Below are 62708 nucleotides of genomic sequence, written 5' to 3'. Positions count from 1 at the left end.
GTCTGTATAACTGACAATGTTTGTACAGTATAACGTGATGATTTGTGTGCTGTGAATGTGTTCCCTAGTGTCTGCTGCCAGCGCTTGGCATCAGACTGTTGTTACAGAAGTCGACATGGAAATAAGGGTCTTCCTCTTCTCTATTACCTGTGATATATTTATCGAAACTGTGGTCTGTGACATGTGGAAGTACTGATATGAGAACAATGCCTTGAACCTGCTAAATACACAGAACAGGATGGCACACTGACATGGCAGCTCTGCTTCTAGCTCCCAAGCAACTTCGCAGCACAAGCATTTCGCTACACCCGCAATAACATCTGCTAAATATGTATATGTTACCAATACAACTTGATTAAAAACACATAGTGGAACTACTTCTGTGTTTCTGTAATAGTAGTAGATTCTTGTTTTTTTGCAGTCACTAACCATGTTTCCATCTACAGTTTTAGGCTAGTAAAGTCATTGCATATGAACAAGTTGATAAAACCAATATTTTTTGTTATTGAAAAGATATTTCACAACAACTTAGATGGTATAATGATTCCCTACACTATTCAGTGCTTGTTTTCTCACAAACTGAAATCGAGTGAACAGTGTAGAATTTTAGCAACCAGGAAATTACAGAGCGATTTCCACAACCTTTTTTTGAGAGTTATTTAAGATACTCTTCAGGGTTTCAGACGTTTTCGGAAAATGCGCAGGGACTGCGCTGTCTTAATTTTAGGGGGAAGCTTGTTCCACCATTGGGGTGCCAGGACAGAGAAGAGCTTTGACTGGGCTGAGTGGATGCTGCCCTGCCGTAGGGGTGCAAGGGCCAAGAGACCAGAGGTGGCGGAACAGAGTGCTCGGGTTGGGATGTAGGATTTGAGCATAGCCTGAAGGTAGGGAGGGGCAGTTCTCGTTGCTGCTCCGAGTGAGTAAACCACCCCTACCCTCTGTATTATTGGCCAATGTGCAATCATTGGAAAACAAACCGGACAATCTACGATTAAGACTATCCTACCAATGGGACATTAAAAAAAGCGATATCTTCTGTTTCACCGAGACTTGACAGAACGACGACACGTATAATATAGAGCTGGCTGGTTTCTCCGTGTTTCGGCAGGACAGAGCAGCTACGTCTGGTAAGACGAGGGGCGGGGGTGTGTGTCTATTTGTCAATAACGTCTGGTGCGCAATGTCTAATATTAAAGAAGTATCGCGGTATTGCTCGCCTTAGGTAGAATACCTCATGATAAGCCATAAACGACACGATCTACCAAGAGAGTTCTCATCTATATTTTTCGTAGCCGTCTATTTACCACCACAAACCGATGCTGGCACTAAGACCGCACTCAAAGAGCTGTATAAGACCATAAGCAAACAAGAAAATACTCATTCAGAAGCGGCGGTCGTAGTGGCCGGGGACTTTAATGCAGGCAAACCTAAATCAGTTTTACCTAATTTCTACAAGCATGTCACATGTGCATCCAGAGGGAAAAAAACTCTAGACCACCTTTACTCCACACACAGAGACGCATACAATGCTCTCCCTCGCCCTCTATTTGGCAAATCAGACCATAATTCTATCCTCCAGATTCCTGCTTACAAGCAAAAACTAAAGCAGGAAATACCAGTGACTCGCTCAGTATGGAAGTGGTCAGATGACGCGGATGCTACGCTAGAGGACTGTTTTGCTAGCACAGATTGGAATATGTTCTGGGATTCATCCAATGGCATTGAGGAGTATACCACCTCAGTCACCGACTTCATCAATCAGTGCATCGACTACGCCGTCCCCACAGTGACCGTACGTACATTTCCCTTCCAGAAGCCATGGATTACAGGCAACATCCACAAGGAGTGGGAAACCCGGACGCTTATAAGAAATCCCACTATGCCCTTAGACAAACTATCAAACAGGCAATACAGGGCTAAGATTGAATCCTACTACACTGGCTCTGACGCTCGTCGGATGTAGCAGGGCTTGAAAACTATTACGGACTACAAAGGAAAACCCAGACGAGAGCTGCCAAGTGACGCAAGCCAACCAGACATGCTAAATGCCTTTTCTGCTCGCTTCCAGGCAAGCAACACTGAAGAATGCATGAGAGCACCAGCTGTTTTCCGGACGACTGTGTGATCACGCTCTCCATAGCCGATGCGAACATTCACAAAGCAGAAGGGGCCAGACGGATTACCAGGACGTGTACTCAAAGCATGTGCGGACCAACTTGCAAATGTCTTCACTGACGTTTTAAACCTCTCCCTGGCCGAGTCTGTAATACTTGCATGTTTCAAACATACCACCATAGTCCCTGTGCCCAAAAAAGCAAAGGTAACCTGCCTAAAAGATTACCGCCCAATAGCACTATCGCCCCCGTTGCACAAAACCATCATGCCAGAAACCCTAGACCCACTCCAATTGGCAATCCGCCCCAACAGATCAACAGATGACGCAAACTCAATCGCACTCCACACTGCCCTTTCCCACCTAGACAAAAGGAACATCTATGTGAGAATGCGGTTCATTGACTACAGCTCAGCGTTCAACACCATAGTGCCCACACAGCTTATCACTAAGCTAAGAACACTGGGACTAAACACCTCCCTCTGCAACTGGGTCCTGGACTTCCTGACGGGCCGCCCCCAGGTGGTAAGGGTATGCAACAACACATCTGCTACGCTGATCCTCAACACTGGGGCCCCTCAGGGGTGCGTGCTTAGTCCCCTCCTGTACTCCCTGTTCATCCACGACTGCGTGGCCAAGCACGACTCCAACACCATCATTAAGTTTGCTGACGACGAAACAGTGGTAGGCCTGATCACCGACAACGATGAGACAGCCTATAGGGAGGTCAGAGACCTGGCAGTGTGGTGCCAGAACAACAATCTCTCTCTCAATGTGAGCAAGACAAATGAGCTGATTGTGGACTATAGGAAAAGGAGGGCCGAACAGGCCCCCATGAACATCAACAGGACTGAAGTGGAGCGGGTTGAGAGTTTCAAGTTCCTTGGTGTCCACATCACCAACAAACTATCATGGTCCAAACACACCAAGATAGTCGTGAAGAGGGCTCGACAACACCTTTTCTCCCTCAAGAGACTGAAAAGATTTGGCATGGGTCCCCAGATCCACAAAAAGTTCTACAGCTGCACCACCGAGAGCATCCTGACCGGTTGCATCACCGTCTGGTATGGCATCTGACCATACAACACCAGTGTTTTTACACTGCTGCTACTCGCTGTTTATTATCTATGCATAGTCACTTTACAAATGACCTCAACTAACCTGTACCCCCACACATTGACTCTGTACCGGTACCCCCTGTATATAGCCTTGTTATTGTTATGTATATTTTTTGTTACTTTTTGATTGATTCGATTTTTTTACTTTAATTTATTTAGTAAATATTTATTTAACTCTATTTCTTGAACGGCATTGTTAGTTATTAAGGGCTTGTAAGTAAGCATTTCACGGTAAGGTTTATGCGGATTTTAAAATATTTGCATGAAAATCTGTCGCCAATTCAATGGAAACCTAGCTTTAGACAGAATTAATTGCACACCATTTACAATCATAGAATATCATCAAAAGTCAAATCCTGATCTAGCACAATATTTGTAATAAAATAGAATGTTAAAATATGCAATATATACGAGACAATATATTGCATATTTGAACATTCTATTTTATAAAACATTGTATTTTACTGTCTGCTCACTGTTAGTGTTGATGGTACTTTGGAAAGAACTACAAAGCCACCTTTTGTCCCACCAACCTACTGAACATTTCCATCAAAAACACACACAAAAAAAGATCATTAGTGTAGATTCCACCTCCTCACATGCATTAACATTTTGGCAATTAAGTGTAAATAAACTATTACTGCTTATGATAAAAACATTATTTTCAAAAACAGTCTGTACACAGTACAAAATGCTTGGGTGACATTTATTTATTCAAAGACGGTAGAAGGGAGAAAACAAGAGAAAGCAAGTACAAATATTTTTTTATAATACATGACAAGATATTGCAGTTAAATTTGACATACCATACAATGACATACCAAAAGTAAAAAGAAAACTTGAACTAAAATACATACATTTACAAGGTATTGGATAGACCTACATGCAAAGATTAATTTAAAAAAAAATGTGTGAATGTTTTGTGTGTAAAAAGTAATACTATTGAGTGCCAAAATTATCTTTTTTAGTTCAAGTGATAATTCTGGTTCTCCAACAGATTAGACAGAAATGACCCTTTTTAAAAAGTGTAGTGTGTCACAAAAGCAAGTGTACACATGCACAACCGTCTGTACACAGCAAAGTGCCAAGGCTGGAAATGAACAGAACCCTTAGTACAGAAATTCATGACCATAGTAAGTAGCTTGGTTATTTTGGTTGGTTGTATTAGTCTTTTCCTAATTTCTTTCCCAAAGGCACTGAAGCACCCCTAACTATAAATTATGTTTGTTTGTTTTGGACTCTTATTGGTGTGTGATCCAGTCAGCACCAGGTTGCTCTGTACCAGTCCACCACTGCACTCTGGTCATTGAAATGAACGGAACCCAGGCCCGTAAACGTTTGGGAGAGCTCTAACACCAGAGAGGAGGTGTTGTGAGAGACAGAGCAGAGTGGTGGATGGAGGGAGCAGGCTGGCAGAGAGAATAGTAGCTAAAGTTAGCCTGGACCTCAACACTGAGGGGAGAGAAATATGTGAATGAAAAAGTGCACTGCAGCATGTGTGACTCAATCATATCCACAACTATCAATCATGGAGTGTCTTTAAGCTCTGATTGTATGCATCTTGGTAGAAGGGGCTTTTCCTAACAGAACCATCATCACAAATAAAATAACCATATATTATTATTCAGTTTCCCAGTCATTTCCTCATTCAGTATTTACTATATTTGACGCCGTACGCAGTCCTGTCCAGCAGCACATACCAACCCCTCCTACTACGAGACCCGGGGAGAAGTGTGATAACCAACGAAGAAGTAACTAATACTTAATACAGACGTGAATGAATGAGATTTCCTGATCCTAAAGAACTTCACAGTCTCACACACGCATCTGAAAAGAGTCCCACGTTTATGTGCACTATATGGAAGACAGACGGAGACACTGCCAGCAGCGTTGTTGTCTATGGATGTACTGGGACAAGCTGAGGTTCTAAGGACAAGCTGAACAGACAGGCACTATGATGACACACCTAAAACCCCCACCTCACCAGATCCCATCATGGTTGACACACCATGTACTGTATTCTATTTGGCATTTTTAGCTGTGTTTCCTCTATTGAACAGATGGACAGACAGGAAAACTAAAAACACACAGGCACCGAATGTTGCTAACGTCACGAAATGTCCAGTAGCCCCTGGGGAAAATGTTTTCTTATAAATGTTAACTAGACCCAAAATCAAACAGTTTTCTCCTCAGGGGCTTCAGTCTCCGACTGTCTGGGTTTGAACATCCTTTCAGTAGAGGCCTCCAACTACACATTACTTACACAGTCCCTCACACATACATCAACAATCTCATTGGAGGACCAAGGTGCAATTTTAACCGTTTAGCTGTACATAAAAAAAACAATAAATGAGGCTTAGACCAAAACAAATCAAATGCAGACCATAGCAAAACTAAACAATGTCTGAGGCCCTTCATGCTCTCCTGTGGCTCAGGCATACAGAAGGTACATCGTTTTGTAAATCTACTGACTGTAAATGGATCATTAGTACAAGGCATTGCTGTAGTTGTTTACTGAGGAGGATGGTTGTGTTAGCCTGGCCAGCAGGGGGCTTCAAGAGATGTAGTCCAGTCAAAATCGACTATTTGCAAGGCTGTGCCGTTGCAGTGTCCGACATACTTGCCTTGTAAATAAGGCGAATATTCAGCAGAGTCCATACTAAAATGTGGGACTTAGAGAAATGTGGGATATGTGAAATACATTTTTTGTTTTGAAACTACGAAAAATAAAAAGACAAGGCTTTACAAGTGGTATAGTTTACAGTCAGAACCAGCTAAACTGCAGATGTTAATGTCTTCTGCTGCTTACAGGTACGTAACTTTACATTCAATAATAAATTGTTACCATTTAAATTTTGATACATTTCATGTGAAACTTCTATTTTCTGTAGAGATATCTGTGGTTGACAGAAAACGTTACTTTAAAATGTTAGTCTGGTTGAGTCAGGTTCTTCATGTCTGTGTCCGAATGTCAGTCTTCCGTTTTCGCTTGTAGGGCAGGGGGATCATATTCAAATCTCTTTTTCTTTGAACTGGAATGTGAGAAGCCACCATTTTCCAATTTTCCTCCTTCAAATGTGAAGATGAAAACGTGCCAAAGAGTACAGGTGCGTCTGTGATGATGGTGAAGATGAGGACGAAGACTCTAGGATCTGTCCCACAGATTCAACTGGCTCCTCATTCCCTCTCTCACGTACTCTAAGGCACTCTTTAGTTTGTCAGGGGGACGACAATCTCCACGTAGTTGAGAGGGAAAAATCCTGATTGGCCGCGAAGCATGCCTTCGTACCAGTTCTCATCGATCTGATTGGTCAGGGTGATGATATCGCCCTCCTTGAAGCCCAGCTCTCCCTCATTCTCCGGGTCAAAGTCATACAGGGCCTTACAGCATGGCTGTTCTGAAACTGAACGACAGAAAGAGGAGAAAGGAGGCGAGAGGGATGGAAAACGGAGAGAGAAGGTTGAAAAAGTGTACATCATACCAGACAGTGATAGACTAATCCCATCTCTCTCTGTCCATACATCCCACCCTCCTTCTGCTGTCTAACAGAGCTGGACCGTCAGATTATGGTTTTAGGTTTTCACACGGCACTCTGTTAGCTTATGGTTCACACTGTAGTTGAAGTATTAGTAGGTGTGGCTGGGTTGTGAAATGAACACACGGCAGGCTCAGACAGTGTGAGGAGTGACAGTGCTAGAAATATGACCTGGCCTCCCATACAGCCCTGTGTTGTTCTGGTCAACAAATTAATTTAACAGAGTAACATCTCAAAACAGTTATTTGAATATCCTAAAAATGTAAGGTAGTCAAAGGATTAATGAGAGAAATAATATCATTAGCCTATAGAAAAAATCTAATGACAGTTGAAGCTTATTAAGAAAGAAATGATCCATGCAGGCTGGGAAAATCCCTCCATGCGAGGTTGAAAACAAAATGGCCAATAACCCATCCTCCTACTAGGCCTATCAGAAAAACTTAAAGACAAAAAATATACTTAGTTATGACCAGTAGCTTATTTCCAAAATATTCTAGCCTACAGCGTTGTCCTAAAATTGTTGTGGATTTCAAAATGATAAGAATGAAAGTTCATAGCTTAAGCCTAGGATATTCTCCACCAGCTTTATGAGAAATCTAACAATCAATATAATTTATTGTTCTATTATTTCACGAGGCAAATAAAGCAATTAAGCACTTCTGAAGACGGCAGACTGCTTCTACCCAGCTCATGATGTAGGACTATAACCAATCTCACTACGGTAAGACAGTCTGTTCCTCATCCTTCAGTCACTGCTCCATCATGTGTGCGTCACACAGATACACACGCAAACCTGCTCCTCCACCAGAAAAGATAAGTCATTTCCTCCACCTCTGCCCATGCTGTCAACATCTTTTGTCATGACTTGTCGCTTTCACTTCAATTTTTTGGGGGGGGGGGGGGGGGGGGGGGGGGGGGACGGACGGACGGACAATAGAGGCATTCATCGTATAGCACAATGTTTTATGGGTACATACATTGTCTTCAGAAAGTATTCACACCCCTTGACATTTTCCACATTTTGTTGTGTTACAGCCTGAATTTAAAATTGATTAAATATAGATGTTTTTGTCACTGGCCTACACACAATACCTCATAAATGTCAATGTGGACTTAAGCTTTTTATTTGTATCACATTTTTTTATAAAACATTTAAAGCTGAAATGTTCAGGAGTAAAAATGTGCTTGTTGCTGAACAAGTCAGATAAGTTGCATGGACTCACTTTGTTTGCAAAATTGTGTTTAACATGATTTTTTTATGACAACGTAATCTCTGTACCCCACACAAAATTATCTGTACGGCCCCACAGTCAAACAGTGAATTTCAAACAGATTCAACCACAAAGACCAGGGAGGATTTCCAATGCCTCGCAAAGAAGGGCACCTATTGGTACATTGGTAAAAATATAAATATCAGACATTGAATATCACTACATTCCAATGCAGTTGCAGGAGAGGAAGGAAACCGCTCAGGGATTTCATCATGAGGCAGGCCAAGCATGACTTTAAAACAGTTAAGAGTTTAATGGCTATGATAGGACTAAACTGAGGATGGATCAACAACATTGTAGTTAAGCAACAATACTAATTGAGAGAGTGAAAAGGAATTCTAGACAGAATATAAATATTACAAAACATGCATCATGTTTGCAACTAGGCACTTCAGTAATAATACAAAAAATGTGTCACAGCGATTAACTTTTTGTCCTGAATACAAAGTGTTATGTTGGGGCCAAGTCCAATACAACACATTACTGAGTACCACTCTTCATAATTTCAAGCATAGTGGTGGCTGCATCATGTTATGGGTATGCTTGTTATTGTTAAGTACTGGGGAGTTTTTCCAGGATAAAAAATAAACAGAATGGAGCTAAGCACAGGCACAATCCTAGAGGATTTTGGGAGATTAGTTCATCTGTCAGCAGGACAATAACTTAAAACACAAGGCCAAATCTACACTGGAGTTGCTTACCAAGAAGAAAGTCAATGTTCCTGAGTGGCTGAGTTACAGTTTTGACTTAAATCTGCTTGAAAATCTATGGCTAGACCTGAAAATGGTTGTCTAGCAATGATCAACAACCAATTTTACAGAGCTTAAAGAATTTTGAAATTAATAAAAATGGGCAAATGTTGCACAATCCAGGCGTGGAAAGATCTTAGAGACCCAGAAAGACTCACAGCTGTAATCTCTGCCAAAAGGTGATTCTAACACATATTGACTCAGGGGTGTGAATAGTTATGTAAATGAGATATTTCTGTATTTCATTTTTTATACATTTGCAAAAATCTTTTTAAAAAATCATGTTTTCACGTTGTCATTATGGGGTACTATTGTGTGTAGATGGGTGAGAGGAAAAAAACAAGTCAAGGGTTATGAATACTTTCTTAAGGTACTGTACATGGGCTCCAATACGATACAGGAAGGATACGTTTCATACTGAACAAAAATGTCTGGTGGACATTCCTGCAGTCAGCATGCCAATTGTACACTCCCTCAAAACTTGAGACATCTGTGGCATTGTGTTGTGTGACGAAACTGCACATTTTAGAGTGGCCTTTAATTGTCCTCAGCACAAGGTACACCTGTCTAATAATCATGCAGCTTAATCAGCTTCTTGATATGCCACACCTGTCAGGTGGATGGATTATCTTGACAAAGGAGAAATGCTCACTAACAGGGATGTAAAGAAATGTGTGCACAAAAGTTGAGATGTTTTTTTTGTACCTATGGAAAAATTATGGGATCTTTTATTTCAGCTCATGAAACATGGGACCAACTATTTACATGTTGCGTTCATACTTTTGTTCAGTATAGTTTGAATTGTTTTGGTGCGATTCGGTTTGATTAGAAAATAAATTGATGCGTTTCGGTTCAATGCACTAAAATGTTGAATAAACACATTTGTTTTCTCTTTTTAATTCAAATCTGCTGCTGATGGAGCTCATGAGCTAGCCCTGAGATGCATCTTTCTGAGCTGTGGAAGCACCTGAGCTGAGCCATAAAGGAGACTACGCATCTATCACACCACTATCAGATAAGGGGGGGGGGGGGGGGCAATGTAGCCAGTTTGTCTCCCCACTTTGTTTCTGAAATCACCACCATCCACCAATTGACTAGCAATTTTTTCAGATTAAGTGATAGTAATGTATCAATATTCATAATTTACAAATTGACTATGATATAGCCAATGACTATACAGCACAACTTGGACTTCACACCATCTCAAAATCAAATGGTTTTGACCGTTTGGAAGTTTACAGAGAGATCTTCTCTTCTCCTCTCATGTCGGCCGTGCGATTCGCAAAAGTGATTGCTCATTATGAAATTACCAACTTAACTCTGTATATCTAAAAATGACAATATACACTGATTATTTAAAGCAAAACTACCAAAACTATTGCTGATTGTGATCCTGAACAATCAAAATAAAATATAGTGTAAGCCAGATGAGAGTTGTGTTGCCGGGAGCTTACTTTTATTCCGGTAAAAACACAATTTTCAACAGCGCATAGCTGTCAATAACCTAGCAAATTACTTAGGTTGTCACTCAACTAATTAAGCCTAATATCACAGACGCCATTTTAGCATTTGAATGCTGAAGGTGCTGCGCAGATGTGCAAGATCAGGAACAGGCCACCTACCTTGCGTTGGTCAGAGCGCAGTTTCAGAAGGCTACTGATATTTGCCTGGAGTTGTTCGGCACACATGCAAAATGAGATCAATGACAGTTAGATGCAGTTCAACACTGAAAGAGAGGACGCATAATGTTCGTATAGGATTTCTGACCGATACATGCTACATTTGAATTGGTTTGTGGTCTGTGGGATGATGCACTCGGGGACCGATGCGTATTGGTGAATCATTACATCCCTAGTGCTAAATGCTCAGCAGCTGTGCATTTGGTTTGCAAATGTAGTAGTTATCTAGCTGGTTAGCTTCTTTCAAAATCAAGCTTCTCTTGGTAACAGCAGATAATCCCCTACTGAGTATCATAGCATTTTTTAGTTACTTGTATAACTTTGAGCTGGGATCTCTGTCCTGCAAATAGTTTGTGTCAGAGACATATATGCATTAGCATTTAGCTAGCATTCGCTATGGGATTCTACATGTATAGGTTAGCATTGCTAACCTTCTGATTACAGAAGCTCAGTGGGGTTTGAAAATAGCGCCAATTGTGTTCAGTGCCAATATCCCAGGATGGTACACGGTCAGTTTAAAGGTATGACAATCTGGATACGCCCCATGCCTAGTACATAATCACGATAGGACAAAGGTGGACATCGACCAACCGTAGAACACGGTGGCTAGGACTGAAGGGGCACAGGAAGTCCATATCTTACTCATAGCATGGAACAGAGACCCTGTCAGTCTCAAAACACACACATAAACACGCAAAAGTAGTGAAACCACACACTGATGGCTGTCACAATCCCAGTGACAGTGTTTTGCATCATCTCTGTGAGACCAACAATTCTGAAGTTCTTCTGACCCTGCCCCATCACTCACTCACTCCCCCTCTGACCCTCCCTCGCGCCATCCCCCTCTGACCCTGCACTGCTCCCTCTCGCCATCCATCTCCCTCTGAGCTCAGGCAGCTCATGGCCTTAACACCAGGCTTTTTGTCTCAAAAAATGTCCTCTTTGTACCAGCTTACCCCACAGGCAGTTGGCACAGGGCACGACACACTGGATATGGGGAGGGATCCATCACTGTCTATGGGAGACTCACTTTTATTGTGGAATACAACACATCCCCTACCCATAAATCTAGGAGACATTCGGAGACACACTAACCCAAAGATGTATCATATACAGGTTTTCTTTTTGGATCAAAATGGTGCTTAGGTGGTGGGCAGGGTGGTGGTGTGGCCATGGGCGTGGCCAATGGTGCGGTCACCAACCTACATTTTTTTTAGAGGCCCTCCTGTTGGCGGCAGTGACGAATTAGGTTGTTTTAAAGCATCTTTCCCTCGATCCTGACTAGTCTCCCAGTCCCTGCCGCTGAAAAACATTTCCACTGCATGATTCTGCCACCACTATGCTTCACCGTAGGGATGGTGCCAGGTTTCCTCCAGACGTGACACTTGTCATTCAGGCCAAAAAGTTTAATCTTGGTTTCATCAGACCAGAGAATCCTGTTTTTCATGGTCTGAGAGTCCTTTAGGTGCCTTTTGGCAAACTCCAAGCAGGCTGTCATGTGCCTTTTACTGGGGAGTAGCTTCCATCTGGCCAGTCTGCAATAAAGGCCTAATTGGTAGAGTGTTGCAGAGATGGTTGTCCTTCTGGAAGGTTCTCCCATCTCTACAGAGAAACTCTGGAGCTCTGTCAGAGTAACTATCGGGTTCTTGGTCACCTCCCTGACCAAGGCCCTTCTCCCCCGATTGCTCAGTTTGGCAGGGCGGCCAGCTCTAGGAATATTCTTGGTGGTACCAAACATCTTCCATTTAAGAATAATGGAGGCCACTGTGTTCTTGGGGACCTTTAATGCTGCAGAAATGTCTTGGTACCCTTCCCCAGATGTGTGCCTCAACCTCATGGCTTGGTTTTTCCACTGACATGCACTAACTGTAAGACCTTATATAGACAGGTGTGTGGGTTTCCAAATCATGTTCAATAGAATGTTTTACCACAGTTATAGTTGTAGAAATAGCTCAAGGATGATCAATGGAAAAGGATGTACGTGAGCTCGATTTCAAGTCTCATTGCATAAGGTCTGAATACTTATTTAAAAGGTATCGTTTTTTAAATTTGAATACATTTGCTAAAATGTTTAAAAACCTGTTTTTGTTTTGTCATTATAGGGTATTGCATGTAGATTGATGAGGGGGGAAAAAACTATTTAATACATTTTAGTATAAGGCCGTAACATAACAAAATGTGGAAAAAGTCAAAAAGGTCTGAATACTTTCCAAAGGCACTGTATGTATGTATGTATGCACGTACGTACGCTCGGGCACACACACACGCTCGGGCACACACACACACACACACACACACACACACACACACACACACACACACACACACACACACACACACACACACACACACATACTAGTGGACACCTACTCATGCATGGGTTTTTTGTTTTACTATTTTCTACATTGTCGAATAATAGTGAATACATCAAAACTATGAAATAACACATGGAATCATGTAGTAAAAAAAAAGTGTTAAACAAATCAAAATATATTTGATATTACATTATTATTCTACAATGTAGACAATAGTAAAACTAAAGAAAAACCCTGGAATGACTGGTACTGTGTGTGTATTCATATTCCTTGACTTATTCCACATTTTGCTGTTACAGCCTGAATTCAAAATTTATTAAATGTGTTTTTTCTCCTCACCCATCTACATACAATACCCATAATGGCAAAGTGAAAATATGTTTTTATTGAAAATTAAATACAGAAACCCTAGTTATTGTCCTGTTAAAAGGTGAATTTCTCCCCCAGTGTCTGGTGGAAATCAGACTGAACAAAGTTTTCCTCTAGGATGGTGTCTGTGCTTAGCTCAATTACTTTACATTTTTATCCTGAAAAATTCCCCAGTCCTTAACAATTACAAGCATACCCATAACATGACGCAGCCACCATCATGCTTGAAAATATGGAGAGTGTTGGATTTGCCCCAAACATAACACTTTGTATTCAAGGCAAAAAGTTAATTGCTTTCCAACCTTTTTAGCAGTATTACTTTAGTGCCTAATTGCAAACAGGATGCATATTTTTTTATATTTTCTATTCTGTACAGGCTTTCATTCTTTTCACTCTGTCAATTAGGTTAGTATTGTTGAGTAACTACAATGTTGTTCCATCTACCATCTACCTTCTTTGCGAGGCATTGGAAAACCTCCCTAGTCTTTGTGGTTGAATCTGTGTTTGAAATTCACTGCTCGACTGAGGGACCTTACAGATAATTGTGTGGGGTACAGAGATATTGGGGGGGTTAACACTATCATTGCAAACAGAGTGCAACTTATTATGTGACTTGTTAAGCAAATTAACTGCTGAACTTATTTAGGCTTGCCATAACAAAGGGGTTGAATACATATTGACTCAAGACATTTCAGCTTTTCATTTTTAATTGATTTGTAAAAATTTCGAAAAACATAATTCCACTTTGACATTATGGGGTATTTAATGATTGAACTGAAAGTGGGTTCAGTCCAAACTCTGTAGTGACAGGACTATGGCCTGAGGTGGTCCACCAGCATGTGTGTGGCTGTGTGCCATTTCAGAGGCAGTCAGTGCAGGTCATTAAACTGTCAATCAAAAAGCTCTAGGCTTTGTATCTAAAAATAGCTGGTAAACATTTCAACCAGAGAAACAACCAAACCCAACGAAGAACCCAATCAAATGAATGAGTTCTTAAAATGACCTGTTACTTAAATATTTTGAGTACAAAATAATGGATCATTTCAATCACAGAACTTATATTCTAGAGCTTTTGATTTGATACATGTAGTTCACTGATAGGATTGCATCTACCATTTCACAAAAGTAGGTCGGCTGTCTCTGACAAACAAACACACTCTCACTCACGTCTGGTTATATATATTTATTTATTTCCCTTCCCCAGCCTCTGTCCCTACAGGAGGTATTTTGCCTTTTGGTAGGCCCGTCATTGTAAACAATAATTAGTTTTTAACTGATTTGCCTAGTTAAATAAAGGTTACATTTTTATTTATTTTTTTATTAAAAATTTGGTGTGGAGGAAGGGGGACATCACAAGAAGAGAGGAACAAGGTCAACAGGAGAAGAGGGCAACCAGCTGAAAGCTGCCTGCACCCCTCTCCTGTTCATTCACCCTCTCTCACACATACACGTGCATGCTCACACATACACACATGTGCACACACACAGACAACCAACTCATCCTATGACAGACACACACATTCATACCACACTCCAAAGTATGGAAGTGAATCTCTAAATCTGCAGTAGTGAAATATTTGAAAGAAATTCCTTTTCGATGAGCTGATATACACAGTAGGTAGCATGTGCTTACCTGAGTTGCGGGAGGGTGGTGGGCCAACTGAGGTCGTGTAGACACCATTGGTTGATTGGTTGTCACTGTCAAAGTCAAAGATGGGTTTGGCCTTAGGTGTGTATTCGCGACGTGGTCGGTTCTGGGCCTCGTTCATCCTGAAGAGAAGAAAGATAGAGCAGCCTGGCAGATCTCAGTTATCAGTAGACTCAATATTAGAAACGGTACACAAATATACATAATTCATAATAAAAATATTTTAAAAGAAACTAAGGGAATGGCTATCTTGACGCTTCTGATATATTTTACAGCTAACAGTTAAACCCCTGGGTCAACCAGTGTGTCCGTTTTTCTGTGATTAAGGGCCTTGGATGTTACCATGCAGATCCACACATTGAGACAGATTATGGCGAGGGGTGCTGTGACTAGACAGTATGAGGGGGCTGTGCTGGTAACGGGACTGGGAATGAGGCTGGGATTGGTGAGTGGGCCTACTGTATCTCTATCATGACACTACACACATAAGCTTGAAGTGACTGTACAGGAAAGATGGGCAGTGGAAGTAGAGACACATGTGTACCTACCTGTCCCTGAGTTTGTCTGAGAGCTCGTCCAGAATCTGTGTGGCCTGTCTGTGGTACTGCAGCTGGGACTCCACCAGAGACGACAGCTGGCTCACCTGCTCTATCTGCACAGAGACACACACAAAGAGCAGGATATGGTTACTAACTGTACACACTAGGGGTGTGAACGTTTAAATGAAATTGGGATCCTTAACGGTAAGAAAATTATCTCACCAAAGAACAATGTTTTATTTTTATTTTCTTCACTAAATTAAAACAAATCATAGTGCAATTATCACAAAACATTATTTTCAGTGTTATAGCCTAACTAGATGATGGGCTATGAAGGGCTTGGGAAAAGTTGTGTAATTTAATGTTAGACAGCGATATCATTGATGCAGAAAGTAAACCACATAGCGGGTCAATTTCAGCAACAACTAAAGCCGTCTGCATGTTTCAGTTTGGCTGGCGCATAGCTGAGTCGGCTAAGCAAACCGAACGAGTGTGTTCATATACTCCCTTAAAAGACCTTCGCAAGAAAAAATAAAATAATAAAATAAATAAATGGCAATAGTACTGTTTGTCCATCTTGAGACGCTGTAGCCAGTATACACTTCTTCAAAATAGTTAGAATTAATGATAACTCAAGAAATCTGTCATTAAATTTGACATTTTTGCAGAGATCTTAGTCAGGCAATTTTACATCTAATTATGTTTGGTTCAGTATTTTTCAAGTGAAGAAATTTGCATGAACACGATTTGTCTCTAGTTAAATGACAACATTTAATTGAAGAACCCCTACTGTTGACTATCAGTGCAAAGTTTGAGAGGGTTTATCTAATGTTCCATTGTTATATTTTAGCTCAACTCGTTCTGGCTAGCATTAGTTGTTGATCTTGCTGTTGATGATGTGCATAACTGAGGGACAGATAGCCTTCCTTTTCAGTTGTTTGATCAATAGAACTGTAAAGTTCTTAAATGTAAAGAAGACTCCCGTTATATTTAAAGTTGAAGTCGGAAGTTTACATACACCTTAGCCAAATACATTTAAACTCCGTTTTTCACAATTCCTGACATTTAATCCTAGTAAAAGTTCCATGTCTTAGGTCAGTTAGGATCACCACTTTATTTTAAGAGAATAATAGTAGAGAGAATGATTTATTTCAGCTTTTATTTATTTCATCACATTCCCAGTGGGTCAGAAGTTTACATACACTCAATTAGTATTTGGTAGCATTGCCTTTAAATTGTTTAACTTGGGTCAAACGTTTCAGGTAGCCTTCCACAAGCTTCCCACAATAAGTTGGGTGAATTTTGGTCCATTCCTCCTGACAGAGCTGGTGTAACTGAATCTGGTTTGTAGGACTCCTTGCTCGCACACGCTTTTTCAGGTCTGCCCACAAATTTTGTATAGGATTCAGGTCAGGGCTTTGTGATGGCCACTCCAATACCTTGACTTTGTTGTCCACAACTTTGTAAGTATGTTTGGGGTCATTGTCCATTTGGAAGATCCGTTTGCGATCAAGCTTTAACTTCTTGACTGATGTCGTGAGATGTTGCTTCAATATATCCACATAATTTTCTTCCCTCATGATGCCATCTATTTTGTGAAGTGAACCAGTCCCTCCTGCACCAAAGCAACCCCACAACATGATGCTGCCACCCCCGTGCTTCACGGTTGTGTTTGTGTTCTTCGGCTTGCAAGCATCCCCCTTTTTCCTCCGAACATAACGATGGTCATTATGGCCAAACAGTTGTATTTTTGTTTCATCAGACCAGAGGACATTTCTACAAAAAGTATGATCTTTGTCCCCATGTGCAGTTGCAAACTGTAGTCTAGCATTTTTATGGCGGTTTTGGAGCAGTGGCTTCTTCCTTGCTGAGCGGCCTTTCAGGTTATGTTGATATAGGACTCGTTTTACTGTGGATATAGATACTTTTGTACCTGTTTCCTCCAGCATCTTCACAAGGTCCTTTGCTGTTGTTCTGGGATTGATTTGCACTTTTCGCACCAAAGTACATTCATCTTTAGGAGACAGAACGCGTCTCCTTCCTGAGCGGTATGACGGCTGCGTGGTCCCATGGTGTTTATACTTGCGTACTATTGTTTGTACAGATGAACGTGGTACCTTCAGGCATTTGGAAATTTCTCCCAAGGATGACCCAGACTTGTGGAGGTCTACCATTTTTTTTTGTGGAGGTCTTGGCTGATTTCTTTTGATTTTCCCATGATGTCAAGCAAAGAGGCATTACGTTTGAAGATAGGCCTTGAAATACATCCACAGGTACACCTCCAATTGACTCAAATTATGTCAATTAGCCTATCAGAAGCTTCTAAAGCCATAACATAATTTTCTGGAATTTTCCAAGCTGTTTAAAGGCACAGTCAACTTAGTGTATGTATACTTCTGACCCACTGGAATTGTGATACAGTGAATTATAAGTTAAATAATCTGTCTGTAAACAATTGTTGGAAAAATTACTTGTGTCATGCACAAAGTAGATGTCCTAACCGACTTGCCAAAACTATAGTTTGTTAACAAGAAATTTGTGGAGTGGTTGAACAACAAGTTTTAATGACTCCAACCTAAGTGTATGTAAACTTTCGACTTTGCAGAATTTGCAGAAATACATTCAGGTGTATTTTGTGATTTTTGGCGAATACGTTCTAATGATCTAAAGTTGCGCTTTTGCTAGTACCTGTAAACACACAGGCTTATTTGCATGAAGGCCTACTGTAGCTCTGATTGGCAATGGCACACCGGTCTGTGTAAACTCTGGTCCTGGACGAGACAGATGTTTTTATTACGATATCTATTAATTGTCCAAAAGCACGGCCGCTTTGCCACTATATATTGCCATTGAATTTTCACAAATGCACAAACATTCTAAGAATTTATGAAAACGACCATATCTAAGTACTTGCTTGTCAGAAAATTTTAAAAAATAAAAAAGGTGTCATTCTTCCTGTGGGAGTATATTATCATTTTTTTTATACGATTTCATGTTGCTAAAACGCTGTCAGTTCCACTTTAAGAGCCTTTAAACATGAGGCTCAACTTAGCCACCGTTGAGGTGCCCTAGCCAACACGCTGTAAACAGCGCAGATACTGTGAACAGCGCAGATACTGTGTGAAAGCAAAGTGTTGCTCATCTCAATATCCTAGCCTATCCATTGATGATGACTTTACTGAAGTTGCGAGACATTGCGAGATCCAGCTTTTGAATGCCGATAGAAAGGCCTAGTGCATGGTTCTGACTGTCTGCGTGTAGGCCAACCTGCCTATACTATGCCCCTCCCCTCGCTCTCCGTCCCTTGCTAGCTCGCTATGAAAGACGCAAGTGTTTGTGGTCTCGGAAGTACGGCAACTAATCTGTCTTGTCCATTCCAAAAATACTGAGTCTTGACACTCAGAAATGGAGAGTCGACTTTTCAATGATTTTGGAGTCGACTCTCCACCACTAGGCCTACATCATCGTCGTTAACAATTGGAAAAATGGCAGAGAAAGGCAAGCGACAGCAGCAAAGTCCTGTAGGGCAATACTTTGAGAAGTTAAATGAGAAGGAAATGCAAACTTTGCGAGGTGGAATTGAGATAGAGTAATAGTAGTACAGGTGCAATGCTTAACCATCATGAAAGTGGTGCACCATCAGACCCAAACTGTTGCTGGCAGCAGTGCAGCTGCATTGTGAATTCATGTGGAATTTTATGATTAAAAAATAAAAACATTTAAAACTGAAAATCGTTTTTTTTTTAAATTCTCTCCATTTGCCACATCCCTAGTACACACTAAAACACAAACCGACATACAAGCATGCAAGGACCAGGCCCATGGTTACCTTGATACACACGAGTAGTAACAGTGGCATTCCCCTGGATATCCAGTATCGCATTGTGGTTAATATATAATCTGTTTAACGATGTGAGTGAAAACAGTATTGTATTTACATACACCCTAAACAGATGGGAGGGCAGGCTAACCATAGTACACATAGGCCATGGAGCTGCTCTGCTGATTAGGACTGTACATAGATTATATTTCATTTTGAGCTAAATTGATTCATGCTGCAGGTGACACTCGTTATGGTGGCGAAGAGTGGATTTAACCAGTAAAGCTTATTGAACAAATGACCTTGAGGTGACACTGATTCCCCCTGATCTCTTTCCCAGAGCAACAATACTGATAATTAAACCATAAACATTAGGTTGATAATAGGCTGGGTGTTTCCATTGACATTATGAATGTTATCACGGGACAGAACCACACCCCCACCCACAGACAGATACTACTCACGTCAGTCTCCAGTATGTTGTACATGCTGGTCTCGGCCACATCTTTAGACTCGTGGAACTTCTCCAGGGCCTGTCTTAGCTCCTCGTCTGGGATCTTCCCTTGGCGCTTCTTCTTATAGTCGTAATCCAGACGCCTTCCCTCCAGCTTTTTTAGATGGTGCTGGGGGACGGGAGGAGAGGACGATGGGGAGAGGAGAAGGGATGGGTAGATGAGGAGAGAGGAGATGAAGGTATGGGGGATGTAAATTCTAGAGATGACAAAGATATTGATTTCTGCAGCAGATGGATAAGTGTGTAATGTAGTACAGTACCTGTATCTCTCGAAGGTCCTTGTCACACAGGTTTTGTAATGGATCGATGAAGTTCTGTTTAACATCTATGTCTAGAGAGTCCTTCACCTCCGCCAGCCTCTTCATGGTATCCCCCGCATCTACTAGAGCCCCACCTGACACAGAGCAAGAGCAGAAGCTTAGTCAAATGTACAAATGAAAAACAACACTCCACATAACTGGTGCCATCTATACACACACACACACACACACACACACACACACACACACACACACACAACGTACCAAAGTTGGTTTCCTCCCCTAGGTCCCGGCCGTACTTGACCATACACTCTCCTAGCAGGCCCTCAGCCTGGGGATAGCCTGGGTTCTTCACCTGGCCTCTGATCTTAGACATGGTGTTCAACATAGAGAGTTTCGCCCGCGACGCTGAGAGAGTGTGAATGGAGGAGAGGGATGCAGAGAAAGGATGGGATGGAGAACGAGTCAGATGGAGAGGTGGTACTTAGTCATACAGTACCAGTCAAAAGTTTGGACACCTACTCATTCCAGCGTTTTCTTAATTTTTTACTATTTTCTACATTGTAGAATAATAGTGAAGACATCAAAACTATGAAACACATATGGAGTCACGTAGTAATCAAAAAGGTTAAGTCAAAATATATTTTATATTTAAGATTCTTCAAAGTAGCCACCTTTTGCCTTGATGACAGCTTTGCACGCTCTTGGCATTCTCTCAACCAGCTTCATGAGGTAGTCACCGGGAATGCAATTCAATTAACAGGTGTGCCTTTTTAAAAGTTAATTTGTGGAATTTCTTTCCTTCTTAATGTGTTTGAGCCAATCAGTTGTGTTGTGACAAGGTTGGGGTGGTATACAGAAGATGGCCCTATTTGGTAAAAGACCAAGAACAGGAACAGCTCAAATAAGCAAAGAGAAATGACAGTCCATCATTACTTTAAGACATGAAGGTCAGTCAATAAGGAACATTTTAAGAACTTTGAAAGTTTATTCAAGTGCAGTCGCAGAAACCATCAAGCTCTTTGATGAAACTGTCTCTCATGAGAAACGCCACAGGAAAGGAAGACCCCGATTTACCTCTGCTGCAGAGGATAAGTTCATTAGATTTACCAGCCTCAGAAACTGCAGCCCAAATAAATGCTTCATAGAATTCAAGTAAAAAACACATAAACATCAACTTTTCAGAGGGGACTGCGTGAATCAGGTCTTCATGGTCGAATTGGTGCAAAGAAACCACTACTAAAGGACACCAATAAGAAGAAAACACTTGCTTGGGCCAAGAAACACGAGCAATGGACATTAGACCGGTGGAAATCTGTCCTTTAGTCTGATGAGTCCAAATTCCTGATTTTTGGTTCCAACCGCCGTGTCTTTGTGAGACGCAGAGTATGTGAACAGATGATCTCCACGTGTGTGGTTCCCACCGTGAAGCATGGAGGAGGAGATGAGATAGTGCTTTGCTGATGACACTGTCAGTGATTTATTTAGAATTCAAGGCACACTTAACCAGCATGGCTACCATAGCATTCTGCAGCGATACACCATCCCATCTGGTTTGGGCTTAGTGGAACTATCATTTCTTTTTCAACAGGCGAATGACCCTCCAGGCTATGTACGGGCTATTTGACCAAGAATGAGAGTGATGGTGCTGCATCAGATTACCTGGCCTTCACCATCACCCAACCTCAACCCAATTGAGATGGTTTGGGATGAGTTGGACCACAGAGTGAAGGAAAAGCAGCCAACAAGTGCTCAGCATATGTGGGAACTCCTTCAAGACTGTTGGAAAAGCATTCCTCATGAAGCTGGTTGAGAGAATGGCAAAAGTGTGCAAAGCTGTCATCAATCAAGGAAAAATCTCAAATATACTTTTTGGTTACTACATGACTCAATATGTGTTATTTAATAGTTTTGATGGCTTCAGTATTATTCAACAATGTAGAAAATAGCTTTTAAAAAATTAAGAAAAACCCTTGAATGAGTAGGTGTGTCCAAACATTTTTTCTGTGATTTAGCAGGAAATACGTTTTACACAATAACACAATTGTTATTAATGCAGTCTCTTCCTGGTGTGTAGTCTCACCTGGGTTGGGCTGTAGGTACTCAGAGGTTTTGGAGATTACCTCCACCACAGCTTTGCTGGTCACATCTACTTTCTACAAAACACAGGGGACATCACTAACAACCATAAGGAAATATGAAACGCCATGGCCGTGTCCGAATACACATACATGCATTCTAAATAGTAGGCATTTTGGGTATGCAAAAAATTAAGTTTTATAGTATGTGAAATTTAGTATGCTTTAAAATGCCAGGATACTTATTTAGGCTTTTCCTCTAGTACAATTCGCTTCACACTATTAAGGAAGAGAATTGTCTTTTCACGTGTTTGACAACAGCTGATAATCTGAATATGGGAAGTGCACGCGCTCTACAAAAAGTAACGAATGGCAGGGAAGAAGTGCGTTTACGCATTAGATGACCCCTTCTGTGTGGTTGAGTAGTATGTGGATATGTGTTGATCACTGCATTGGTTTTTAGTAAATAGTACATTCTAAATAGTATGTAGTATAATTAGTGCACAGTATTCAGTTTAAGTAAGTAGTGGGTAAACCAGATTTTGGATATGCACCATGTCTTCCCCATCTTCCAAATCCTTTATTTGTGATGAGACTAGTTACCAAACAGGCTATGAAAAGGTAATGAAATATTGTCTCTATATTGTACTGCTAAATGAAAATTACTTTGTGAAACAACCAATCATGTTCCTTCACTGAAGGTGTCTAAGTGATGGCTTTGGTTGTTGATTGCTGGAGTTCTCCATGACAGTTGACCGGAGCAGCAAAGGCAGGTGCTTTTACAATCTGCCACTCCCTCTATGTATAACATGTATCTATACACAGGGCTCCCACATGAATACTATACTGATACACTGTATACAGTGTGCAAACTGAGACTGTTCACAAAGAGTTGACAACACTTCAGTCTACAGCTACACATGATGCAACACCTTCGAGTGCATGGTTGTCTAGACTATAACCCTAACCCATGTTCTCGTAATGTTTTGTGAATGTGGCTGTATAGATGGAATGAGTAGGTGTGTCCAAACTTTTGACTGGTACACACACACACACACACACACACACACACACACACACACACACACACACACACACACACACACACACACACACATATATATATACATATATATACACTGCTCAAAAAAATAAAGGGAACACTTAAACAACACAATGTAACTCCAAGTCAATCACACTTCTGTGAAATCAAACTGTCCACTTAGGAAGCAACACTGATTGACAATAAATTTCACATGCTGTTGTGCAAATGGAATAGACAAAAGGTGGAAATTATAGGCAATTAGCAAGACACCCCCAAAAACAGGAGTGATTCTGCAGGTGGTGACCACAGACCACTTCTCAGTTCCTATGCTTCCTGGCTGATGTTTTGGTCACTTTTGAATGCTGGCGGTGCTCTCACTCTAGTGGTAGCATGAGACGGAGTCTACAACCCACACAAGTGGCTCAGGTAGTGCAGTTCATCCAGGATGGCACATCAATGCGAACTGTGGCAAAAAGGTTTGCTGTGTCTGTCAGCGTAGTGTCCAGAGCATGCAGGCGCTACCAGGAGACAGGCCAGTACATCAGGAGACGTGGAGGAGGCCGTAGGAGGGCAACAACCCAGCAGCAGGACCGGTACCTCCGCCTTAGTGCAAGGAGGTGCACTGCCAGAACCCTGCAAAATGACCTCCAGCAGGCCACAAATGTGCATGTGTCTGCTCAAACGGTCAGAAACAGACTCCATGAGGGTGGTATGAGGGCCCGACGTCCACAGGTGGGGGTTGTGCTTAAAGACCAACACCGTGCAGGACGTTTGGCATTTGCCAGAGAACACCAAGATTGGAAAATTCGCCACTGGCGCCCTGTGCTCTTCACAGATGAAAGCAGGTTCACACTGAGCACATGAGCACATGTGACAGACGTGACAGAGTCTGGAGACGCCGTGGAGAACGTTCTGCTGCCTGCAACATCGTCCAGCATGACCGGTTTGGCGATGGGTCAGTCATGGTGTGGGGTGGCATTTCTTTGTGGGGCCGCACAGCCCTCCATGTGCTCGCCAGAGGTAGCCTGACTGCCATTAGGTACCGAGATGAGATCCTCAGACCCCTTGTGAGACCATATGCTGACACATGCACATTTGTGGCCTGCTGGAGGTCATTTTGCAGGGCTCTGGCAGTGCACCTCCTTGCACTAAGGCGGAGGTACCGGTCCTGCTGCTGGGTTGTTCCACGTCTCCTGATGTACTGGCCTGTCTCCTGGTAGGGCCTCCATGCTCTGGAAACTACGCTGACAGACACAGCAAACCTTTTTGCCACAGTTCGCATTGATGTGCCATCCTGGATGAGCTGCACTACCTGAGCCACTTGTGTGGGTTGTAGACTCCGTCTCATGCTACCACTAGAGTGAGAGCACCGCCAGCATTCAAAAGTGACCAAAACATCAGCCAGGAAGCATAGGAACTGAGAAGTGGTCTGTGGTCACCACCTGCAGAATCACTCCTGTTTTGGGGGGTGTCTTGCTAATTGCCTATAATTTCCACCTTTTGTCTATTCCATTTGCACAACAGCATGTGAAATTTATTGTCAATCAGTGTTGCTTCCTAAGTGGACAGTTTGATTTCACAGAAGTGTGATTGACTTGGAGTTACATTGTGTTGTTTAAGTGTTCCCTTAATTTTTTTGAGCAGTGTATATATACACACTCAGCAAAAAAAGAAACAACAATTAATTAATTAATTAATTAACAATTAATGAACATGCACCTGTGGAACGGTCGTTAAGACACTAACAGCTTACAGGCGGTAGGCAATTAAGGTCACAGTTATGAAAACGTAGGACACTAAAGAGGCCTTTCTACTGACTCTGAAAAACACCAAAAGAAAGATGCCCAGGGTCCCAGGGCAATAAATTGCAATGTCCGTACTGTGAGACGCCTAAGACAGCGCTACAGGGAGACAGGACGGACAGCTGATCATCCTCGCAGTGGCAGACCACGTGTAACAACACCTGCACAGGATCGGTACATCTGAACATCACACCTGGTACAGGATGGCAAAAACAACTGCCCGAGTTACACCAGGAACGCACAATCCCTCCATCAGTGCTCAGACTGTCCGCAATAGGCTGAGAGAGGCTGGACTGAGGGCTTGTAGTCCTGTTGTAAGGCAGATCCTCACCAGACATCACCTGTAACAACGTCGCCTATGGGCACAAACCCACCGTCGCTGGACCAGACAGGACTGGCAAAAAGTGCTCTTCACTAACGAGTCGCGGTTTAGCATCACCAGGTGTGATGGTCCGATTCGCGTTTATCGTCGAAGGAATGAGCGTTACACCGAGGCCTGTAATCTGGAGCGGGATCGATTTGACGCTGGAGGGTCCGTCATGGTCTGGGGCGGTGTGTCACAGCATCATCGGACTGAGCTTTATGTCATTGCAGGCAATCTCAACGCTGTGCGTTACAGGGAAGACATCCTCCTCCCTCATGTGGTACCCTTCCTGCAGGCTCATCCTGACATGACCCTCCAGCATGACAATACTCCACCAGCCATACTGCTCCTTCTGTGTGTGATTTCCTGCAAGACAGGAATGTCAGTGTTCTGCCATGGCCAGCGAAGAGCCCGGATCTCAATCCCATTCAGCACGTCTGGGACCTGTTGGATCGGAGGGTGAGGGCTAGGGCCATTTCCCCCAGAAGTGTCCGGGAACTTGCAGATGCCTTGGTGGAAGAGTGGGGTAACATCTCACAGCAAGAACTGGCAAATCTGGTGTAGTCCATGAGGAGGAGATGCACTGCAGTACCTAATGCAGCTGGTGGCCACACCAGATACTGACTGTTACTTTTGATTTTGACCCCCCCTTTGTTCAGGGACACATTATTTAATTTCTGTTAGTCACATGTCTCTGGAACTTGTTCAGTTTATGTCTCAGTTGTTGAATCTTGTTATGTTCATACAAATGTTTACACATGTTAAGTTTGCTGAAAATAAACGCAGTTGACAGTGAGAGGATATTTCTTTTTTTGCTGAGTTTATATATACAGTTGAAGTTGGAAGTTTACATACATTTAGGTAGGAGTCATTAAAACTAGTTTTTCAACCACTCCACAAATTTCTTGTTAACAAACTATAGTTTTGGCAAGTCGGTTAGGACATCTACTTCGTGCATGACACAAGTAATTTTTCCAACAATTGTTCACAGACAGATTATTTAACTTATAATTCACTGTATCACAATTCCAGTGGGTCAGAAGTATACATACACTAAGTTGACTTTGCCTTTAAACAGCTTGGAAAATTCCAGAAAATTATGTTATGGCTTTAGAAGCTTCTGATAGGCTAATTGACATAATTTGAGTCAATTGGAGGTGTACCTGTGGATGTATTGCAAGGCCTACCTTCAAACGCAGTGCCTCTTTGCTTGACATCATGGGAAAATCAAAAGAAATCAGCCAAGACCTCAGAAAGAAAATTGTAGACCTCCACAAGTCTGGTTCAACCTTGGGAGTAATTTCCAAACGCCTGAAGGCACCACGTTCATCTGTACAAACAATAGTACGCAAGTATAAACACCATGGGACTACGCAGCCGTCATACCGCTCAGGAAGGAGACGCGTTCTGTCTCCTAAAGATGAACGTACTTTGGTGCGAAAAGTGCAAATCAATCCCAGAACAACAGCAAAAGACCTTGTGGAGATGCTGGAGGAAACGGGTACAAAAGTATCTATATCCACAGTAAAATGAGTCCTATATCGACATAACCTGAAAGGCCGCTCTGCAAAGAAGAAGCCACTGCTCCAAAACCGCCATAAAAAAGCCAGACTACGGTTTGCAACTGCACATGGGGACAAAGATCGTACTTTTTGGAGAAATGTCCTCTGGTCTGATGAAACAAAAATACAACTGTTTGGCCATAATGACCATCGTTATGTTCGGAGGAAAAAGGGGGATGCTTGCAAGCCGAAGAACACAAACACAACCGTGAAGCACGGGGGTGGCAGCATCATGTTGTGGGGTTGCTTTGGTGCAGGAGGGACTGGTTCACTTCACAAAATAGATGGCATCGTGAGGGAAGAAAATGATGTGGATATATTGAAGCAACATCTCAAGACATCAGTCAGGAAGTTAAAGCTTGATCGCAAACGGGTCTTCCAAATGGACAATGACCCCAAACATACTTACAAAGTTGTGGACAACAAAGTCAAGGTATTGGAGTGGCCATCACAAAGCCCTGACCTGAATCCTATACAAAATTTGTGGGCAGACCTGAAAAAGCGTGTGCGAGCAAGGAGTCCTACAAACCAGATTCAGTTACACCAGCTCTGTCAGGAGGAATGGACCAAAATTCACCCAACTTATTGTGGGAAGCTTGTGGAAGGCTACCTGAAACGTTTGACCCAAGTTAAACAATTTAAAGGCAATGCTACCAAATACTAATTGAGTGTATGTAAACTTCTGACCCACTGGGAATGTGATGAAAGAAATAAAAGCTGAAATAAATCATTCTCTCTACTATTATTCTCTTAAAATAAAGTGGTGATCCTAACTGACCTAAGACATGGAACTTTTACTAGGATTAAATGTCAGGAATTGTGAAAAGCTGATTTTAAATGTATTTGGCTTATTACTTAACGTCTATGGAGGAGAAAGTGGCATTCTAGGAACGTTCAAACAGAAAACACAATCGCCCAACTCTTTATATATATGGCTCTGGATAGGCCTAATATATTGAATTCTAAGTAACTAGCCTACTTCAGGTACTGGTCTTTAAATGTACAGTCAGAGGTATTATACCCTTTCCAAATCTTTGAAGTCTTCATCCAGTTTCGTTCCCTCTGCACCGCCGACCTTCTCACTGACCATCTGCACAGAGAGTGGGAGAGAAAAGGGTCATTGTTACACAATACATGTGCAGTTCATAAAAGTGGATCAGAAAGATCCCTCAACACATGATAGTTGTCTTACTTCTCATATTTAAAGAAAATACAGCTTGCCAGTTCCACCATTCACAAGTCTAGGTTCTAATAGCAGACAAAACAGTTTAATCTTAACTGACTTCAATCTGATCTGACTGACACCATCAAACACAACCCTGTAGGAAACAAGTTCTTCATTCTCTCATACACAGATACACCCCTGTGCAGAGACAAAGACCATTGTAGACATTGTAGATCATTGTTGCCTCCATCAACCTGAAGTGGAATTCTAGAGATGCAGGAGAAGGACCAGATGCTGGAATCCTGTACAGTTTATTTTAGGACTATTTCTATAATGACCATGTACTGTAGAGTAGTGAATCATCTCATAACTTTCAACACAGGCTACAGGACCTTCGTCACATTCATCCCAACATGTTGTAACTTGTCGTGTGAGACATCAATATGTGTGCAGGGCACGCCACCCAGCAGTAAATGCAGCCTACCCGTTTACACTGGACACGTGTAAAACAAATTCACCCTATCCCACCGCTCCTCTCTGGCTCAGTTTTGCTTTCTCCCTCATAAAATGTACAATAGAGATTATCCTCTCTCAACTACTGTATCTGACTACAATACAGTAAAGTCATCAATAAATCATTTTCAGCTTCGACCTGTTGCAAGTTCCATATGTGATCATGACATCCCAGTTACACAACAAATATGAATGTATATCAAGACACACAGGGCAATTGGATGTCTTGACTGTACCACTTTCTGGAAATGTTTATTTGAACAATGACAATACCCAATGTTTTTGATGTGACGTAAACCACTATGCTAATTTAAATCAAATTAGGCACCCTTTCAAGAGGAAACTTAGTACATATGCAGCATGTTTTAGGTCACGTACTGTAGTCAGCCATTCCAGTTTAAAAACGTTCTGTGGCACATCATATGCCATGAGTTTGTATGTTTTTTTATTTCCCCATAGGCTACTGGTAATTCTTTGTCATGCAAGTAGCATACATTTTCTCTCCTTTCTGCCATGTCAGTCCTAAACATGTTAGGAAGGTCTAGCTTACTCAATTATGACCAGGGAAAAAAACAACTGCACGTGGGGACAATGGGATGGTTCTGCAGCAGACAATTCCAGTGACAAGGCACAACATCTACCCACTACTCCTGTCCTTTCTGAGGCCCATACATGACCAGCCATTTACATTTTTGTCATTTAGCAGATCTTCTTATCCAGAGTGACTTACAGTAAGTAGTGAGTGTACAGTATATATTTTCGTACTGGTCCCCCTGAGGGGCTTCACTCTAACTAGGGGAGACGTTTAGGCTATGCATTTCCACCTCTCTCAGCCTTTTTGCAAATGTAACAAACTAGTTTGCCTATAGGCACTTGGTGGGTGCAGAAGCTAGCCTGCCTTTAGATTACAGTAATTAAGGATGCACTATGAAGACCTTGCTCTGCTAAAATTCTAATAGTTCGCCTAATTTCAGTTTGTGACACAAAACAAGCAAGTATAGTGTAGAGAATCATTGCACCATCTAAACTGTGAAATATATTTTCCATAACCAAAAATATCATTTTTTTCAGCTGTTTGAAGCTGGTGTACAAAGTCGAAACTAAAAGACGCAAAAAACTCAACTTAAGACCGGGAAGCATAGAAATGGCACACATAGAACAAATCTCGCTTCATAGACTTGCTTTCAATAAGAATGACAGATCTATAACTTACATTTCTATGTGAATTTGGTTGGGTCGCCCAAAAAGTTGCATATTGCAACTTTACATTTAACTAACATTCAATACAGTCACAAAAAAGTGAGCTTGGTGAGAGCAAAATTATGTTTTTGGTTCTGTGACACGATGATCATGTGGCATTTGGGTTTACTGAAACAGTCCACAATGAGTTGCATTGGGCAAAGAATGTACCAGAGTGAACAAAGCACGGTATGGTGGTTCAGAAAATATGTACTTCATAGTACCAATTGTTGTTACCACACTTGTACACTGCTTTTACACTGAGTGTCAGATCTGATGGTAGAAATGGATACGCAGCAAACAAAGTGATGACTTAATGTGCATGCTGCTACTGATCCCGCACCTAATGTGTAAGCCAGAGAATGGATAACCTGAACCCACACAGCATCTGGGGTAGAAAGTTCACTGAGGGATATAGGAGAGGGGAAAGTGACTCATATAGAGGAATCTGAGCAGGGACAAAGAGCAACAGCCACAGTTACAGTGCTGGAGCTAATAGAATCCGTGTCTTAGCCCATAAACGCACATTTTTGCTTTCCATCAACAGGTGGGAGTGTTCAGCTCTTCGAGTCTTCCTAACCACAAAACGGCTACGTTGTCAAAACATCATGGATGGTGGCTGTGTTAGACTTTCATAGACCTGGGGGGGGGGGGGGATTCTTAAAATAAAAAAAGTTGGCCTACAGCCGTTTTTTTTAAGTATATCAAACAAACAAAAAAACTCCACACCAAGAGAAATTGATTCATTTCAGCTATGCCGTGAGGCAGACACACAAGGCCACTTACTCGGCTGCTACTGCTAGCTAGATTAAGAGGGAGAGCACATCACTGACGCCTGAAAATAGCATCTCTTTTACACAGATAATGGTGTGATTGTAATCTTATTGGGAGCGAGACTACGTAATAGTGAGTCATCTGCCTCCTTAACAATGGGCCAACCACTGCCAGGCTTTCTCATTTTACACAACATTATAGAAAAACATTTCAGAACTGAACTGACACCTAAAGGAATCACACACCGATCATCAGCCTCACACTGGCCCCAAAGACCCTGAGGGAACAACTTGGCTGTGAAGAACAATGGAAATCTGCTGGCCAAATGAACATACAATGTCATGATAGGCCTATACATCTTGATGTAGTCACACAATGTGAGATCATGCAACATGTGAGAATTTAGAAATAAAGCATCCTACAAAGAATGTATTATTTGAGAGACATGGCTGTGCCTGTGCCATTTATAGTATGAGGTCTCCAATGCCTACAGCAGAAATGTAGTTGTGGTGTGGCACATAGGCTTGTTTACTTCATATAGGCTTGCTTACTCTTAAAGTGATAGTTAGAGACTTTGGCAATGAAGCCCTTTATCTACTTCCCCAGAGTCAGAAGAACTTGTGGATACCATGTTATGTGTCTGCGTTCAGTTTGAAGGAAGTGGCTTTTCTAGAATTACATAAATTGCTAACTAACATTAGCGCAATGACTGGAAGTCTTTGGGAATAGCAAGTTCTTCAATACTGGATGCAGAGACATAAAAATGGTACATTTGCATCATTTTGTGGAATTCAATTGGTGCTTGTGTATTTTCATTAGTTGTCATGCATGTTATCACATGCACACAGCATACAGAGTCTAGTTTGAGAAGCAGAATAGCCCATCCCCTGTCAGATGGCATAAGAGCAGCTCCTCAAAAAGCTTGTACTGGGGTGAAACGTGCTTTTATAAGCCCAGTCATTGCGTAGAAAATAACAATTGTAAATGCAATCGCATGGTAACAACTGTTTTGATATGCACAATTAAAAACAATTGTATTTCTCAATCTCAACTCGTAATTAAGGCGTGCATCCCATTCGCCATTCGAGTGCCTAGGCGACAGTCACCTGTAGGCAGGCTATCAGCGCGTCACCATCCACTCTGCAATGTAAGCTTGAGGCAGTATAATTGTTTGAAACCTAAATATTTTACTTTACTCTAAATAATGCTAGTTATTTTAGCAACCCATTGTAGTTGTTGCTATTAAATTCCCCTCTTTCTACGTTTCTAACAGATTTTCATCTCTGTTAGAATTCTCTAAAATGATGTTTCAGGTGGCTTATGGTAGAGAAATGAACATTCAATTCTCTGGCAACAGCTCTGGTGGACATTCCTGCAGTCAGCATGCCAATTGCACTCCCCCTCAAAACTTGAGACATCTGTGGCATTGTGTTGTGTGACAAAACCGCACATTTTAGAGTGGCCTTTTATTGTCCCCAGCACAAGGGGCACCTATGGAATGATCACGATGTTTAATCATCTTCTTGATTTGCCACACCTGTCAGGTGGATGGATTATCTTGACAAAGGAGAAATGCTCACTAACAGGAATGTAAACAAATTTCTGCACAACATGAGAGAAATACGCCTTTTGTGCATATGGAAAATGTCTGGGTTCTTTTAATTCAGCTCATGAAACATGGGACCAACATTTTACATGTTGCGTTTATATTTTTGTTTAGTATATTAGCTACTTCCATTACAGGAGTTGCATGCTCAATAATAGGCTATAACCTTTCGACTGTAAGACGATAGGCTTCCTATTGTTGAACGTTTCCATTAAGCTCTTAATTAAAGATGTCCCTTCCTTGTATGCATGCATAGCATTTTAAGTTGTTCACATAATTTTCCTGCTGGGAAAAAATGTAACCATTTGTTGACCGGTTAAAGAGGGTCAGTTAGTTGGCAGCAAAATCTTCTAAAATTTGCATCCAAATATACAATTGATCAGTTAGTGCTCTGTGTGTAATACACCTTTCAAACCAAGGCATTTCCCCACCAACTTTAGCATCACGCCAACATTTTGCCAGTGGTGAAAAGTACATAAGTAAAAATACTTGAAAGTACTACTTAAGTTGTTTTTTGGGGCATCTGTCCTTTACCATTTATATTTTTGACAACTTTTACTTCACTACATTCCTAAATTAAATTATGTACTTTTTACTCCATTCATTTTCCCTGGCACTCAAAAGTACTTGTTACATTTCAAATGCTTAGCAGGAAAGGAAAATGGTCAAATTCACAGACTTATCAAGAGAACATCCCTGGTCATCTCTACTGCCTCTGATCTGGTGGACTCACTAAACACAAATGCTTTGTTTGTAAATTATGTCTGTGTTGGAGCGTGCCCCTGGCTGTCAGTAAATAAAAATAAGAAATGTCAAATGATTTATACTTAAGTATATTTTAGCAATTACATTTACTTTTGATACTTAAGTATATTTAAAACCAAATACTTTGACTTTTACTCAAGTAGTATTTTATTGGGTGACTTTCACCTGAGTCATTTTCTATTAAGGTATCTTTATTTTTACACAGGTATAACAATTGGGTACTTTTCTATCACTGGTATCATGAAGACACATTGAGTGTAAGATCCTACACCTGATGAAAGTTGGATCAAAAAAGCATGGGCTTGCCTTGGGCTCCATTTAAAAATCTCACCTTTTAATATATATTTTCTAAATATATGAGAGCAGTTCCACACGTTGCTGTGCCGCAAGTTGTGTGGGAAAAATATTTGTTGTATTTTATTCTGTTATAATTTTCTTACCCTATAATGTGTGTTGAATTTGATCAGGGTAGCCTAAGTGTGTCTTGTCTGTTTAATGAACAAAATTATTGATTTTATGTACATGGCGTAGCCATACAGGCACAAACCAGTAACATAATTCAACTCAAAATACATTTATTCTTTTGGAAATACATTTTATTAGTCTTATGTTTCTTAGGACCTGCCAGAAACAATTTAATAATGGATTTCTTTGTGATGGTGTATAGTCAATGGTTTTATTAAAATAAACATCTACTCCCACACTTGCTGGCATGGGCACGGGACATATAAAAGGCTTATCCTGGCAAGAATGTGGTAACATAATGTAAAGTCTGTCTGTAAAGAGTATATGTAACTAGCCTATAAGCGACAGGGGCCAATGACACTGTACATGTTAACTTAACCTTTTGAGCAGCATATGATCCTTCAGCTGACTGCTCCCTTTGTGAGTGAATATGATAGGATCAGCCATCTGCAGATTCTACTCTGACCCACCATTTCCTCTCACATTCCCACCAACTTCCCTGTATGTGTTGCAAAGTATGCTAGTGACGCTGCAGGACAATGAAAGGCATTTCATTCAGATATCGATAGTCAAATTAAGTATTAATTATGACACTTGGTATGTGTGCGTACACAAGTTGAATAATGTGTAGGCCAAGTTTGAAAAATGTGGTGAAAAGGGGATAGTAAAAAAACAAAAACATGGGCGTGTGCTACGGGGTGCTGCAGCTATATTCATTTTCTAATGCCAACTTCCTGCATTCCATAAGAACAGAAAAACAGTGCTGCAGAAAACATATGAAACCAATTCCTACAAGTAGGCCTATTTCCAATCACATGCAGTCATTGCTAGTGACAACACAACTGCATGCTCTGAATAAGCATATTATTTTGTGCCTTGCAGGGGAAAGTCATATTTCTTGTTGGCGTCAGGCATTATTGACTCCTATGAAACTGCATTGCAGTCCAATCAGGAAGAACGCACATAATTTCTCTCTCTTAGCCCCCTGTAACACATGCACGCAAACAAATAAAAAAAATACAGTACATACATACATGCACGCACGCACGCACACACGCACAAACACTGCAGTTTTGGCCCTCCATTTCCTCTTTCATGTTCTGTCTTCCCAATGGATTGACTCTTTTCCCTTTCTCTTCATATTCCTCTTTTTATCTCCCCAAATGGGATCTGAGCCCGCTCCTAAAAGGATATTGGGGTATAAAGCAAAAGTCTTTCCTGCTGAGATCAACAGGGACAGGATGAGACTGACTCAAAAGTAGGTTGATACATTGCTATGTTTTCATTTATAAAGCCCTTTTACAAAAAGTCCCACTGTACTTATCACTACACTTTAGACATATGAGTTACCACACCCGGTCTAAGGGATGGCTAACGCTGGAAATTCCTTTCGTCTCGGGTTTTTTTAGTCAGCTTTTAGTTTTTTTGCACCTTATTTGTGGAACAATCTAAATGCTCTGAAATTTGATGTTTTGGTGCCTCTAGGCAAATTCAGAACGCTGATTGAGGACCTTTATACCGTGTTTTTCTTTCTGCTTGCGTTTATTTTTATTTTGATATGTATTTTCTGTAATTCAGGGCTCATCTGTAAAAGACACCTTGGTCTCAGTATACTAAAACAAATAAAATAAAGTATTAGTAATCAACCCTCAGAACAGATCAGCCAGGTCTCCAACTGAGGAAAACAAATTTAAATCATCCATCTCTGTCTACATAACCAACAAGATATTGGCACTCTGAAATTAGTTACAGCAGAGATATCCTATGCTCTACAAGAGTGTTCCAACGTGTGGGGCAACGGTCGGCAGAATGGGAGGCTGAGTGAAACGTTTGGGAACCCCTGCTCTACAAGCCAACTAACAAAACCACAACAGCATGTTGCCCCTGGTATCCCCAGGCTATAGCTTTTTTTAGCCTAGTATCAGTAAGGACATTGGAATACGTTACCTGAAGGTGTGTACACCCTCAGCTTGCCTGTTGAGTGACAGTACACGTGTCAGGTCTGTCAGCTATCTAGACTAGTACTGTTAGCTGGGTAGCTGTGTGTACTAGGATAGCTAACTACCTGCGAAGTGTTTTTCTTGAAATTCTAGCTAAGTACATAAAAAGTAGCTAACTTACGTTAGCGAGCTGGCTGGCTAGCTAACAAACGTTAGCTGTCAAGTTTATCATGGCATTCTTTGGAAGGTTCTTGCCACGTTTTAACTTTAGTTTTCCCATGAAATGATTAAAGACTGATAACTAGCTAAATAACTTACAAAAACATGAACAAAAAAGAGAGCTATGTATAACTAGCTAATGTTACTACAAAATGAGCCGAGCCAGTAACTTAGCTAGCAAGCTAAACTTAATAAAAGTTCATGCAAGCTAGCTACCTAGCAAACTCAGATAATGATTTATTTTTTAACCCGTTTGTTATGTAAAATCACTAACATTAGCAAGCTAATACTTATTGAAACAAATCTGTATTAGGAGGGGAGGAAAGTTGTTTGCTAACCTGGCTGGCTTTATAAAACTGCTTCTTGAAGCCCGCTACAGACATCTTGGAACCGGTCTTTCACCTTTGCCGTAATAGGATTAAATTTGATACAATAACTATTACTAGCTAAAATAGTTGTACGCCGCGGTCATATGATTGCGTTAAAATCGTTCTCCTTTACAGTACACGCCGACGAGGATGTCCTGCGGTTCACGATTGTGACTAGAAATGCTATTGAACAAGGGCGCAGATCTCTATAAAGTGCATATAGGTCTTCAAAAACTCTAGGACTAGGTGTGAGTATATCCACAGTGTACACTTTTAGCTGCACCAAACCGTTAACTCGACACCTCCAACATATCATTGCGCTCGCTGCACATTCCAAGTTGTCTCTCCATAAGCAAACTTGCAGCGCCCTCTATCGCACACAAGAGGAGCAGGCCAATATGGTCTGTGTTCACTTTTTTCCCCACAGGGTGGCATAAGTGTTTTTCAATAATTGTCGATGTGTCTGTCTACTTCAGTCTCAAGTACTTTTGTTGAAAACCACTTCAAACTCACTCATGCTCAGTGTTGGGGAGTGGTGAACTACATGTAGTCTAACTAGTAATTAAACGGCATGTTGCAGTAGCTTGGTGGTATAGTTGAACATTGAAATCTTGGTAGTGCTTTCGGTAGTTAATAACTTTTTGTTATGTATTAGTGTAGCTGTAATAACTGAAACTACACACAATTTTTTTTGCTAAATAAAATAATATTTTGGGTGAAATTGTCCTTAAGTGGGAACCCCTCCTCACAAGTCCTTAAGTGGGAACCCCTGCTCGCCTCACAAGTCGTCAACTGGCAGCTTCATTAAATAGTACCTGCAAAACACCAGTCTCAACGTCAACCGTGAAGAGGAGACTCCGGGATGCTGGCCTTCTAGGCAGAATTCCTCTGTCCAGTGTCTGTGTTCTTTTGCCCATCTTAATATTTTCTTTTTATTGGCCAGTCTGAGATATGGCTTTTTCTTTGCAACTCTGCCTAGAAGGCCAGCATCCCGGAGTCGCCTCTTCAAGGTTGACGTTGAGACTGGTGTTTTTCGGGTACTATTTCATAAAGCTGCCAGTTGAGGACTTGTGAGGCGTCTGTTTCTCAAACTAGACACTGATGTACTTGTCCTCTTGCTCAATTGTGCACCGGGGCCTCCCACTCCTCTTTTTATTCTGGTTAGGGCCAGTTTGCGCTGTTCTGTGAAGGTAGTAGTACACAGCGTTGTACGAGATCTTCAGTTTCTTGGCAATTTCTCGCATAGAATAGCCTTCATTTCTCAGAACAAGAATAGACTGACGAATTTCAGAAGAAAGTACTTTGTTTCTGGCCATTTTGAGCCTGTAAGCGAACCCATAAATGCTGATGCTCCATATACTCAACTAGTCTAAAGAAGGCCAGTTTTATTGCTTCTTTAAATCAGAACAACAGTTTTCAGCTGTGATAACATCATTGCAAAAGGGTTTTCTAATGATCAATTAGCCTTTTAAAATTATAAATTTGGATTAACTAACACAACGTGCCATTGGAACACAGGAGTGATGGTTGCTGTAAATGGGCCTCTGTACGCCTATGTAGATGTTCCATTAAAAATCAGCCATTTCCATCTACAATAGTCATGTACAACATTAACAATATATACACTGTATTTCTGATAAACTTGATGTTATTTTAATGGACAAATTGTTTTGCTTTTCTTTCAAAAACAAGGACATTTCTAAGTGACCCCAAACTTTTGAACGGCAGTGTACATGTTTTTGGGTTGTTCTGTTGTTGACAGATGTTATTTTACTGTATTTCTTTTGTTAAATATTTAACAATTGACCTATCTTTATTCCATATGATTGATATTCCTATCTGTAAAACTAATAAACTGGTGTGGATCATCCAATTCCAATGGTTAGGAAGTTTAAATACTGTACATGAGTAAGCAAACAAACAACATCAACTTATTGTAAAATGACTTTTATTACATTCTTAAATCCACATATTGTGTCTCCATTGTAGCTACAACAAGAACTCTTTAATGTGTTAAAAAATACTCATAGGCTTCATATTCATAATATATTCTAAATTATATATTTTAAAAATCCATATTGATTTCAATAATCATCTGAAAATAGAATGAAAACATGATAAATAGAAGTATCATGAAAAGAGAGGAACCTTTAGGGAGATATTATTGAAAAAATAGAATAACAACTCCAAGACAAAAAGAAGGACACTAAACTGATGAGAAAAAATATGACAGACAACGATAGAAATTAAGAAACAAAAGATCTCAACAAAACCAACACAGGGTACATAGATTAAAATCCATCTTTAAATGTAATTACATTTTAGATCCTATTTATTCAAAAATGTAGGCCCAAAAGTCCTGTAATAATATTGATATTAGACTGGGATCAAACCTTTGATACTTTTGTGATCAACATTCACAAGAACATGTACACGGTGATCAAGGTTTTAAGGTCTTCTATTCCGCGCAAGGTGTCAGACTAGGCTAACTGACGAAAACACTGGAACAGAGAGCCCAGCTATCTCCCTGAGTGACTGAGAGGAAATGTAACTGCACACCTTGCGAACTGCCTTAAAAGAAAAAGCAGTTTTAGGTGTGCAAATACATAACCATCTAAGTTCTAAACACTTACAAAGCATTTCACTTAATAGAATCCCCTCTGCCTTACGAACCATAAACTCAAGTCAGTTTTTTTATTTATTTTTATTTTACCGTTATTTTACCAGGTAAGTTGACTGAGAACACGTTCTCATTTGCAGCAACGACCTGGGGAATAGTTACAGGGGAGAGGAGGGGGATGAATGAGCCAATTGTAAACTGTAGTTTAACTAGTTAAACTAGTTCTGTGTAAAAGTTGGGTGTTGTTATGTTGAGAGAATTAAAAACCTCTTGTGCTGTACTTTTAAGGGGTCTCAGGCTGGAGTGCTTATGAAGTCTACTGAGACATCTAAACAGGGCTGTTTAGACCTTCCTAACTGAAATCGGGAAAGACATTATTGCACAGTCCCAATATGACATGGTTGTAAGCTCCCAGAAAAGTGTATCCCCCTAAATACCAACTACTTTTATATATACAGTATGAAGAACCGCACTGTTCCAGCATTGCAAAGTGAAACATATGATTATTGAAATATAATTGGACAGAAAATATTCAAGGCCCGTAAGTGATTCTCTCTTATTGTGGTAAAAGTAATACAAGTATTCTGCTCTGACCAAACCTTTCACACTGCAGCTTGTCTATGTACAAGCTTTGTACTGAGGGTGTTGAGTTTTTTGAAATCCGAAAAGCCCCTTTAAGAATAGTTCAAAAGTAATATCCTGCCACACCCAATGTCCCTCTCCCTAAAAAGAGATGTTAAATCTAACTTTGACTTCCTAGTATAGATTAATACAAATCTGCGCTCTCATTGAAGACAGAGGGGCAGATTTAATGCTCCCAAATAAACAGTGTGGAAAAATATATAAACATAAAATACATATTTTTGTACTATATCATCATCCTTCAAATTGCATTATAAATTATGACATCTCAAATACTATAATCAAAATGTTGAAATCCCTAACTCTGGGGGGTAGCTGATGGCTCTGTTAACCCTTCATTATGCCGTGAGTGTTTTTTGAGAGGGTGAGGTAGACGGGGGAGGGTTAGGGAGAGAAGGCATCATTAACAAATCATCACACTTTCAGTTCAGTCTGAAACAGTAGACTGCCTAAAAACATACAGGGGGAGCATGAGTCCCCACCTTCCCCATACTGGTCAAAGGTCAAACTCTAAACACCCCTTCCAAATTGTTGTTGGTGCCCAGGTGGGAGCACTGGAAAGTGTTTTCACCACCTATTTGTTTTCTTCTTATCATTTGCTTCCTTTCCCTCTTGAACAAAGTCTTGTATTGGACCAAGAGACCCCTGGTTTGAGGGATGGGAAAGATCCTTCATTTCCTGGGGAACTCTCTACCTCAGTTGCTTTAGTCCTGCCTGTCTGAGGCAGGAGGATGTCCCACTTCTGTCAGTTTCAGGAGCACAATCGTCAGTCTCTGAGCTGGAACCCTGAAATTATTTGTAGCACGAGAAAAGGGTCCAGATTCGGTGAGAGAGGGCTCATTGTCGGTAAGTGCTATTCATCTAATAATTTTCCATCCCAGTACCCCGGAATATGACCAGAAATACTTTGAAAGACGCTGTACTGGTGAATCTATTTATTTATTTGCCTTTATTTAACCAGGTGAGTCATTGATAACACATTCTCTTTTACAATAACAACCTGAATCATTTTTACGTATTATACATCTCCCCCTCTCCCTCCCTCTCAATATATATATATTTAAATCTCTATCTAATTTTATTTTTACATGAGTAAATATAAGTGTATAGATTAATACTTATGTGATTCTTCTCTCTTGCTCTCTCTCTAAGTGGCATTTGCAAGGGAAAATGTAGTGGGACTGAGGTCTTTGATTGCACCTAAAAAATGTAAGTCGAGCTGAAAAATATCAGTGTCTGAATGTGTGCCTGTAAAAATACATGTATAGGTCAGCATAAGTGCTTTGCCTTAGTGCTGTGTGTGCAAGTCTGCATGCATGGTAATAGTTGCATTGTCCATGTCTTGCATGCAAAAAAATGTGCCCACTTATCCATTTGATCTTGGTCCCTTTAAACAGTTTGTTCATAGGATACAAAACTGCAAAGTATGAGCACTACCAAATAAGAAACTGGAGAAAAAAAATGCAGCTGTCAAACTGCAATAAGATAAAAAAGAGACTACACAGCATCTCCTCCAATGGGGCAGGATTGTATAGTACATTCAGTCTCATGCCTTGGGCTGTGCTGCATGTCTGTGGGGTACATTCAAGATTATCTTACAAGGACACTGAGAACTGGAAAAGAAGTCAAACTGGTTTTACAGAGGACTTCTGCTTAAGGGAGATCTCAAAGCTCTTAGAAAAACCACCTGAGATTGCATAAATACATTCTCAGAACCGTTTTACTCCCCCCAAAATAGGCAGCATGCATATAGTACCCAGCACCTAGTGTTGAATTTTGTAGCCTGGACTGGCTTACAGTCCAAGCAACTCCATAGGGTGGAGGTCTGAGGTGAGAGTAGTATGTCCTAAAGTGTAGCGTGCAGGGTTGTCACAGAGCTGCTGGTTACTTCGCTGTTGCCACATTCCTCTCCCTACCTCTCGTTCCCTACATCTTTTTGTCTCTATATGAATCACTTTCATATCTAACCAGATTTTTAGTCCATTGTGGAGTCTGGGAAGGTGATTTCACTGCTGAACACCTCACGGTACAGAGGGGGGAAATTGTATGCAGTCTCCGGGTGGAGCAGACTGAAAAACTCGAGCTTGTCAATGTGGAGATTGCAGATGGACTTCATCATGGGAAGCTTGGACACCATCTTAGAGGTAGAAGAGACACAGAGAAAGGAAAAAGTGAGACAGAAAATGTGTATCTTTCACATTTCACCCCAAATCCTTTAACAAAAGCCTGTTTTAGGAATAAAGGAATACATCATCGTCTGCCAATATGTACCTTTGCCAATTTCTCCTCTGATGAGCCACCTCTGTGTAGACAATGTTGCAGAGCCAGATATACTTTCTCTTGAAGCTTCTGTACCTGTTGCCTGTCTGTCAACCATGGTCGGTCTGGAGGAAAAAAAGAGCAACAACCACAGTCAGTTTCTGCTGGTTTTCCTTCTTACATATTACTTAGTGTCAGTCAACGGGAGACAGTGTGAGAGGATTACCTGGTGACAGGAGAACAGAAGCACTGAACAGAGCCATCTCCTCTTCAGAGAGCTGCATACGACTCAGGCTCTTGGCCAGGTCAAACACAGCACCCACAAGGTCATCACAACCTTCGAGGAAAGAGGGGGGGGAACATGTGTCTTCAAAACAGAAACGGCTGACTTGGTTCACTTTTTTTTCCCAAGTAAGCTGAAAAAAGGTTGACCTAGAATTTTTCGACTATGTGGGTGGGTTAATATATTTATATACTTTTTTTGTGTGTGAATATACTCTGATGGAATATTAATGCCTTGGTTTCATAAAGAGGGAACTCACCAAGAGCTTTGAAGGTCTGTGCGCTAGCAAACTTGCTATCAAACAGAATAGTGTTGTTGATGGGGTTGTAGGCTCGACACATGCGAATCAGAAGCACATCCAGACATCCTGAAGAGGAGACCGTAAAGATGGAGAGGAAGAGGAAAAGGGGGACAAAGGATGCTCCAACACGTACACACAAACAATATGAAATAAAACATGAATTCCATATTGTCAGTCAATAGAATACATCCATTTCATATCACAACATCAAATATATTTCAATCAATTATAAATACAATTATTTTTACAATACAATTTGTTACAATTCAAACAAAGATGATGAACAAACAGCACATAAAAGGAAAGGTGGGCGAGAAGAAAAACAAGAAGAGCCATCATTAGAATAATAACTTTTTTCTTGAACATCGTTGGAAACAGAATTTGGCCTTTGCCACATTAGGTTAAATTGATTGTATATTCTAAAATGTAGTCCTAAGTGGCAAAGTTTGTTTGTCTGCAGACACACATGTTTGTCAAATATACTATTGTGTATGAATGCTGTAGTACTGAAACATGGAAATGTAGTTAATGCCTACATGCTCAGATCGTCTGAACAGGAACTACAGTGGGCTCCGAAATTATTCACACCCTTGATAAAGATGAGCAAAAATGACTGTATAAAATACAGTGGCAAGAAAAAGTATGTGAACCCTTTGTAATTATCTGGATTTCTGCATAAATTGGTCATACAATTTGATCTGATCTTCATCTAATCACAACAATAAACAAACACAATCTGCTTAAACAAACACAATCTGCTTAAACTAATAACAGACAAATTATTGTATTTTTCTTGTCTATATTGAATACATAATTTAAACATTTACAGTGTAGGTTGGAAAAAGTATGTGAACCCCTAGATTAATGACTTCTCCAAAAGCTAATTGAAATCAGGAGTCAGCTAACCTGGAGTCCAATCAATGAGACGAGTTTGGAGAATCCTTCCAGATCCTTGATATCCTTTGTCTGCGCTTTTGGACTTCCGTCTTCAATTCAAACCACAGGTTTACAATTGGTTTCAAGTCCGGACACTGAGATGGCCATTGCAACATGTAGATTTTTATGGCCAATTAACTCTTTCACAACTATCAATATCCACATAGAAATGGTTGATTGGCCACAAAATCTACATGTTGCAATGGCCATCTCAGTCTCTGAACTTGAACCCGATTGAAAACCTGTGGTTTATATTGAAGAGGGCAGTCCATAAGCACAGGTGAAGGATATCAAGGATCTGGAAGGATTCTGTATGGAAGAATGGTCTAAGATCTCTCCTGATGCGTTCTCCAACTCATAAAACACTTTAGAAAAAGGCTCAGGGACATTATTCTCATAAGGTGAAATCAGGGATGGCAATAATTTTGACCTGTACCTTTTTGAGAAAAAGAATGGTTACTTGTTTAACAAAATCTCTTTCTCTGAGAAATTGTATTAGTATAAAATAATATAATTTCCCCAATGTTTTTTGCATACAATATAGCTCAGTATTTCAATTATTTATTTTATACAATCATTTTTGCTCATCTTTATCAAGGGTGTGAATATTATCAGACCCCACTGTATGCTTTGAGGTCAGAGAAAGCTTGTGTATGAGGCCATGGAATAGAGTTGTGAAATGCACTCATCTTATGTCCTAACAATAGGTACTGACCTGCTTTGAGAAGAATGACCTGGTCGTTCTGACAGAGATCCAGGAATCCATTGATGCGCTTGGCAAACTCCACCACGTACTGGATGGCATTGGTGAGGTGGATGGCACACTGCTGCCACATGACCTCCGCAGACTGAAAGAGAGAACAAAGGGATGCCCATGTTAGATATAACATTGGGAATAGCACATAGTGGTGTAAGAGTAAATAGGTCACAGGTCACTGAGTTAATCTTGGTAAAGGACATTGATGTTTACCTTGCTCTGGAAGCTGCGTGTCTCCTCAGGAGTGTACAGGGACCAGACAAGCCTCTTCAGCTCCTCACTGCCATGCTGACTGGTCTCTATGTGAGACTTTACCACACTAGCAGTTATACGTTCTGTAAATGGACAAGACATGTATGGTTTAGCTATCAACCACACTCAATGAAAAAATGATCTAGTGTTAGTTATAGTGACATACAGTAGATGGTGATAGAGTGACTGTTCCACTTACCGATCTCGAGCATGGAGAATCTCTCGGGTAGAGGGTTGAGCAGCGCGTGTGTGAACAGGCCGGACTTATGCAGCAGCTGGTACTCGTGCTTGATGTGGTGGTTGCTGTCTCCGAAGTCCAGTCCGTTCTGTTCGGGCGAGCTTTGAGAGGAGGAGCTGCTACCCCCGCTTCCCCCCATAATTTCCAGATTGCAGTACTCTCTTTCAGCGCCCTCTGGTGTCAGGGGCAGGTCACACAGCAGGCCGTCTGGCAAGGTGATGTCATCAAGGTCGCTGAGGGTGGCACTGGAGTCTCTGCTGTATGGCCGGCTGTGACCTCCGACCTCGCCTCCCTCCTCACGGGCGGCAGTTAACTCCTGGGATGCCTGGTGCTTCTGGACCTCAGCATACAGGCTGTCTCTCTGCTTTTTGGACATGCGGCCAAACTTCACCGCTGTACCAGGAAAGGAGATAGAGTCAGTAAATAATCAGGGAATGAATTATGAGCTCATACAGTAAGTCCATATGGAGCAAATACGGAACTTGAACAATTGCAAATATAGAAGAAAATCCACTCATAATTGAATTTCATTGTATCACTGCTGTCTCTCAGGCATGATTCCAGGAGTGATTTTACACAGTGTAACACAACTCCACATTTGGCCTTTCAATAAGACCTAGAGAGCTCTAGCGTCCGGTGAAGAGACAGACAGGTGTCCCCTCTGGACTGACCTTGCTGTGTGTGTGTGTGTGTTTCACACTCACCATCACGGCTCATGCCTAGGGCCAGGCACTTCTGCAGCCGGCAGTGTTGGCAGCGATTCCGATTGGTGCGGTCAATCAGACAGTTCCTCTGCCGGGAACAGGAGTATATAGCATTGTTCTGCTGGCTGCGTCGGAAGAAGCCCTGCAAACACACACAAGCACAAACACCATCAGGGAGGCAGGTAACCTAGCGGTTAGAGCGTTTGGCCAGTAACCGAAAGGTTGCTAGTTCGAATCCACGAGACGACTAGGTGAAAAATCTGTCGCTCTGCCCTTGAGCAAGGCACTTAAACATAATTGCTCCAGGGTTGCCGTCAATAATGGCTGATCCCTGGCCGTGATCCCACTCTCAGGGGGAGTGGGAATTGCAAAAAACACATTTCCATTTCATACCAAATACTTATACAGGTTCCACACTTGTACAGGTTCCACACTTGTACAGGTTACACAAGTGTGAAACAGAACACATAAGCTTGAGCTATTTGACCATGAATACAGGTGCTGGGATGGATGGGCACTGGGCAAGGGCATACAATATATAAATAGTCTAAATTGATTGAATTTGCTGTGGGTATTCTAGAGGGATGACAGTATGCAGAACTAAAATAGAACACTTGGAGTAAGTGTATCTCTGAGATTGAGGTAGCTCACCTTGCAGCCTTCGCAGGTGATTACACCATAGTGGATCCCTGATGACTTGTCCCCACAGATCTTGCAGGGTATTACTTCAATTTGTGCTGGAAGAAGAGAGAGAGGAGGAACATTTAGTACATGGCATACTTAACACTTAAGACTCACTAGACTAGATAATAAAATATAACTTGATGGTGACTTGGGTTTTGATCTCGTCATGATATGGTCCTTAGGAACTGTGCCAGAACTGTCTGAGAAAGTGCAAGACAGGTGTAGATATACCTACCCTATCAAATAAGAAGGGATAGAAACATCTGCTCAATCTTTGCTCCCAACTACCCTGATTTTGAACTCAACGGAAACACTATACTCCGAGTCGGTATCCACGTCATACGAAGGAATTTCCCTTGACAACACCCACAAATTGGGGAAAACAAACATTCTTTCCCATTGACCCCCATTGTAAAAGAGCCAATTTCATCGTCAATTTTTTTGTTATATATGAATTACATGCAGAAAAACTGCTGTGTTGTTTAATGTATATGTAACCAGCCAAGAAATCCTGATCTATGAGAAATAGAGCCTGCGAGATGAGTCCTGTGGCTTCAGGCTATTTGGCGTGGGAGAGTGGGAAATGTGGGGAACCGGTGCCCAAGTAGGCTACTACTTTGAAGAATCTCAAATATAAAACACATTTTGATTTGTTTGGTTACTACATGATTCCATATGTGTTATTTCATAGTTTGGATGTCTTCACTACTATTCTACAATGTAAAAAATAGTAAAAATAAAATTAGTAGGTGTGTCCAAACTTTTGACTGGTACTATACCTGTGGAAAACATTTCATCACAGGTAAGACATTTAACTTGTTGAGTATAGTCTGTATGTATCTACACTCACTACTTGTAGCTATATAGTCCATTTGTTTGTGTTGTTGGTCTTGGCTAGCTTAATGTTCTAGCACTGTCATGAAAAGGGACATGAGGGAAGCCCTACAATATTATGTTTTTCTAAGTAGTGAGAACGCTTGGGCAGAAGCAGGCAATGTTGAAAGGTATCCTTTAGACATGTTGCACTTTTCTTAAATGTAGTTTTGTAATTGACTAAAACAAACAAACAACAAGAAAAAGGTTACGTTTTTGCTGTGAGCCTATGGGGTAAACCACAGGTTGTTTTCCCCACAGACGTGCGGGGACGTGACGTTCTATCTAATACCGACTGGCACTATCAGAGTCAAAGGCCAATTTGCAGCATTTTGCAGGAAAAAAACTCCATACTGGTGATACGAATATAGAATTCATTCATATAAACAGAACGCTTAACAGTATGTGCAACAGTGTGTGAACAGCCCTGAGCCCTCTCTCCCTGGAACAGGCTATTATTTTCATCATACCAGAGTAGCAGGTTAATTGCATTTACTGGGCCTGGGGTAATAACGTTTCACTGTTCCTCCTCCAGGGTGAATTAAATGTTATAGGAGGTTAACAAAAGCCCCCGCTTCAGGAGAGCCTCCTATGCTACACAAGATAAAATGGCTACTCTCAAAAAACAAGTGGTTGTTTTTCTGTGTTTGCTTTGACTGCTGGGTGTGTTAAATTATTTTTTACTAAACTATTTTGTATTAGAGTGACGCAAGGCATTAGGTAACATTTACTTTGCAGGTAGCAACTGTATTAACGGCCCTTTACCAGCCCAACCAATCACCTGAGTGAGCCTGTGGCTAGATACAGTAAGTGCGTCACACACGGGGAGCAAAGCAAATTATTAAACTATAAAGTTGAAATCTCAGCTTCATTGATAGGAAGGGAGAATGCTCAACTACTACTGCTTTGTGAGTGGGAGTCTTTTGCATAATGTGAGTGAGATATTTGAGTGGCTTCCCGGATAGAATTCCTACTGACCTACAAAAAGCAAATAGGGAAATAAATATATAAAGGCAGTGGAAAAAAACCTCTCTCTCTCTCTGCACTCTCTCTCAACCCCATCTAGCGCTCCTGGCCCCCACCCTCTCCCTGTTATATAACTGCCGTCTGGCCGAGTTTCACGAACACACTCATTCAGGGGAGGTGACCCTAGCAACGCCATGACGAGCATACCCCTTCCCTCTCTTATCGCTCCCATAGGTTCCCGGGAGCATAGCTTTGTCTCTGATATGTTAACTGATATGCTGCTCAGCTGCATGGAAGGCTATGAGAGAGGAGGAGCTGTTCTACTGACACACTTTCCAATTCAGCAAGGGGAGGCGCTTTGGTTGGCATCCCTGGCAATTAATTTGATTTCTTTCTTTCCTGTTTTAAGGTGGAACCAAATCTGACTCAATCACTGACAGGGGAATGGAAATGTTCACAGGCTAAAAGAAACAGTCCATGTTTGATTAGTGAAAGATTGATTATCACTTTAGAATCTGTAGAGTAAATACAGGTGTATCGACATCCATGTTCCACTTATGTAACACCAGGGAGTGTGAGAGTATTTTAAACATATCTGCAGTATATTATGAAGGGGCCCTGATTGTAACTTACACTGGTGCTCAACTTGTGGAAGCATGTCAGGTATTTGAGTGCAGTTTCAGCTGTCTCGGAGACATTCATAAAACTAGTTCTACCCCTAGCATAACCACAGAGTCCTGCAGGAGTGTTATGGGCTGTCTGGACAAGTCAGGTACATAATGGTTCATGGCTTCAACACCTGAACCCTTTTTACACAACTCTAATTCATTTCAGGACATTTGAATCATGAGAAAGAATATGGCATTTAAAGTACACAAAGTACCATCCAGTCTGTAGCACTATGGAGCAGTGCAGAATGTCAGTAAAGTTCCTGGACATTGTTTCAAGAATGACAAGTTCTCGTGGGCCTTACTTTTCTGGTTTGGTCAGTGGGTCAGGGACGTTTGACCTGAAGTCTTGCGCTGCCAACAAGTTTAAGCAAAGGACTTTGTCTTTAACTCTCATAAATTAACTCTCTCTAGGAAGACTTATCTCATGGAAAACAACAAGTAATAACCATGTAATTGCCATTGCACCATGATAAATACTAGGTAATTAGTGGGCAGAAAAATAAAGTATAACCAATATGAATAAGATAAGATGATATAGGCTACATATAGAGAAACCAGTTAAAAAGTATTCATATTAAGGGAGGGTACTGATGTTGCAATAGCCTTTTACTAAATGGGAGAGAAGTGTTGTGAAATTGTTGTTGAACAAATTATTATCAAATAACTCTTCATGTATAATCTAATTCAAACCAAGCACGGCGATACTCTAATTCAAAACAAGCACAGCGATACTCAGTGGCGTGTCCAGGGGGTGGCCCAGGGTAGCCACAGCCTCCCCTGAAATCTGATTGCCCACACCTAGAAATTCTGAAATCTGATAGATCGTCTATGAATATATTGATTCTTTCGAACAAGACGCGCACCGACAGTAAGACTCATCAATCTCATTGGAGAAAGAATCGGAGCGAGCAAAACCGCGCCCCTGTTTTAGTATATGTAGCCCATGTATCTGATGCTGTCTGGATAAAATAGTATGACATATCATATTATTTTTGGCCAGACAGCATCAGATACATGGGCTACAGATACTAAGACAGAGGGGTCCTGTTGGCCTCACTCGGATGCTTTCTCTGGTGAAATAGATTCAGCCTCTTGCGAATTGAAGGGAAATTATGAAACACAGATAGACACAAACTTGAAATATTTTATAAGTTTGTTTCTTTTTTTATTGTTAACATTTTGGAGGAAGCCTGGCTTCCCTTGGTAACCATGAATACACGCCACCTTGAAGAAAAATGATGATTGCTGAATACTGCACAATTTAAACACTTGCCCAAAACATGTGTAAATATTAGACTAGAAATTGTGCCTTTATGTATCATACTTATGCTAAAATGTTTATTCTATTCTACTGAGCCATTTACTTTATGTTCATATTCTTATCTTAAATTATTTGTTATTGTTGCTGCATTGTCAAGAAGGAACCTGCATGTAAGCATTTCGTTGGAGAGTGTATACCATGTGTATCCAGTACATCTGACTAATAAAACTTGAAACATGAACTAGGTTGAATGTCATTACACATATGGTGGATGTAATAGATGTCCCTTTCCATTAAACGTGCGCAGGTAACCTACTTAACCTACTTTTTGAAGTGATTTGTATGACAATCAGATGAAAACATCATAACTGGATGTGTTCATGACACATTAAAAGGTAATACATTTTTACAGTTAAATGAAATGTCTGAACTATAAAGCCTATAAAAAAATGTTGCGTACGCGCAGCTATTATATTGAAAAAATACCCCTAAACTGGGTCTGTGCCCCACCTTGGCCACCCCAAAATGTTCTGGACACACCACTGGCGATAATTACGTACAAAACTAGCTAGCAAATTCACACTGCTTCAAAAAGTGCTGACAACATTCATGCTTTATTTAATATGCAGACAATTGTGATTGAAGGTGGGAAATGTTTTCGCGCAGTGAAGCAGTTAGTGGTACTGTCAGACTTCGTTCACATAGGATTTACGATATGTTGCCTGTAAAAAAAAAGGACAGTGTTTATATGACCCCCTTACAAACAGGCCATTCAACTTTTATATAGCCATTGCTTAAGGCTGGCACCACAGGCTGAAATTACCTTTTTATCACGTACAGTTGAAGTTGGAAGTTTACAAACACTTAGGTTGGAGTCATTAAAACTCGTTTGTCAACCACTCAACAAATTTCTTGTTAACAAACTATAGTTTTGGCAAGTCGGTTAGGACGTCTACTTTATGTATGACACAAGTAATTTTTCCAACAATTGTTTACAGACAGATTATTTAACTTATAGTTCACTGTATCACAATTCCAGTGGGTCAGAAGTATACATACACTAAGTTGACTGTGCCTTTAAACAGCTTGGAAAATTCCAGAAAATGATGTCATGGCTTTAGAAGCTTCTGATAGACTAATTGACATCATTTGAGTCAATTGGAGGTGTACCTGTGGATGTATTTCAAGGCCTACCTTCAAACGCAGTGCCTCTTTGTTGACATCATGGGGAAATCAAAAAAAATCAGCCAAGACCTCAGAAAAAAATGTGTAGACCTCCACAAGTCTGGTTCATCCTTGGGAGCAATTTCCAAACGCCTAAAGGTACCACGTTCATCTGTACAAACAATAGTATGCAAGTATAAACACCATGGGACCACGCAGCCGTCATACCGCTCAGGAAGGAGACGCGTTCTGTCTCCTAGAGATGAACGTACTTTGGTGCGAAAAGGGCAAATCAATCCCAGAACAACAGCAAAGGACCTTGTGAAGATGCTGGAGGAAACAGGTACAAAAGTATCTATATCCACAGTAAAACGAGTCCTATATTAACATAACCTTAAGGTCCGCTCAGTAAGGAAGAAGCCACTGCTCCAAAACCGCCATAAAAAAGCCAGACTATGGTTTGCAACTGCACATGGGGACGAAGATCATACTTTTTGGAGAAATGGCCTCTGGTCTGATGAAACAAAAATAGAACTGTTTGGCCATAATGACCATTGTTATGTTTGGAGGAGAAAGGGGGATGCTTGCAAGCCGAAGAACACCATCCCAACCGTGAAGCATGGGGGTGGTAGCATCATGTTGTGGGGGTGCTTTGCTGCAGGACGTTAAAGCTTGGTCGCAAATGGGTCTTCCAAGTGGACAATGACCCTAAGCATAATTCTAAAGTTGTGGCAAAATGGCTTAAGGACAACAAAGTCAAGGTATTGGAGTGGCCATCACAAAGCCCCGACCTCAATCCCATAGAAAATTTGTGGGCAGAACTGAAAAAGCATGCGCGAGCAAGGAGGCCTAAAAAGCTGACTCAGTTACACCAGCTCTGTAAGGAGGAATGGGCCAAAATTCACCCAACTTATTGTGGGAAGCTTGTGGAAGGCTACCCGAAACATTTGATCCAAGTTAAACAATTTAAATGCAACGCTATCAAATACTAATTGAGTGTATGTAACCTTCTGACCCACTGGGAATATGATGAAAGAAATAAAAGCTGAAATAAATCCTTCTCTCTACTATTATTCTGACATTTCACATTCTTAAAGTAAAGTGGTGATCCGAACTGACCTAAGACAGGGAATTTTTACTTGGATTAAATGTCAGGAATTGTGGAAAAACTGAGTTTAAATGTATTTGGCTAAGGTGTATGTAAACTTCAGACTTCAACTGTACCTATCAATTTTAAGATTTGTTGGTATCTTCGTCCATTAATATCAGTATTTTCAAGGAGTAAACATAAAAATGTCAAAAACTTGAATTAAATGTAAATCTTTTATTTAGTTTATCATTATACCGTCATCAACATTTTTATGAATTTTAACCACTTTAAAATGAACATACATCAATAATTGCAAGCTCACTGCATTCAATTACACATCATTTAAAAGCATATTTCATAGAGAATGTTACAAACTGGACTATATTCAGTAACATACTTTGAAGAGATGATGATTGGGTCTAAATAGGCGTTTGGTAGTCTAAATACAGTGTACTCGTCTTTAACTGCTATTTCCCAAAAGTCAGACTCTTCCCACACGCAAATGTTTTTTTCTCAGGTTCAAAAGCATTTGCATTCACCAAATTATCTGTGATTATCCTTAGATATATTCTCCAGACTTGCCCAGAGAAAATTGATGTGTTGTAAAAATGTTATTCCAGATAACATTTTCTTTGGAAAAATTAACCAAAAATGTCTTTAGTATTCTACAGATAGAAAGATGAAAAATGTATTTATCCAAATCTGCTCTGGACAACTCAGATCCTGGAGTATTTTAACAAAATTAAACTTTAGGCTGACTTCATCCAGTGTCCCCCCAAAACTTTTTGTGTGATATGCAAATATGTGCATATTTAATGAGATATTGCCTAATTTTCAGACTTTTACAACATATTTCTAGAACATGTTAATACAAAAAAGTCTTAGAAAAGTCTGGTAAAAGTTGATTGTTATATGATTAAGGGGGAAAAATACCCTATCAGGGTGTGGTGCCTGGCAACTCACAACTGAGCAAGAGAAATTCAACTTTGACCCTGTTGTTTCGACCATTGTCATAGTAACCTGACATGACAGCAAGCAGCATCATCAAGTTCTAAATTCCTCCGATAGGACAGAAGAGAATGCACTGCTTTCCTTTCTTCACATTCACAACAGTAAGTTAGCAGTTCGTCATACTTGTTGCAGGCTGCAATGGCCTCAATTTCCTACTTAACTCTGAATGACCCCCCACAAAAAAATCTGGAAAAATACGCATACTGTCTTAATAAAACTACCTTTTCCTCCCCCATGCTATGGTAGCTAGATTGTTCTGGACGTTTAGTCTAGCAAGGGTAAACAATAGACTGGTGCAACCTGTTTGGCTGAATGCGGTACATAACACATAGCCACCCAAGACAGTAGGGGAGAGGGAGGGACAGGTAGCCTAAAATCACACACTGGCAAAGATTTTCAAATGGAAGATGCACCACCAAATTTTACAGTAGATATGGGGGTATTTGAATTTGGCCCGCAGAATTATACCTACGGAGGAGCGGCTTCTATGGAGGATCTTTGAAGGTCTTTTAACTTCACAGTTGGCTTAACCTTGGACCAGAGAAGCTAGCTGTGTGTGCACAGTGGCACCAGAATAAAAAAACATCTTACTTTTAATAAATCCAATGTGAAATGTGATAACTATAGTGTCCCTAACTAGCAGTGAAAAAGTTAATCCATTCTAATTACAAATCTCTCTCTATCATCTGAATCACACTTGTAACTTCAGTAGGCTACAGCTATGCTTCAGAGGGGGAGGGGCAGGTAGCCTACACACATACACTGGCAAAGATGTTCAGCTTGCAGGCAGACACTGGAAGAAGTTTCTGCTTGACAGAGGTAGGGCTTTGCATAGGCGCTTGCTGTGTTTTTTCGTGGGACTGGAAAAAAATGCCCGGAACGTAAAATACCATTATTAAAACCAGTTCCCATGCTTTTAAAACAATGGTTCTGTTCCGGAACAGTTTAGATCACTTTAGTTCCCGGGTTCTGATTATGTTCCTTGAAAGATGTTGTTATTTTCTAGACTTCAGTTCTGTTCCATGAACCAGTACTAGCCCCTGGTTTTATGTACTCACTGGTCGCGGGGGATTAGTAGTGTATTGCCGGCTACGCTATTTACATTTGGACACCAAAGACCAGACAACGTATACTTTGATGAACCTTGGGGCTAACTAGGTCAGTTGATGGAAATAAAAGTACAGGCTTTGTCGCCGGCAATAAGTCAGCAAAAAGTTGCTGGCAAAACGTCTTGGTTTGAAAGGTGCAGGCTTTACTGCAGGCTTTACTGCTGGGACAAGCAAACTGGCTGTCTCTGTCAGGCAGTTTGCTTGTCCCAGCAGTAAAGCCTGCAGTCACAGAGACTTTTCTCTCTTATCTTAACTAACCAAACAGCTCACAGGGAGTCCGAAGGTCCTATTTACCTTCTACTTTGTATTTACTTGACACACTGTATGCTTAACCTCCAAGTAGTACCGCAGAGCGATATACTTTAGCACAAATGCTACAGCCAGAGCGTTTAACCTACATTGCATATGCGATAAGTGTGCTTTAAGGTATATATAATATGGTCCTCTTGTCCTAGAGCTTTATTGCAGGTTTAAGCAGACATTTAGTTCTTAAAACATAACCCTCTCTCTAGGCTGGGCTGCTGATGGGGCCTTCAACTACAGTGCCTAGCTAGCACCTGTTTTCTAAACAGTTGTGTGGATAGTGATAACTTATCCCTCTCTCTCTCCACTTCAGTGTGACCTACAGACACAAAGTACTCTGCGAGAGGGTATGGCTGATACAGAGCCTCACTCTTTAAATATGCCAGGAGGAGTGAGTAATTCCTCTGTAGGAGTAAAAGGAGTGAGCTGAGAGTTGACTGAGAGGCCCTAAGGAAGGAGTGGATGGTGCAAATAATTTTTTATTTATTTATTTTTTTCACCTTTATTTAACCAGGTAGGCTAGTTGAGAACAAGTTCTCATTTGCAACTGCGACCTGGCCAAGATAAAGCAAAGCAGTTCGACACATACAACAACACAGAGTTACACATGGAATAAACAAACATACAATCAATAATACAGTAGAAAAATCTATAAACAGCATGTGCAAATGAGGTAGGTTAAGAGAGGTAAGGCAATAAATAGGCCATGTTGGCGAAGTAAATACAATATAGCAATAAACACTGGAATGGTAGGGTGTGCAGAAGATAAATGTGTAGTAGAGATACTGGGGTTGCAGTGGTGGGTAGTATATGGGGCTTTGGTGACAAAACGGATGGCACTGTGATAGACTGCATCCAATTTGTTGAGTAGAGTGTTGGAGGCTATTTTATAGATGACATCACCGAAGTCGAGGATCGGTAGGACGGTCAGTTTTACGAGGGTATGTTTGGCAGCATGAGTGAAGGATGCTTTGTTGCGAAATAGGAAGCCAATTCTAGATTGAATTTTGGATTGGAGATGTTTAATGTGAGTCTGGAAGGAGAGTTTATAGTCTAACTAGACACCTAGGTATTTGTAGTTGTCCACATATTCTAAGTCAGAACCATCCAGAGTAGTGATGCTGGACAGGCGGGCAGGTGCGGGCAGCGAACGGTTGAAGAGCATGCATTTAGTTTTACTTGCATTTAAGAGCAGTTGGAGGCCACGGAAGGAGAGTTGTATGGCATTGAAGTTCATCTGGAGGTTAGTTAACACAGTGTCCAAAGAAGGGCCAGAGGTATACAGAATGGTGTCGTCTGCGTAGAGGTGGATCAAAGAATCACCAGCAGCGAGAGCGACATCATTGATGTATACAGAGAAGAGAGTCTGCCCGAGAATTTAACCCTGTGGCACCCCCATAGAGACTGCCAGAGGTCCGGACAACAGGCCCTCCGATTTGACATACTGAACTCTATCGGAGAAGTAGGAGAAGTAGTTGGTGAACCAAGCGAGGCAATCATTTGAGAAACCAAGGCTGTTGAGTCTGCCAATAAGAATGTTGTGATTGACATAGTCGAAAGCCTTAGCCAGGTCGATGAATACGGCTGCACAGTAATGTCTCTTATCAATGGCGGTTATGATATCGTTTAGGACCTTGAGTGTGGCTGAGGTGCACCCATGACCAGCTCTGAAACCAGATTGCATAGCGGAGAAGGTACGGTGAGATTCGAAATGGTCGGTAAAGAAAGGCAGGGTAGAATAAATATAGGTCTGTTGCAGTTTGGGTCTAGTGTCTCCCCCTTTGAAGAGGGGGATGACCGCGACAGCTTTCTAATCTATGGGAATCTCAGACGATACGAAAGAGAATGTGAACAGGCTAGTAATAGGGGTTGCAACAATTTCGGCAGATCATTTTAGAAAGAGAGGGTCCAGATTGTCTAGCCCGGGCTGATTTGTAGGGGTCCAGATTTTGCAGCTCTTTCAGAACATCAGCTATCTGGATTTGGGTGAAGGAGAAGTGGGGAAGGTTTGGGCGAGTTGCTGTGGGAGAGCGCAGGGCTGTTGATCGGGGTAGGGGTAGCCAGGTGGAAAGCATGGCCAGCCGTAGAAAAATGCTTATTGAAATTCTCAATTATTGTGGATTTATCAGTAGTGACAGTGTTTCCTAGCCTCAGTGCAGTGGGCAGCTGGGAGGAGGTGCTCTTATTCTCCATTGACTTTACAGTGTCCCAGAACTTTTTTGAGTTTGTACTACAGGATGCAAATTTCTGTTTAAAAAAGCTAGCCTTAGCTCACCTAACTGCCTGTGTATATTGGTTCCTAACTTCAACGAAAAGTTGCATATCACGGGGGCTATTCAATGCTAATACAGAACGCCATCAGTCACCAATGATGGTGACAGATGATCTAACCTAGTTACATTAGGTTAACAATCTGTCACGACTTCCGCCGAAGTTGGTCCCTCTCCTTGTTCGGGCGGCGTTCGAAGTCACCGACTTTCTAGCCATCGCTTATCCTCTTTTCATTTTCCTTTGGTTTTGTCTTGTCTTGTATCACACCTGGTTTCAATCCCATCAACTACATGTTGTGTATTTAACCCTTTGTTCCCCCTCATGTGTTTGTCGGTGATTGTTATTTGTAAGTGTTTGTGCACGTTTGTCCTGGCGTGCGTAGGGTATTGTACCCATTTGTTATGTTTCCCGGTGAGTTTTTGTCTAATAAACTGCGCCGCTGGAAACACATTTTCTCTCCTGCGTCTGACTTCTCTACCGCCAGTATGCACCCCTTACACAATCTGTGTTAGTTACTGTGTTTCTAATAAATATTGTACTGTTTTTTATTTTCTAAGACTTATACCTTTTCTGTTTCATTAGTGGCTTTATATTTGGCATAAGAAATATCCATTTCTCTTTTGCGCTTTACGTATTTTACTCCACTGCTATATATCAGTCCTGAAATAAACCATATGGTATGGGGTGCTCATCCCCACCACTGGAACACATTTAGGGTTGTGCTACAACCACAGTTCCACACAACATATATAAATCCATGTCTATTTGGCTCTGTTTCCAGACAAATAGTCAGACTGTGCTTTGGGCAGTTTTTCATTGTAGCCTATAGGCTTTATCTGGGGCCCAGAGTTTTTCCATACTGTGTAGGGAATCAAAGGATGATGCCATCCAGCCTAGGCAGGGAGTTAAAGCTCAGGGGGTGGAAAGTTAGCAGTTAGTTGTCAGAGAGAGGCACCTTCACACATACTGTAGCCCCACTGTGAACATCTCCTGACAGATAGTGACTTTGAGCTTGATCAACAGTGCCCTTGGGAGCAGAGAGCTGCCATCACTGCTCTACTTTGTCTTTGATCCCTTGCTAAAACTATACCCTAAAACTATGCCCTACATGGCTGTAGCACTTCAACCAGTGTGGCAGACAGAGTTCTCTTCTCACGTTATAGGAGAAGTGCACTTCATAAAAGTCATTGCTACAGTGGCTAAAGCCATTGCGTTTACAGCAGCCCTGCCATTGGCACCTGAGGGTCCATCCATAGTCACAAAGGTGTGGATTACTGGAGAGAAAGAGAGCCGGGATTTATATAATCGATTCTACTATATATTGATGCAATCCGTACCTGAAAACAAATGGGTGACAAAGATTCTGGTTAATGTAATCAAGTAGTTAAGCTCACAATGGAAACTGAGTGAGGGATTAAGGTGTCCTGCTGAGAGATGAATGTAGGCTACTGGTTGTTGGTCCCCATATCCTGCTGCGACTCCGCATAGAAATGGCATAATAAATGTAAAATCCGGATGAATATTTTGGATAAAAGATATTAGATTATTTTTTTATTTAACCTTTATTTAAGTAGGCAAGTCAGTTAAGAACAACTTCTTATTTACAATGACGGACTACAATTATTTGCAGAAAAAAATCTAAAATCACAGTCAGCTGTCTGGTAAAGTATGAAAGACCAACATGTGGTCTTTTGGCTTTTGTAAATAAATGATTTGCCATATGATGCAAAATTGCCTACCAATAATAACCAATAATAACTGGCCTACAATAAACGGTTTAATATGCCTTGTAGGTAAAGCAGGTTGCTTGTACACCAGAAAAGGCATGGGTTTGCACATGCCATGAACCTCTGCTCTGCCATCCCGTAGTAACCACTGGTTCTTTGTTCACTGATAATGTCCTCAGATTTAAGTAATAATAGGCTAATGTTAAAGTGTTGCTTTAGAAATGACGAGAACTCTCAGAAGCCATGCCTCCCCACCCACCCATCCTCCACCCTCTCTGAACGCTGTGTAATCCTCAATGACAGAACTAGGTCAATGGAACAGCGGACTCTACCTCACACAGTCCGCCATGACTGGATGCAGAAAACAACAACAACACCCGCCCACGCACCACGAGTAGGAATGAAACGAAATCAGCATTCTCAAGTTTTGAGGAGTTGGGGGAAAATATTTGTATATAATATTAATACATATATTTTATATGATCAAGTTAATTATGGCCAACAGTACTAATGCAAACACAACCTACCTGCGTACAGAATGGCAAATAGAGCTGAACAAAGATAATATGTAGGCCTAATAAGAAATATATTACCCGATTATATAATGTTTTTCATGAGTCTTTCAATCACTCTCCCACCACCCTTTTCTTACATAACCAAAAATGCTTGCTGCCAATTGCTGGCAAAGACAAACAAATAACCATCTACATTCATCTGCACACTAATAGCCTATGGGACATTTTTACTTGAGTTTGATGTACTTTTTAAATGTGCAGATTTATAAGTGCAGTGTTTTTATTATTCTAAATTAACTTTGTAAAATATCCTGACGAAGCACATAGAGTGGGCTACTTGATTATTTGTCATATCTCATGGCCAAACAGTTTACATTTATCTGAGATCTATGTCGTCGTTCATTCCCAAGCGCGCCCAGTTTCAACACTACTGACAGTTCAGTAGACTATTTCAAAGTAATGCGTCTATCACAGTTTACATTACTCCCATACAAAACTGTCACTTTAATGAGCAAAACACAGACATACACATATATGCTATACATGTTTGTAATTATTAGAATAAATGTAAACGTACCTCTCATATTCTTGCTGTTATTATATTTGAGTCGCAAAACTCAACGTAAAGAAAATAAAACGAAGGAATATAAAGATGATACACGCTTTTTCGCTCCGAAAAGGAGCTGTTGAAAGTAAAAACAACAAATCCGAATATGTTTTCTAATAGCTGGTATGTGAAGCAAACAAAATATCAAACGAATAGGTTAAGTTTGTTAACGTATTTACTCCGTGTAGCACAAGTATTCTTCCTGTGACTGTTCACAATGAAATATTGTGACGAACTCCTGGTCTCCCACCTCGTTCCTGTACTGGTGCTCGCTGTCTCTTATCGCTCGCTGCTGTAACCTTCTTTCGGCGCGTGGACTCTCACATGATCTTGCTCGACTTGTCTGCCTTTTCCCCGCGAAACAGCACGCGCGCTTAAGGAGGATCGGGCTTTCACTTGCGTGGGAAAGTGTGGCAGTGTGTCACAGGACCAACATCGTGGGAAATATTCCTACGAGGCTTTTCTTTTCCTCGTTAAAAGATTAATACATGCTTAAAAAGTAGGCTGTCTCAAGTAGACGTAAGCATAGCGGTGCTCTGATTGTGCGTTTTGCTTTTTTCTCCTCTCCCACTACAAGGCTATTTTGTTATCAAGTAATAAGCACGTTATTACATAGGCTATATGTACATTGATAGTTCTGTATTCACAAATCAAACCTGTCTAATATCAAACGTATCCTGTTGCATCAATTTATTTTTATTTTTTATTATTAGACTTGAAATCATTAATTAATTGACATTTTTCTTCAGTGAGAACCTATGAGCATAAAAACTATTAATTATAAAGCAGCATTATGCATCCATCATGCAACACAAGTAAAGAAAGACAAAACAACATGTCTTGGAGAGAAAATATGTAGGCTATGAACCTTTATATACATTTTTTTGTAACCTTTATTTAGCTATTCAAGTCAGTTAAGAACAAATTCTTATTTGCAATGATGATGGCTTACACCGGGCCAATCCCGGACGACAATGGGCCAGTTGCGCGCCGCCCTATGGGACTCCCAATCACAGCTGGTTGTGATAGAGCCTGGATTCGAACCAGGGTGTCTGTAGTGACAGAAACCACTCAGGGATTTCACCATGAGGTCAATGGTGACTTTAAAACAGTTACAGAGTTCAAAGCGGGGGTTAGGAGAAAACTGAGGATGTATCAACAACATTGTAGTTACTCCACAAAAGTAACCTAAATGACAGTGAAAGAAGGAAGTCTGTACAGAATACAAATATTCCAAACATGAATCCTGTTTGCAATAAGGCACTAAAGTAAAACTGCAAAAAATGTGGCAAGGAAATTAACTTTATTTCCTGAATACAAAGCATTATGTTTGAGGCAAATTCAACACAACACCTCACTGAGTACCACTTTTCATCTTTTCAAGCATGGAGGTGGCTGCATCATGTTATGGCTATGCTTGTCATCGACAAGGACTTATGAGTTTTTTTAGGATGAAAAGAAACGGAATAGAGCTCAGCACAGGCAACTCCTGAAGGAAAACCTGCTTCAGTCTGCTTTCCAACAGACACTGGGAGACAAATTCCCCTTTCAGAAGGACAATAACTTAAAACAGAAGGCCAAATATACACTGGGGTTGCTTACCAAGACAACATTGAATGTTCTTTAGTGGACTAGTTATAGTTTTGACTTAAATCGGCTTGAACATCCATGGTTAGACTTGAAAATGTCAGTCTAGCAATGATCAACAACCAACTTGACAGAACTTTAATAATTTCTAAAAGAATACTATACAAATATTGTAAAATCCAGGTGTGCAAATCTCTTACCCAGAAAGACTTACCCAGAATGACAGCTGTAATTTCTGTCAAAGGTGATTCTGTATTGACTCAGGGGTGGGAATCCTTATGTCAATTAGCTCAGAGCACAATCTGCACATAACCTAATACATGCTCAATCGAAATTGTATGTGTGTATGTTAAATATGTTAATGTCACCAAGAACATTTTATTTTATTTGTGTGTGTGTGTGTGTGTGTGGGGGGGGCTCCTTACAATGAGCTAATGTCTGTGCAGCGGGCTAATCAAGCCAAAAACAATGCGAATACTGGTGATGAAAATAGAAATGTGGTGAGCGTGGTTGAGACTAAGGCGCTATGATGTAACTTCTAGACCTACTAAAAGCGGAATTTTACCCAGGCTCTGCCACAGCAAATAGTCATTACTATATTAACAACATGATGCTTTTATTTTTATCCAGACCACGAGCTAGAACTAGCACATTTTAATTTCACTGGTAGAATTGGAAAGTTTCGACTTCCTGTGTATTTGTTTGCTCATAGCGAACCACAAAGTCTGGTATTCCCTCTCTCCATACAGCCTTTTCTCTCAGTGCCTCTCCACCCTTTTCTCTCAGTTCCTCGCCACCCTTTTCTCTCAGTTCCTCGCCACCCTTTTCTCTCAGTTCCTGTCTTTTATACTCCACTTTTGTTTTTACAAGGACCTATTGAGTTGCTCCTTTTCAATATCTGCATTTACCTATACAGACATCCAATCAAATCAAATGTTATTTGTCACATACACATGGTTAGCAGATGTTAACGCGAGTGTAGCGAAATGCTTGTGCTTCTAGTTCCGAAAATGCAGTAATATCCAACGGGTAATCTAACCTAACAATTTCACAACAATTGCCTTATACACACAAGTGTAAAGGAATGAATAAGAATAAGTACATAACAAAATATATGAATGAGTGATGGCCGAATGGCATAGGCAAGATGCAGTGGATGGTATAGAGTACAGTATATACATATGAGATGAGTAATGTAGGGTATGTAAACATATAAAAGTGGCATTGTTTAAAGTGGCTAGTGATACATTACATCAAGATGGTAAGATGCAGTAGATTGTATAGAGTACAGTATATACATATGAGATGAGTAATGTAGGGTATGTAAACATTTAAAAGTGACATTGTTTAAAGTGGCTAGTGATACATTACATCAAGATGGCAAGATGCATTAGATGGAATAGAGTACAGTATATACATATGAGATGAGTAATGTAGGGTATGTAAACATTATATGAAGTGGCATTGTTTAAAGTGGCTAGTGATACATTTATTACATAACTTTTTCCATTATTAAAGTGGCTGGAGTTCAGTCAGTATGTTGGCAGCAGCCACTCTATGTTAGTGATGGCTGTTTATCAGTCTGATGGCCTTGAGATAGAAGCTGTTTTTCAGTCTCTCGGTCCCTGCTTTGATGCACCTGTACTGACCTCGCCTTCTGGATGATAGCGTGGTGAACAGGCAGTGGCTCGGGTGGTTGTTGTCCTTGATGATCTTTTTGGCCTTCCTGTGACATCGGGTGGTGTAGGTGTCCTGGAGGGACGGTAGTTTGCCCCCGGTGATGCGTTGTGCAGACCTCACTACCCCCTGGAGAGCCTTACGGTTATGGGCGGAGCAGTTGCCGTACCAGGTGGTGATGCAGCCCAACAGTATGCTCTCGATTGTGCATCTGTAAAAGTTTGTGAGTGTTTTTGGTGAAAAGCCAAATTTCTTCAGCCTCCTGAGGTTGAAGAGGAGCTGCTGCGCCTTCTTCACCACGCTGTCTGTGTGGTTGGACAATTTAAGTTTGTTCGTGATGTGTACGCCGAGGAACTTAAAACTT

General features: G+C 41.0%; 2 protein-coding genes across 2 annotated transcripts; both read right to left on the bottom strand.

The window, feature by feature from the left end:
• Nucleotides 1-3919: 3919 nt before the first annotated feature.
• LOC129855123 (endophilin-A2-like) lies at nt 3920-36168 on the bottom strand. Its single transcript, XM_055922466.1, has 9 exons — nt 35807-36168; nt 27804-27872; nt 22015-22087; nt 20196-20339; nt 19932-20065; nt 19622-19780; nt 15347-15450; nt 14784-14920; nt 3920-6635 (listed from the first exon to the last, which is right to left on the bottom strand). Exons 1-9 carry the CDS (start codon nt 35849-35851, stop codon nt 6442-6444), a joined length of 1059 nt encoding a protein of 352 aa, XP_055778441.1. The 5' UTR covers nt 35852-36168; the 3' UTR covers nt 3920-6441.
• A 1599-nt stretch (nt 36169-37767) lies between these two features.
• LOC129855121 (nuclear receptor ROR-beta-like) lies at nt 37768-59599 on the bottom strand. The gene is made up of 10 exons (XM_055922465.1): nt 59051-59599; nt 45480-45565; nt 44829-44970; nt 44086-44517; nt 43848-43969; nt 43593-43725; nt 41900-42007; nt 41584-41694; nt 41370-41482; nt 37768-41235 (listed from the first exon to the last, which is right to left on the bottom strand). Exons 1-10 carry the CDS (start codon nt 59055-59057, stop codon nt 41074-41076), a joined length of 1416 nt encoding a protein of 471 aa, XP_055778440.1. The 5' UTR covers nt 59058-59599; the 3' UTR covers nt 37768-41073.
• Between the last annotated feature and the right edge of the window lie 3109 nt (nt 59600-62708).

This window comes from Salvelinus fontinalis, chromosome 5 (assembly GCF_029448725.1).
Source record: "Salvelinus fontinalis isolate EN_2023a chromosome 5, ASM2944872v1, whole genome shotgun sequence".
In the NCBI taxonomy this organism is placed as follows: Eukaryota; Metazoa; Chordata; class Actinopteri; order Salmoniformes; family Salmonidae; genus Salvelinus; species Salvelinus fontinalis.
Note: the sequence above shows the minus strand (reverse complement) of the source record. Positions and strands in the feature narration are given on the sequence as shown.

What these genes read in the sequence shown, in the direction of transcription:
- LOC129855123 (XM_055922466.1), bottom strand. Translation starts at nt 35,851, where the DNA reads ATGTCTGTAGCGGGCTTCAAGAAGCAGTTTTATAAAGCCAGCCAG. An exon ending in AGGGGAGGAAACCAACTTTG is followed by an intron (nt 20,066 to 20,195) that starts GTACGTTGTGTG and finishes GCTCTGTGTCAG; the next exon opens with GTGGGGCTCTAGTAGATGCG. An exon ending in AGGACCTTCGAGAGATACAG is followed by an intron (nt 19,781 to 19,931) that starts GTACTGTACTAC and finishes CCCGTCCCCCAG; the next exon opens with CACCATCTAAAAAAGCTGGA.
- LOC129855121 (XM_055922465.1), bottom strand. An exon ending in CCTAGGCATGAGCCGTGATG is followed by an intron (nt 44,518 to 44,828) that starts GTGAGTGTGAAA and finishes TTCCTGGTACAG; the next exon opens with CGGTGAAGTTTGGCCGCATG. An exon ending in CAGAGGAGAAATTGGCAAAG is followed by an intron (nt 41,236 to 41,369) that starts GTACATATTGGC and finishes TCTACCTCTAAG; the next exon opens with ATGGTGTCCAAGCTTCCCAT.